At 35.3% G+C, this 72,089-nt stretch overlaps 1 protein-coding gene and 1 pseudogene across 1 annotated transcript; both read left to right on the top strand.

The window, feature by feature from the left end:
* The first annotated feature begins 7,407 nt into the window (after nt 1-7,407).
* Nucleotides 7,408-7,528, top strand: LOC129893570 (5S ribosomal RNA; annotated as a pseudogene).
* A 43,953-nt stretch (nt 7,529-51,481) lies between these two features.
* Nucleotides 51,482-51,931, top strand: LOC129892765 (uncharacterized). Its single transcript, XM_055968323.1, has one exon. It carries the CDS (start codon nt 51,482-51,484, stop codon nt 51,929-51,931), a length of 450 nt encoding a protein of 149 aa, XP_055824298.1.
* The last annotated feature ends 20,158 nt before the right edge of the window (nt 51,932-72,089 follow it).

Below are 72,089 nucleotides of genomic sequence, written 5' to 3'. Positions count from 1 at the left end.
GCAAGGTTCATTTTCAATATCTAAGTACGAGGCTTGTTTTCATGAATTGTCTCGTTATGCTATATTGAGTATCCCTATAGAGTTTGAGTGGATCTATAAGTTGGTGAAGGGAATCAATAGTTATCTTCAGGAGGACACAACCTCTCTTGTGAATTCAGGTGGCTTATTACCGAGTATTATTGACCATGTCAGGATGATCACGAGTCTCCAACATGTTAGACAAGGAAACGCCAAGAGGTTCCTTTGCTAGGCTTAGTTTAGTGGTCATTCATCCATAGGTAGAAAGTATTTGGGTCCGAGAACCTAAGGTTATCAGGGTAGACCAGTGCATACGACGATTTAGAGTACATATGGTATAGGTGGATCCAGGCCTGGTCAGACTAATCATGGTGGTTTTTCGAGTTCAGGAGGACGTGTTGATACTTCTGGTTATCCTCTATATGGTTTCAGTCCTCGAGACTTCTTTGTTTATGATGATTTTGGGCATAAGGAAAAGGATTGACCTAGATATAATTCTTCTAATGTTCAGCCCGTGTCACTAGTTATTCGTACTATGCCAATTCCAACGGTTAGAGGTGTTTCATAGAGTGCAAGAAGTGGCACAAGGGGTGCTACAGGTGGAGCTCGAGGTGATACTCGCGGTGGTTCACAGGCTAGTGGTGATCGTAAGTTATGCTATTCTATACCAAGTATAGGTGAAGTAAAGGTCTGTAATGCAGTGATTACATGTATATTATTCTAGTTTTCCATCGCCCTTCTTCAGTATTATTTGATCCCGGATCTACATATTCATATGTGTCAACTAATTTTGCCACGAATATTGATTATGTGTGTGAGCCCCTTGTGTATCTATTAGTGTCTCTACTCCGGTAGATGAGTCTTTAGTAGTGGATCGGGTGTATCGGGGATGTGTAGTGACATTTTTGGGAAGAGAGACTCGAGCATACTTAACTTTATTAAATAAGCTTAATTTTGATGTGATATTGGGTATAGATTGGTTATCTCTCTATCATGCAATTCTATATTGTTATGCCAAGACCAAGACCTTAGGTTATGTCAGTTTGCCTCGACTGGTGTTGATGGGTACTTCGAGTTTATATCCAAAGGAGGTGATATCTTAAATTCATACTCATCGTATGATGCAAAAGGATTGCATGTATTATTTGGCCCATGTACGTGACCTTACTAAGCATTCATCTCTTTTAGAGACGATGAGAGTGGTGAGACAGTTTATGGATGTATTTTCTATAGACTTACCGGGTGTTCCTCCGGATCATAATATTGATTTATGATTGATTTGGAGCTGAGCACCAAGCCTATATATATATATATATCCTTATCGGATGGCTCTGGTTGTGTTGAAGGGATTGAAGGAACAATTGAAAGATTTGTTGAAGAAAGGGGTTTATTCGGCCTAGTGTTTCATCGTGGAGTGCAACAGTGTCATATGTAAAGAATATCAAGATGTGTATTGATTATCGTCAGTTGAATAAGGTTACGGTCAAGAACAAGTATCCTCTTCCTCGTATTGATTATTTATTTGATAAGCTTCAGTGTGCATCAGTATTTTCTAAGATTGACTTAAGGTTAGGTTATCCTCAGTTGAGAGTTCGGGAATCGTATATCTCAAAGACTGCTTTCAAGACTCATTATGAGCATTATGAGTTTGTAGTGATGTCCTTTGGGTTGACTAATTGCCCGACTGCTATTATGGAGTTGATGAACCTTGTATTTTGGTATTATTTGGACTCCTTTGTGATTATGTTTATCGATGATATCTTGGTTTACTCCAAGAATGAGGCCAACTTGTTTTTCATTTGAGTGTCATACTTCAGAGATTGAGAGAGGAGAAATTTTATGTAAAATTCTCCAAATGTGAGTTTTGGCTCGATTTCATGGAATTCTTGGGTCATATAGTGACCAAGGATGGGATTATGGTCGATCCGACAAAGGTTGCAACAATTCCTGATTGGGTTAGGCCTATTTTTGTTACAGAGATTTGCAACTTTATTGGGTTAGCAAGCTATTATCATCAGTTTGTTCAAAGTTTCTCTTCTATTGTAGCCCCATATTGACTAGGATAACTCAAAAGACCATGGCATTTCAGTGGACTAATGATTATGAGGCGATCTTTCAAAATCTCAAGGAGTTATTGACCTCGGTACCTATTCTAGCATTACCCGAGAAGGGTATGACTTTTATTATATTTTGTGATGCTTCAAGTATCGGTTTGGGTGGTGTACTAATGCTGAATGGGAGAGTTATAGCCTATTCTTCTCGGCAGCTCAAGGTACATGAGAAGAAATACCCTACTCATGACTTGGAGTTAGCGGCGATGGTCTTTATTTTGAAGTTATGGAGACACTATCTTTATGGTGTGCATTGTGATGTATTTACCGATCACCTTAGCCTTAAGTATATTTTTTTCTCAGTCGAATCTGAACATGAGGAAACGTAGGTGGTTGGAACTATTGAAAGAATATGACATCACCATTCTTTATCATCCAAGCAAGGCTAATGTGATAGCGAATGCCTTGAGTGGAAAGCACCTAGTATGGGTAGTTTAGCCTTTCTTTCCTTGAAGGTTCATTCATTAGCTAGACAGTTGGTCCGACTTGATATCTCTACACCTCATAGAATTTTGGCCTTCGTAGAGGTAGGTCTACCCTAATAGATCATATTCGTACCCATTAGTTTGATGACGACAAGTAGAGGACTATTTGGGAAAAAGTTTGGATTCCCTCGATCTCAAGGGAGTTTTGAAGATTAACAGTCGTATTTGTGTGGTTAAGGTGTCACGACCCAACCCCGTAGGCCACGACCGGGGTTCGACCTAGACCCCCCGTATACCTAACTATCAGTTGTGGTCAAATTGAACTGTAAATAAAATAATATCATGTAATAGAGCCCTATTGGGCGACAATATTTTCATAAACCTATAACCCTTTTCGTTTGTGTCATAACATGAAAGGGCATGCAAGTCGAAAAGGCTGCCATAATATAATAACATATACCATACATCATGTAAACCCAGCTGAATCAAACTGATATACACAACCCACATATACATGTCTGCAGACCTCTAAAAATATTAACGACAACATTTAGTGGGACAGGCCCCCCACCGTACCCCTGAATGGACAAAACAATTTTATACATCAGTGGACAGTATCAAAAACTAGGCCCCGATACCTCTGAATGGAGCCTCTTCCAGCTAAGCTACACAGAATCCTAAGCTGATGGACTCCCAAAACCTGTATCTGTACCTGCAGGCATGAAATACAGCCCCCCGAGAAAAGGGGGTCAGTACGACATATGTACTGAGTATGTAAAACATAACATAACACAACTGGAAGTATATCCGAAATAAAGAAGTAGGGGAAAAATTATCAAATTAGAAGCCTGTACTTGTACTCTGTAAATTACAAAAGCATGCATGCTCAGTTCATACCATATAGCCGGCCCTTGCAGGGGTTCAGTGAATCATATCTGTAAAACCATCATGGCCCCAGTGCCATCACCTCCTTATTACAACACATCATCATATATATACATACGTACCCGACCCTCTAGTGAGGGGATCGATGGACAATGTAGTGAATTATGCACGATAACATACCCGACCTGGGACTCGGTGAAAGAAGTGCTACAGTATACACAAGTAGAGTAGTGAGTAACTATATGCAATTTAAATCATTATCAGAGACTCGACAACATAAGAAAGTTTAGCTTTTATTTGAGGACCCGAGTAACGGTGTAGTCATCTTGAGTGTCCTCTAAATGCCATTATGGGCTGCCTCAAAGGTTATCTCGGGGACCCTCGAAATGTATTAGCATAGGGCCAAATCATTTATGGAATTAAAAACATTTAGTCTCGGATAGTGTTTAAGACTTGGAGCCTGTACATATGGTACCTCTTTAACATATAGAAGTTTCCAGGAAAATAGTTCAACTACTATCAGAGTTCGATATTCAAAAGTAAATAGGAGATGTTAAGAATGGAGTTACTCCAGAGATCACATCATATTTAACTTACAACTAAGACATTCCAGAAAAGAAAGAGAGTAAACTCTATATAGTCTGTACTTTCCTTCAGGTGGTCATTGAATACATATATCATACCCGGCCCATCCTGAGGTTTGGTGAATAATTATGGAATCATAATCTCATTTTCATACCAAGTACATATCAAGAGAAAGAAAAGATAGTTTCCCATACACTACTCTTTAGCACGTAGAAGCCATAACAGGCAATGCTCAATTCTTGTACAGGTGTCAACACCTAACTGTAGTTAGGGATTATGAGGCGTACTTGGAGTTCTGGGAATGGAATTATCCCCACATTCCACATACAATTCACTTAAGTCTAATACTTGCCAAAAGGAAAGAAAGATAGTTGTACGTACTTATACCAAAACATGGCAAGAGAAAGCTTTACATACCTCGTACGAGTTACTCTTTGTCATGTTGTCCTCGTCGTCCTTTGAACCTATTCAACATGGAAGAAATATGAATATCAACCACTCTGGACTTTCTATCACCTTCAGTTGCACCTTAGTATTCATGGAATCTATTTCCTTGTTCGTTTCCTCGACTAGTCCTTTAATTAGTTAAGGCGTTATTGGGCAGCACCTCCCCTATGACGTGCCCTATCACAACAACCTGCAACATATATACAAGTAATTCACACCAACATTACACAATACAAACCCCAAATAACTCACTCAAAACTATCAAAACGTGAATTCTAGACAACTTACTGTCTTGCATTGTCGCTTCGTTTCGAAGAGGTAATTGAGGGAAACAAGATTTGTGTCCTCCATGAAAGTTATAGACATGTGTTTTAGAGTCACATAAAATTTCGAATCACCCCTACATCAATTCTGTACAAAAAGATATGGCCAAACTACCAACAGCAGTCCGTGTAAGATTTCCAAAACTAAAATCTGGGCAGTACCTCCTCTATACTTCATCACCCTTTTTTGAGAAGATAAAATTAAAAATGGATTTTAAAGTCTAAATGAAAGTTATATACTATGAAATAACTTTCCAAAACATATTAAATCATTCGAAACGAATCTATACACAAGAAGTTATACCAATATTACTAACAACAGTCCCTTCCAAAAACGGGTTATTTAACTAGTTCTTAACATTTTCTCTCTTTGTTCTTTCAACTTTCTCTCAAGTTCCAAGCTGAAGAATTAATTCTGTAGACATTGTAAGATATATATATACACCTCCATGGGGTTGAGGAACATCGTAGATAACCTTTAATTCTTCTAAACCATGGCTGCCTCCTTCCCTTCTTCTTCTCCACGTTTTTCTCTCTATGTTTTGGGCTGATTTTTGGATAAATAATGACTTAAGAGTCATTAACATACACATATATGGTTCCTTAGGAAGTGACACGTGTCAGCCCCTAAGGGTGACACATGTCAAGCCCTTATTGGGCCACGAATCTATGCTGCCAATAGGGGGATGCCATGTTGCGGTGGGGTCCACCTCCTCCAAGCAGCTGCATCACCTACTTGACCCTAATTAGGTGTATCACCTACTGGTCTAAGTAGGTGTATCACCTACTTGCTTTGAGTAGGTGCGTCGTTTCCTTATTTCTCTTTCGTGAGCTCGTAATCTCGTCTTATTTTAAGAACTCGTGTAATCCTTGCTATGTAATCTTGGTATGTCCTTAAGTATCTCAAGTGTATAAGACTTCTAAATTAGTAGCTTACGTAGGTAAATCGAGTCCTACAACTCATTTCTTGGCCTTTAACTTATTTTGGATTCCCACGACTCTATTTTTAACCTTCCCTACTATAGAGTATCACATCCTCCCCTCCTTAGAGTCATTTGATAGTGTATGGACAATGGGGATCTCATGGACACTTTCAAGAAGACTAGGAACACATTTCAAGGTTCAAAAGTGCAGGGTGTAACATCCTTTCCCCCTTTAGAACATTCGTCCCCGAATATTAACAAGACTTTTCTTAGAACTTTATGCAGAGTATAGGGAGATTCTTTGCTATTGCCATAACCCATACTGTCATCCAGGTACTTAATATATGAGTTTCGAGATTTGGGGTTAGACATCGGGAATAGGTACGAATACTTGTATTTTCTGTCCTCTTTTAATTTTCCAGGTCATTCCTTTTCTGGTTTTCGTTTTGCCATCATACCTTGATGGAAGTCACATTTTATTTTGCACCCTTCTAACTTGCCGTTCTAGGACAGTTATAGGTTGTTCCCCGCAGGATTCCATTTCTTGAACATTACCTATGGACACACTCTGGGTGGATCACCAGTATATTATGAAGTACCCGTATAGACGTACTGGGCGTATAATTTTGCATTTAGGTGGTAAGCTCAACTTACCGGCAACTTTGTCCACTTACAAGCAACTTGATGAGGTCTAACATATTTTGGGTTAAGCTTTCTTTTCTGGGTGACTCTTTTATGCACACCTAACCATCGATTTGAACTCTGAATGTCAATGCCGATTATCTGTATGTTATTTCTGCCGACTTTAGGCTGTTAGTCGATAGTTGTCTTAATCATGTCGGGGCCTTTTTAGATTAGTCTTTCTAACATCGACCCATCCAATAGGGGACGTACATGTATTGCTCTACCAGTCTTGTACGGGGCCATTGGGATATTGGAGTAGAAATTATTATTGTAGGCAACTTGATAAGTATGGACAATCATCCCAGCTATCTTCGAAGTTAACAACACCAGCTCATGATATATCTTCTATCATTTAAGTGGTACGCTTTAGCCTGTTCATTAGGTTTAAGGGTAAAGTAATGTACGAAGACTTATCTGTCTTCCCAGTTTCTTCGCGGACTGATCCTCAGTAGTTAAGTGTAACTTGGGCTCCTTCATCTGGGATAATACCTATAGAGACTCCGTAAGGTCCTACCACTCTTTTCCCCCATAATTTTACACCTTTTCGGCTGAGTAGGTAGCCTTTGATTGAAGGAGCAGGGGCTAATATCGTTAATCCACAAGTAACATTCCCTCTAGAGTTATCTGGCGCTGGAGTACGAGGTGAGTCTTGTAGCCCTGGTCATATTGTGAAATTTTTGACCTCGCGTGTTACTTCCTGTCTTCCATAAATTACATCAACTGGTACCCTTACCTTTTGGATTTTGCTTTTCAATCCTTAGAGTTGGCTGCCAAGTGGTGTCGAAATTCCCTCGCCCACTGGCCCATATAGCCATTCGGTCGTTTGCCTATCATTAACTGTTACTATGTCGAAGAACTGTGGCATTCAAGTATGCCATCAGTTGGTAATTAATTAATTCTGTTGGTTTCCCTTAAGCCCTTATTACAATTGCCTTAACGTATCTTATAATACTCTGGGTACATAATATCATATCATTCCCCCATCACTAGTTCAGATTATTTCATCTCGCGTGATCATACCAGCACTTAACGCATTAAGTTCCATCAGAATTTCAAGGTTAAGCGTGCTGGGGTGAGAGAAGTATTAGGATGGGTGACCTTCTTGGGAAGTCCTCATGTCGCATTTCATTACAATCCTTGCAATAATGTGTGGGGCACTCAACTTAGCCCAAAATTTATCTTAGCATCGTCTGACTAGTCTTTATGTGTTGCCTTGCCCTTTCCTCTATTATCTTGCAACCGGTATAGGGGTAGATCTTTAGTTCCACTACGACCATGTCCCTTTTTGGTCATTTTGTTTTAAATCCTTCTATTGTATTCACCCCTTTTTGTACGCACCCATTCATTAGGGTTGGCTACTGAGTAGCGCTAAAGTTCGTTCATATAGTGCCCTTTGAGCCATTTTGAGTTCTGTCTATCATTAGCTGGCATAGTTTTAAAGGAATTTGATATATAAGCTTGCCAATCCTATAGTAACCAGCTAGTCATGTCCTTCTTATTTAAACCATTTCACAATTTTTCCTTACCCCCGCTTGTAACCTTCTTGACACATTTTTGTATCACTCTTTACCTTTACGAGAATATGAGAGTGTGCAAGAAATACCTTGTCGCACTTTTTTCTATTTCCTTATTTACACCTTGCTCATTTTCTACCACAGGAGTCTTGCTATTTCTTGTCCTTGGTTATTTATCTATCGCAATATCATTTGCGACCAACTCTACAGCCAACATTTGGCTTTTGATCTAGCATGTTGTCATTATCCTTCGTAATGTCCCTTGAGTTATTCGATATCCTTTCATTTCTATATTCTTTTGCTTTTATACGCACCCACCTTCTAGTGTTATACCGTTCAGGGTCTCATCAAAACTTCTTAACCCTGTCTTACATACCATTCTGACTTCTATCCAATTACTGGTGGCTTCCACCTCTTTCTAGCTTTGTTCAGCAAGGGATCTTATTGAAGTTTAACCATCAATCTCAAATATGTTGTCATATCAATTGCCTCTATCTTACCTTTGCAGTTCTCTCATTTGCTTCCCCCTTTAGAGGGTACTTATACCTTTATCCGCTTATACCTTGCTCTATGTCTCTATGCCCAGTTTTAAATTCGTCCAGTCTCCTTCCACAGTCTACTTGGTACTGTATCATGTCCCTGTCTGTCTACATTTTGTTTTGCCAACCTGATTATCCATGTACGGAACCTTGTCTAAATTACGAAGCATCGAGAACCCTTTTCATACATAGTGCGACACCTCATCTAGTAATCTGTACTTGAGTAATGGAACCCATGGAACAACTCATCTGAGGCCACATTCTACTTGTCTTTATAAAAATTAATATACACTTGTAGCCGTTCTAAATTATCTTTTAACTAGGCAACATTTGTATTCCGGCATTCATTGTCCTATGTTCTCTTGGAGTAGTGGCTTTCCCAACCTATATCCTTTGTTTCTTGAGATGAATGGAAGTTGCACCTTTTATTCCTTGGGGTGAATGTAGGTTACACCAATTATTCCTTAAGTTTACCATCCTCGTCCCTTAAGGGTTCCACTATTTTCAGGGCGACATTGTGTACCCGCGTTATTCCTTTATATCTTAAGCTCCAGACTCTTGTTGCGTACTCAACGCAGGCTTTTAACATAGTTAGCCTCTACCAAGTGCGCCTTAGTAGCGGTCTCACTTTGTCCCCATACTGCTATACCATACCTTTAAATTCATACTCATATTCAGTTCATGACATCTCTTTGGGGCGCTTTTATTAGAATTTTTCTCCAATTAGTCGGTGGGAAACTAATAAAATGTTATCACAGAACACTTTTCAACCACCTTTAAAAGAAAACTAGAGTCCTTTAAACATCACAATACTTCTTAATGTTTGACTTCCCTGGTTCCCTTCCAGGTTAATCCTCAAGTTATGAACAACTTATTCAATTTTTAACTACGAGTTGGGGCTTGGTACTTTTCAAGAAAAGTGAACTCAATTGCTTGACATTTTACCCTTTATCCAGAGTTTTTCTTTCCTTTCCTACAACACAAATACAGCTAGAGATACCGTGATTTGAACTTTCCTGCTCAGATAGGCTTTTGTTTCTCTGAAATAAAACTCTCCCAGTAGGTATGTTGCCCCTTGTTGATGACATGAAGAGTACCTCCTACAGCTTTAATTAAACACAATAGGGGTACTTGGTATCCACTTCCAGAACATGTTATAAAGCTATGTTTTATCCTCTTTTTCTTGTTCTGGGAAAATTTCGGTAGAGTCTTCTCTATATTTCTTACTTATCCCAAACCTGCACGCAGAAAATACTAACAATGCCTCACAAGGCCAACACACATATATATTCATATCATATCACGGCCACACATGGCTTCCAATATCATCTCATATCGCAGCCACACAGGGCTTTCAATATCTACAATAGTATGAAAATAATGGACTTACCTCATATGTCCACCTTCAAACTGATTCTGTTGCACTTTCTGTCTGCTTTTCTTTTAGGTTTCAACTTTACATTTCAATAGTACTTCAATACCTTACCCAACGAATATCTTCCATGCCTTTACTTTACTTACCTGCGTGCTTCATTACTTCCCATGTCATCAATTACTTTCTTCTATTGGTGTCGTTCTTCTGTTAAGATCCAAGGTTAGTATAAGGAATTTTCCTATGACTCGGATCTAAAGTAAGATCTCAGTTGTGAAAGAAAGATAACATCCTACATATCCTATAGCCTCCTGTTTATAGATGTGGTGCGCAACACATCGATAATCCAGACTCTACTAGACACGGTCTGCAGACATTCTAAGGACGAACTGCTCTAATACCACTTCTGTCATGACCCAACCCCGTAGGCCGCGACTGGGGTCCGACTTGGACCCCCCGTATACCTAACTATCAGTTGTGGTCAAATTGAACTATAAATAAAACAATATCATGTAACAGAGCCCCATTGGGCAACAATATTTTTATAAACCTATAGCCCTTTTCGTTTATGTCATAACATGAAAGGGCATGCAAGCTGAAAAGGATGCCATAATATAATAACATATACCATACATCATGTAGACCCAACTGATTCAAACTGATATACACAACCCATATATACATGTCTGCAGACCTTTAAAAATATTAACAACAACATATGGTGGGATAGGGCCCCCACCGTACCCCTGAATGGATAAAACAATTTTACACATCAGTGGACAGTATCAAAAACTAGGCCCCGATACAATGGAGCCTTTTCCAGCTGAACTACACAGAATCCTAAGCTGATGGACTCCTAAAACCTGTATTTGTACCTGCGGGCATAAAACGCAGTCCCCCGAGAAAAGGGGGTCAGTACGACATATGTACTGAGTATGTAAAATGTAACATAACACAACTGGAAGTATATCCGAAATAAAGAAGTAGGGGAAAAATTATCAAATTAGAAGCCTGTACTTGTACTCTGTAAATTACAAAAGCATGCATGCTCAGATCATACCATATAACCGGCCCTTGCAGGGGTCCGGGGAATCATATCTGTAAAACCATCATGGTCCCAGTGCCATCACCTCCTTATTACAACATATCATCATATATATACATACGTACCTGACCCTCTAGTGAGGGGCTCGGTGGACAATGCAGTGAATTATGCACGATAACATACCCGTCCTGGGACTCGGTGAAAGAAGTGCTACAGTATACACTAGTAGAGTAGTGAGTAACTATATGCAATTTAAATCATTCTCAGAGACTCGATAAAATAAGAAAGTTAAGCTTTTGTTTGAGGACCCGAGTGACGGTGTAGTCATCTCGAGTGTCCTCTAAATGCCATTATGGGCTGCCTCAAAGGTAATCTCGGGGACCCTCGACATGTATTAGCATAGGTCCAAATCATTTATGGAATAAAAAACATTTAGTCTCGGATAGTTTTAAGACTTGGAGCCTGTACATATGGTATCTCTTTAACATATAGAAGTTTCCAGGGAAATAGTTCAACTACTATCAGAGTTCGATATTCAAAAGCAAAATAGGAGATGTTAAGAATAGAGTTACTCCGGAGATCACATCATATTTAACTTACAACTAAGACATTCCAGAAAAGAAAGAGAGTAAACTTTATATAGTCTGTACTTTCCTTTAGGGGGTCATTGTATACATATATCGTACCTGGCCCATCCTGAGGCTTGGTGAATAATTATGGAATCATAATCCCATTTTCATACCAAGTACATATCAATATAAAGGAAAGATAGTTTCCCATACACTACTCTTTAGCACGTAGAAGCCATAACAGGCAATGCTCAATTCTTGTACGGGTGTCAATACCTAACTGTAGTTAGGGATTATGAGGCATACCTGGAGTTCTGGGAATGGAATTATCCACACATTCCACATACAATTCACTTAAGTCTAATACTTGCCAAAAGAAAAGAAAGATAGTTGTACGTACTTATACCAAAACCTGGCAAGAGAAAGCTTTACATACCTCGTACGAGTTACTCTTTGTCATGTTCGCCTCGTCGTCCTTTGAACCTATTCAACATGGAAGTAATACGAATATCAACCACTCTGTACTTTCTATCACCTTCAGTTATACCTTAGTATTCATGGAATATATTTCCTTGTTCGTTTCCTCGACTAGTCCTTTAATTAGTTAAGGCATTAACGAAAATTGGGCAGCACCTCCGTTATAACGTGCCCTATCTAAATTTCCAATCAAAACCCTAATAACTACAGCCAACCAACAACAACAAACTGCAACATATATACAAGTAATTCACACCAACATTACACAATACAAACCCCAAACAACTCACTCAAAACTATCAAAACGTGAATTCTGGACAGCTTATTGTCTTGCATTGTCGCTTCATTTCGAAGGGGTAATTGAGGGAAACAGGATTTATGTCCTCCATGAAAGTTATATACATGTGTCTTAGGGTCACATACAATTTTGAATCACCCCTACATCAATTCTGTACAAAAATATATGCCCAAAATACCAACAGTAGTCCGTGTAAGATTTCCAAAACCAAAATTTGGGCAGTACCTTCTCTATACTTCATCACCCTTTTTCGAGAGGATAAAAGCAAAAATGGATTTTAAAGTATAAATGAAAGTTATATACCTATTAAATAACCTTCCAAAACATATTAAATCATTCTAAACGAATCTGTACACAAGAAGTTATACCAATATTACTAACAACAGTCCCTTCCAAAAATGGGTTTGTTAACTAGTTCTTAACATTTTCTCTCTTTGTTCTTTCAACTTTCTCTCAAGTTCCAAGCTGAAGAATTAATTCTTTATACATCGTAAGATACATATATACACCTCCACGAGGTTGAGAAACATCGTAGATAATTAATTCGCGAAGGAAAAGTGAAAAACTCACCTTTAATTCTTCTAAACCATGGCTGCCTCCTTCCCTTCTTCTTCTCCACGTTTTTCTCTCTATGTTTTGGGCTTATTTTTGGATAAATAATGACTTAAGAGTCATTAACATACATATATATGGTTCCTTAGGAAGTGACACATGTCAGCCTCTAAGGGTGACACATGTCAAGCCCTTATTGGGCCACGAATCCATGCTGCCAATAGGGGGCTACCATGTGGCGGTGGGGTCCACCTCCCCAAAGAAGATGCATCACCTACTTGACCCTAATTAGGTGTATCACCTTCTGGTCCAAGTAGGTGCATCACCTACTTGCTTTGAGTAGGCGCGTCATTTCCTTATTTCTCTTTCGTGATCTTGTAATCTCGTCTTATTTTAAAAACCCATGTAATCCTTGCTACGTAAGCTTGGTAGTTCCTTAAGTAGCTCAAGTGTATAAGACTTCTAAATTAGTAGCTTACGTAGGTAAATCGAGTCCTACAACTCATTTCTTGGCCTTCAACTCATTCCAGATTCCCATGACTCTATTTCCAACCTTCCCTTCTACAGGGTATCACAGCCTCCCCTCCTTAGAGTCATTTGATAGTGTATGGACAATGGGGATCTTATGGACACTTTCAAGAAGACTAGGAACACATTTCAAGGTTCAAAAGTGCAGGGTGTAACATAAGGTTGGTGATAAGATGCGTATGATATTGGAAGAGGCTCATTGTTCCAAGTATTATATTTACCAGGGAGCGACAAAGATGTTTCATAAATTGAAAAACACTATTGGTGGTGTGGCATGAGAAGAGACATTATTGATTTTGGGCTAAATGTTTAAATTGCCAACAAGTAAAGTATGAGAATTTAAAGTTGGGTGGTACTATGCAAAGGATGCCTATTCCCAAGTGGAAGTGGGAGTGCATTACTATCAACTTTATGATGGGGTACCGTTGACTTTGGGTAAGTATGATTCAGTTTGGGAGATTGTGGATCGGTTGACCAAATTGACTTATTTCATTTCAGTAAAGACAAGCTACAATATGGAGCAGTTGGATAGGATCTACACCCATGAGATTGTTTGCTTACATGGAGTGCCCATTTCTATTATGTCTGATAGAGGTACGCAGTTTACCTCTCATTTTTAGAGTTCTATGCAGGAGAGGATGGGTACCAAGCTTGAGTTGAGCAAAACTTTTTATCCTCAAACTGATAGTCAGTCGGAGCGGACTATTCAGGTACTTGAGGATATGCTTCGATCTTGTGTCATGGACTTTGGTGGTCATTGGGACCAATCCCTTCCTCTTTTGGAGTTTGCATATAATAATAGTTACCATTCCAGTATTCAGATGGCGTCGTTTGAGGCCTTATATGGAAGGAGATGTAGATGTCTTGTGGGATGGTTTGATTCTTTTAGGGTACGATCTTGGGGTACCAATTTGTTGAGAGATTCAGAAGAGCCTTGTGACTGTCCAGAGTAGGCAAAAGAGCTATGCAGACAGGTGTGTTCGTGTTGCATCATTTTTCATTGGTGAGCGAGTGTTTTTCAAGGTGTCAACCACTAAGAGTGTGATGAGGTTTGGTAGGAAAGGGAATCTTAGTCCGAGGTTTATTGGCCTTTTTGAGGTTTTAGAGAAGTATGGAAAAGTGGCCTATAAATTGGCCTTGCCTTCAAACCTTTCAACTGTCCATCATGTGTTTCATGTATCGATGCTTAAGAGATACCGGCATGATGATTCTTATGTGATTCAATGGGACTCGGTTTCTTTGGATCAGGACTTGTCATTTGAGAAGGAGCCTGTTGCTATCTTGGATAGGCCAACTAGACAATTGAGATCAAAGAATATTGATTTAGTGAAGGTTCACGGAGGCACGAGCCTATTGAGGAGGCTACATAGGAGGTGGAGTCTGACATGCATCATAGATACCCTCAACTTTTCACCCCTACAGGTAATTTACTTTACTTTTCATTTGAGGACGAATATGTGTTTTAGTGGTGGATGATGTAATGTCTCAATTCTTGAGAAATTACTTTTCGTGTGAAATGACCAGTTTTCCCTTCTCCCTAGCATTTTAATACTTTGTTTGTGTTTCAGGAAGGTTGGCACGGTTCTCGATGCAATCAAGCGTGAATTTAGTAATTTGGGACCTTGAGTGGAGTTTTTATTGAGATAGTTGACCTTGGTCAATATATTGAGAATCGAGCGTCGGATGGAAATTCCGTCAATTCTGTTACGTTTGAAACATCAAATTTGGTCTAGTAAAGTATTGACTTAGAGCCCCGGGACCTTAGAATTTGTCTTGAGAATTTAGGCTAAAAGTTGAGTTTTAGGCCTAAAAGGGGTTTGGAAGGGTATTTTCATCATAACAATCTTTTATCAGATATCCGAAGATTTCATTAGTTCCGAAGCATCTTTTTATAATTAATTTGCACTATTAGTTCGTGCTTATAAGGTTCCGGATGAGTTCCAAAGGTCAAAAAGATATTTTGAAGGTTGTTGGTGCATACATTTAGCAATGAAAAAATAGACTTTCAACGACTGAAAATGGGTTTTGGCGACGAAATCGCTCTGTTAAAAATCTATCCGAACCAATTTCATAATTTTGATAGTTTGGGAGCTAGAAAGGTCCGTTTGAGGTGATATTTTATTCATTTTTCTCCTATAATTATTGGGTACATACTTCTAACCTTACTTTACTTGTTTCCCAAGAAATATCTTCATATTTCAGGATTTCTATTCATGAAGTGGAGATTTTAAACCCCAAAGTAGAGAAATCAAAAATTATTGATTTGAAGGTCAATTTGGAATGAGTTTTTATTGATTTTTAGGATTTAAGGTCCTTGTATTTTGGGTAAATTGATTTTGACAAAGGTTTTTCGAAATGTCTCGTTTTAAACTGCGTTGCAAATGTGGGTTTTGGGGTTTCTTCTCCAAGTTGGAAAATTAGTAATTCTTTGATTTGAAGCTTGATTTCTACTAGATTTTAATAGATTTTTCAACCACGAACTCCTTTATACTTGTAGAATATGATTTTCAAATAAAACTAAGATTTTGACCTACTTGATTTCAGAGAAATATTTGAAAGATTTTGACCCCGATTTTAAAACCTGGCAATATGGGTATCATTAGACTCCTTTTGATGAACTCTTTCCATTCTTGAAAGTAGGTGATTATTGAGGATTTGGCGTTTGTGAGTAGATCCCAAATTAGAGAGCTCGGGCGAAGTTTCGGTGTTCGAGGTAGGTTTGACTATTCTTTTTTGAGACTGGATTTGGTAGTTAGTCATTCATATGTTATAGACTTTGGAATTGGATCGTAATGTAAATTGGAACTGTTAATTATATTTTGATGCCCGTGTGGGGGCTTGATTATTACTATGTTTCCCGTGTGGGAGCTTATTTATGCGGTTTAGGCCGTGTGGGGCCGTATTTACTATTATATTTTCTTTGAGAGCATGAAATTCATGATTTGCCTATGAGAGAGGCTTATAACACTATTTGACTTGTAATACCGGCGTGAGGGTTGAGTTGGGGTTTTGATCATACTTGAGTAATGAAACGCTTTCAAAAAGGGTGAATACTTATTTCAATGTATTTCTTTCCTACTACTATCTATTGAGGGTGTATATCATGTTTAGGTTGAATTTTGAAAACTTTGAATCTTATATTACATGTTGAGTTGAATATTGCTTCCATGTCATATATCTTGTGATGCATTCATCCTCATTCATCGTATGATTGATCTTGGGAAGTTGAGAAATGTGGAAATTCTTTTTGAAAAAGAAAATGTGACACATTTTTATATCCTTGATCACAAGCTAGGTGGAAAGTTAATGAGATATTGAGATTGTGATTTGGTATATGGACTATGAGTCCCCCATGGATTATTGTCTAGAAGCCTTAGCTCGACAGGTATATACGATAGATTGTGAGACATCCTTAATTCCACCGTACCACCACATCATTGCATTGCATTGCTCTTCGAATTATTTGACTCATCTGATTATATATGATATTGAATTGTCCCTATGTGTTTACCTTACTTGCACTATTCTATATAAATTGGCGGCATCGATGCCGGAATGAGACTTTTTTTTATGCAGGTGAAAGTGTTTCTTAATTTATTTCATAAGTTCGATTAATTTTTATGCTCAGTCAGTCAAACCTTCTGAGTACGTGTGGATTGTACTCACCCTTACTTCTGTGTCATTTTTTATGCAGATTCTAGTCAGGGTAATACTCGTGGCGATTGATCATCTCTAGTAGATAAGTTATTTTGGACTAGTGGTGAGATCATGTAGTTCGAATCACTACTAGTTTCATATATCTATCTCAGTCTTTATTTTCGATTTGAAAGAATTGTGTTCTATTTCAGATTTGAAAGTTGTAGTAGATGCTCTTTAGGCATATGATACCAAGTTTTGGGAAATTCTTTATTGTATTTCGTGTTTCTTTCATTATGCATGACTTCATTCTAGGAGTCTTGTATGTGAGTTGATTTTCTCTTTTTCCACAATTTTTGAGTTATCTCTTGAGTGAGAGAGTTAGGCTTATACATTAGGTTGGGGTTTGGGGTGTGTACCATCATGACCTCAATTTTTGGATCGTGACAACTACAATTTTGGGCAAAAAGAATGGGCCGAGGTGGACTAGAAGAAATTATTTGATTTGGGACTCACTTTGGCTGAATTTTTATGGCTTTTTCTCCTTTAAATTAATTCATTTGAACTTCTAATTTAATAACTATTGCAATATGTATTATGCAAAAAAAGTTGTAAGTATAAGACTTGAAATAAAGTAACGACAATAATCTTAAAGAAGACGATAATAAATAATAGTAGTAATAAAGAATGTAATTTTAAAATAGTGAAAATGATAATACATGGATAATAATTATAAAATTAATAATGGTTAGAGTAATAGTAATAATAGTATTTAATAGATTATTACGGTAACAATAATAATAAAGAAAAATAGTAGTAACATGTAAAGTATTTGACTTATTAGTAATTTAGAAGCTCAAGAAAATAAATTAGAAGAAAGGAGGAACAAAACTAGGTGTCAACACATAGAAAAAATAAAAAGTAGAAATGAAAAAAATGCTAAAAAATATGAGAAATAATCTTTGATATACGAGAAATAATCTTATTATAATTACACCTATAATATTTTATATATATATCTAAAATATTATTTCTCGTATATTTAGCATTTTTTTATTTTTTGTTTTTGTATGTAAAAGAAAAATGAATTGGCCCAAGAGACTCAATTTTGATTGAATTGGGCTGATTGGAACTCAATTCTGACAGTCCAATTAATTTTTAAGCCAGTTCAATAACTTTACTTAGGTTTAATCTCAATCGTCCATAATTTTTGAGGTGGTTTCACTCAATCGATTCAAAGAAGGAGACCTCATCATGCACCATATCTCTCTTCTGTCTTTGCAATGGTAGCATCATCAATGCTCAAACATAGTTAACGACCTGGTGAAGGTTTGGGAGTATATTCGCAAGGAATCGTGAACCCCATTGTTCCTTTGGGAAACCAAGAAACTTCTGGTCTAGATACAAATCAACCAAGAGAGATGGAGATAAGGCTAAGAACCACAAAAGGAGTGATTTGTCTTGAAAAAGAAAATTTTTATAAAGTGCGTACTACTCTTTCATAGATCTTAAAGATAATGCACAAAAACTGATAATGCACAAAAACTGAGAAAATTTTTCAAAACCGTCACATTCTCTTAGAAAAAAATGCCCCAGATCTGTGACATTGGGGATATAAATTTAAGCCCTAGGATCAAAAAAGAAAAATCTTGGAAAAAAAAAGAGAAAAGAAAAAGAAAATATTTCATTGACCATCTTGGGTGGCACATTTGGAAGGCAAAGAGTCTCATGCATGCATTGGTTATTAAGTTTTCAAGAAGAGGAGGTGATTCATCTTCCCAATCTATTTAATCCCCCCTCCCCTCCTTTTCTTTCATTTTGTGGACAAGAAGAAAGACTAGAAGAAAAGGAGAACACAAAAATAGAAGAAAATACAAGATTCTTAGCAAAAAAAAAAGGAAAATATTTTAGAAAAAAAAAGAAGAAATCTCCATCTTTGTTTGGTTTGAGGTTTCAACTAGCGTTGTTTCCATTGTTACTTGTCATCACTTCTTTTAGGTATTTCTCTTTACATTTGCAATGAAATTTTACAAATAATAAAGCATGTTCTTTGGGTTTTGATTAACTATTTATGTTAACTTTGTTTGAATTAGTTAAGTATGTTGTGATATTTGACAAGATTATCTTTTATTACTAAGTACATTTGTGTTCTATTATTAATTAGATGTTAGTTTTATTTTTATTTTTATTATGGAGTTAAACACATAGATACATGTTTTGCTAAAGAAAGAGTTTTTTTTTTTAAAAAAAAAGAAGATCCAAAGTCCATTGTTTGGTTCAACTGATTCTGGCCTTTTTAATTAAAAAAAACTGTCTGTTTTCACAAAAACACACAAATCTTACCATTTTTACAAAAAATACAGATTCGTCCATTTTGCAAATTCTATTTTTTAAATTTTCTTTTCTCCTAAACAAATATGTAAAAAGTGCAAATTCGGCTATATTTTGATTTTATATTTTAACCATTGGATAAAAAATTATGGATGATTGAGATTAAACCTAAGTCATAGTTATTGGATCGGATTGAAAATTAAACACACACACACATACATACATACATACATACATACATACATACATACATACATACATACATACATATATAAATATATACGTCAAAAATTAGGTGTTCACATTATGCCCCTCTTTGTTTGGAAAGATGAATTGTTTTCTAGTAAAGAAAGTGAACGAAGTGGCTAATTTTTTACTATTTTCAAATTTCGTTGAAAGCAATTTTGAAAAAGGTGATTGATGTGTATATATTTATTATGGACGTGTAACTCCATAATAAATCAAAAGATTGGTGTGTAATACATAGGAATGAAAGACTGGTGTGTATAGCCCTAGAAAATATATATTAAATAGGCCCATTAAATTAAAAAAATAGTCTTTTTAAATAGAAATTATCATATTTTAGTCATCAAGGCCCAAAGTCAAAGGACAAATCATCCCACTAACACAAAATTCACACATCTAATCTATTTGAAGATCAAACACTACTATATAAATAAAAGATAAAAATGAAAAATAAAATAAAATTTGAAATAAAAAAATGAAACTAGCAAACTAAATCTAGAAAAAACTATTCGGACATAATCCGGCTACAAAATGAATTGTGGTTGAAAAAATAATGGCAGATTTGGATAGAGGGTGAGAGGGTGAAAAGATTGATATAGGTTGTGGGTGATGGAGGTCGCCAGAAAAACTCACTAGATGAAATGCAAGGTAAGGCTGCGTACAATAGACCCTTGTGGTCAGGCCCTTCTCCGGACCCTACGTATAGCGGGAGCTTTAGTGCATCGGGCTGCCCTTTTTTTTTACGTGAAACTTATATCAAAACATAATCCTTGAAGAGCTCTATACGATTATACAAGGGTATAGAATGGATATGACCGGAATTTCATAAATCTAAAACAGAAAGTGATGATTATGTTTGGTGTTTTCTTAGATCTATGAAATTTGGCTAGGAATAAGAGTAAATGGTTTCTGGATTTGTATAGAATAGGGTGGAAGGAATATGTGCTAAAATTTTGAAGTAAGTTTTCGACAACAATAGTGGCGGCGGTGGTTAACGGACGGTAGTGGGGGGGAAATTTTGGTTTTTGAGGTCTTTTATATTCGTGATAGGATAAAATGAGAGTCATTAGATCAAAAATTATGGACGATTGAGATTAAACCTAAGTCATAGTTATTTAACCGGATTGAAAATTAATTGAGCTGTTAGAATTGAGTTCCAATCAGCCCAATTCAATCAAAATTGAGTCCTTTGGGCCAAATCATTTTTTGTACATAGAAAATGCAAAAAACAAAATGCTAAAAATATGAGAAATAATCTTATTATATATATATAGAGAGAGAGAGAGAGAGATTGTAAGAGTAATTAAATACGTCAAAAATTAGATGTTTACATGAACTACTAAGATGTGTCATGATTTGAGAGAAGTTTATTGGTGGAATGACATCAAAAAGGATACCGTGTAATTCGTGGCTAAGTATCTTAATTGCCAACGAGTGAAGGTTGAGCATAGAAACCAAAAGCTTTGGCTCAAGATATTGAGATTCCTACTTGAAAGTGGAAAGACTTGAATATGAACTTCATTACGGGCTTACCTTGTACGTGTTGTAAACATGATTTGATTTGGATTGTTGTAGACCGAATGACTAAGTCAACGCATTTTCTTTTCGGTAAGACTTCTTATTAACCAGAAGATTATGCTAGGTTTTACATTTGAGAGTTGGTTAAGTTGCATGGTTTACCATTGTCTATGATACAGATAGAGGTACTCAATTTACTTTTGTCACGCCCCAAAAGGATACCCTAAGCGTTGCCGGCACTTGGAGTCCATTGCTGACCCCGAGTAAACCGCTTGGTCTGATTACTCATTCAGTCACTCAAAAAAGACTCAATTTAATGATAATAGGACTCAAATGGGCAACTCAACATCATCCATAATACATAAATAATAAATTTAAAATGCTCGAAGTGAAATATAACTCCACATCATAATTTGCTAATGAAATTTGTAGTTTAAAACAGATTCTAAAAGAACCAGTTTAACTCAATCCTGGCTCTGTCTTTGAAGCCACTAACTTAGTAATAGAAAGGTGCCGAGACAAGTCCAACGATATTTCAAATGACTATCAAGATAATAAAGAATGAATGAAAAAAATGAAATCCTCTGAATTCAAGGAGGTCTCACCAAAAGCTGGACGGAAATTGATCTTCAACAATGTGCCTGTTGTGGACCTCTATCACCTGTATCAGCATCATAAAATGATGTAGGCCAAACAGCGTTAGTACATGGAATATACGATTATGTAAAATAGCTAAAAGAACAAATAACCCAAAGTATACTCAATGACAAGAACAAAGCTCGACTCAACTCAATAAATTAAGCAAGTTTTTAAACATAAAAAGAAATGCCTCATCAATTATATTTAAAGGTATGCAACTCAGTGAAATAATGTATACATACTCATTAGTGAGTTTTTCTGACCGACAACCATCACCTATGAGTGAGTGATGATACAACGCTTTGCATTGCCATTGCCGCAGCCATCCAATATCTTGCCAGGGTAAGGGACGATCTACCTCAATGGATCCAATATATCCTACACTGGTTACGTAGTTTATGGGGATTGAGTTACTCAAAATCTTACCCAAATTGGTGCTCGATACTACTCCCTAAATTAATTTATTATGCTCATATCTATCAGATATCACATTTCAATCATCGCTTCTCAAGTCTCAATAGACCTTTCAAAACTCAATATCACCTCAAACCCTCATGCTCTTTCATTTAAAATATAATTTTTTTTATAAAATTATTCACATCTTATCAAAACTCTTTCTCAAATCATTTAACTCAATACTCAAACTCATTTAAACTCAATGCTCATGCTCTTTCAAAACTCAACAGAATATGCATACACTCAGTTTAAAATCATACCTCATTTAATGCATAAAAATTATTCTCATCAATTTAAAATAAATGCATGTTAATATAATGATCATCCACTCAACTAGGGCTCATGTAAATGAAATCATCAACAACAATTCAAGAACTCAAATCATACAATCATCACAATACAATCATATATATAAAGAACTCAATAAGGAATTACATAAATAGCTCAAGAACTTCAGGGGTGTTACTACTTGTTAGTTTTGGAGATCATTTCAAAAAAGTCTTGATACTCAAGTTAAGTATGGTACAACATTTCACCCTCAGAGCGATGGTCAAGCCGAGCGGACTATTTATACTTTGGAGGATATGTTGAGAGCTTGTGTGATTGACTTCAATGGTAATTGCGATGACCATTTTCCTTTTATTGATTTTATTTATAATAATAGCTTTCATTCGAGTATTCAAATGGCTCCATTCGAGGCTCTACATGGTAAGAGGTGTAGATATCCTATTTGGTGGTTTGAGGTTGGTGAGTTCGCTTTGATAGAGCCCGAGTTTGTTCATGAGGCTATGGAGAAAGTTAGACTCAATAGAAAGAGGTTGAAGACTGCCCAAAATCAACAGAAATCCTATGAGTATGTGAGGAGAAGATAACTTGAATTTGAAGTTAATGATTGGGTTTACTTGAAAATCTCACCTATGAAGGGTGTGATGCATTTCAGTAAGAAAGGAAGATTAGTCCCCGTTATGTAGGTTCACATGATATTTTGTAATATTTCAGTAATCTGGATAATGAGTTAGATTTGCCTTCATAATTGACATCGGTGCATCCGGTGTTTCATGTTTCTTTGTTAAAAAAGTGTAGTGTTGATCATACTTCAATTGTGCCATTGGAGAGTATTGGTGTTAAAAATAGTCCATTCTATGAAGAAATTCTGGTTGAGATTATTGATCGTTAAGTCCGAAAGTTAAGAAAAAAGAAGTTGTTTCCATTAAAGTTCTTTGGAGGAATTAATTAGTTGAGGGTGTTACTTGGAAGGACGAAGCCGATATGAGGTCATGTTATCCTCATCTCTTTCCATCTGCTCCAGTTTCAACTTGAGGTATTAGTTCCTCATGTTTACTCTTTTGGATTCATAGTCTCAGTTATTCTCATGTTTTCATATGATGTATGTTCATGAAATCGGTTTTAAAAGTCATGTTTTAGCTTGGGGTTGATTATTTCTTGGTTTATGTATTTTGATGTATTTTGCATTCATGTTAGTTTGTTAGATTACTTTTCCTACTCTATTCATGCTAGCTTGAGTCCCATTCGAGGATGAATGTGCCCAAGGGGGAGATATTATAACACCTCAAAAGTTGAAAAAGTCGACGTGGAAAAAAATATTGTAGAAAAACTATTGGTGCATATTTTTCATGAGTTGACCTACGGACTGTTCAAGGATCTACGGCCCATAGAGTTCAGTCGTAGAGTAGATCCGTACTTGGAAATTTTTTTAAAGTTTAGAAGTCCATGTACGAGGTTGATCTATAGAACGTATAAGTTCCTACGGTCCGTAGATGAGGTTAGTTGGAAGGACCCTGAGTTTGGGAAAAATCACAAGTTTTAGAACTTTTCTATAGACCAACAAGATGATCTGTAGATGGACCTACGACCCATACGAAGGGCCGTATCTTGAGATTCAGAGAAGTGATTAGGACTTCAATAGGATGAAGGGATCTTATGGGCCGTTAAAGGATATGTGGCCCCATACAAGTGAATCGAAAGGTTAGGTTATGTGGTTAAAAGAACAAATGGGTTTGGTGACCCATAGGGTCATCTATGAACCGTAGACTTAGGTGATAGAGTGATTCCGGTAGCTCCAATTTATCGTCATAGTTTCCATGAGCCTGAGGTATGACCCGTCTAACGACCTACGACCCGTAGGTGGTCTCCATAGGTCACATCCGATAGATTTATTTCAGGGATATTTTAGTTAATTTCTATTCTTTTAACACCTAAGCTATGTTTTATGGGCTATTTTCCATGACCCATATCTACCCAAACACTTCAAATTTTTCCATTTCCTCTCACTCACCTAAAATTCTCTAAGGCACTCAAGGATTTTCTCTCAAAGTCTTCTTCTACAAGTCAAGCTAGGATTTCAAGAACTCAAGTCCTCTTCAATTCTAAAGATAAAATTCGTTGAGGTATGTAGAAATTTCATCCATGGATCTTCTTCCATCCATCGAATCCCAAAAAATCTCCACTTTTACTTAATGATTTTTTCCAAGAACCTAGGGTTTTGATGATCTTGCAATGGGTTCAATAAATTATGATTTATTTCATTTCTATTTGATCTTATTATACATGATTCGGTCTTAATTATATATTTTTAATGAATTTCACATGAATCCATGTATTATCCCCATTTTATGTCTATGAACTATGCTTGAGAATTATGCATGCATCATGAATTTATGACCTCTGATTTTAATGATGCTTTTAGACAAAGTATCAATGTGAATTTTATGAAAACAAGATTGATTCGAAAGGAAAATATTCTTATCATGAAGGTTTTTCATGATTTTCTATGAACAAGTTTATCATGATTTTGGATGGTTAAAAAAGTATCTCTATGAATATGCTATGATATCATGATTTGTTAAAGGAGCTATTCTTATGATTTTAAAGTATATATGATGAATTTGGTCTTACAAGTCAATTTACCACTTTCAATGACTATGCTATGATTATGACTATTCTCGTTGAGAGTTTACCTAGCACCGTAAGGATATTGGGGTGGAGTCTCTCCCGTTAGTAGAGGCCAGATATCTAGTAGCAATCCCCTTGTTCCGTAGGACTTAGTCTTAATTGACTCTAGTTAATGAATCTACAAAAGCTCATGTTTATGATCCTTACCTTGACAAGTAGGATAATCTCTTTTTGATGTGGGAGGTAAGACACTAGACTTCATGTTATAGCTCACATGGTTTATGTCAGTTAACGGTATCTCTCACTATGTATGTTTTAACTTATGATTTTATTACAAGTTTGTCATTGACCATGCCTCATGTTTCTTACGATGTTCTAAAGGATTTTTATCATATTTTAGCTTGGTCCATTGCATTATTATGTCTTATGTCATGGTTTGCATATTCTCCATACTCAGTACATTCTATAGTACTGACCACATACTTCTTTTGCCTATATTGTCTTATAATATAAGTCACGATGCTCTCACTCACGCCCATGGTTAGCACTTGGATCCTAACAGCATAACTTTGCTTGGTGAGTCCTCATGCTTCGAGGGCACAACCATTATATGATGTATTTTATTTCATGTTTTTTAGTTTTTAGATTATCTTGGTGAGCTACTTTTCCTATGCCCCATTTATGATAGTTAGAGGATATATCAGAAAAAAAAGAAGAAATCTTGGAAGATACAAACTAACTCAAACTCTCTCAAACCCTAGTAATCATTATCTCAAAGAAGGGCATTTTAGTCACAAAAACGAAATGGGGTGGGACCCACCTTCGGACCTCGAAAAATTTCGTTCGAAAGATGGAATCGTAGATTCCGTCGATACGAACACAACGAAAGTTATCTCACTCTCAGATTCCATCTATAGCTCCTCAAATTTGCAAAAGACTAAAGTGATCACTGTTCATTGTTCGAGTGAGGAGCTGCTGCAAGCTGAAAAAATCATATCCTTGAGAAATCGGGGATTGCTAAAGATTATAAACAATATTGGAGATGATTCTTCATCCCATATGCCAAGCACAGTACAAAATTCACAAAAACATTTAGTCCCAATTGAGAAAAATGCAGAGGCGCATCAGCTCAGCATCGCCGCCAATGCGCCACCACTGCGCCTTCAATTTCCAGCCACCTCCGGCGATATTCTAGCCCTCGCACCACCTGGACTTTGTTCGCAAGGACAAGGCGCCCCGATAGGAACAAAAACCTCTGGCGAAATCAACTCCGGCGAACAAATTGTAGTCGACGCCGGAGCTACGGCAAGCCAAAACGCACAAGATGAATGCCAAAATGTTCCTCAAGCTGTTTTCAATCTCCTCAGTCATGAGCGCCATCTCGAATCACTGCCACACTCTTCGAATTTATCCTTGAGCTCTGACAACAATGGAGTCGCCGGAGCTCCGGCCAGCCAATTCATCCAAGACCAATACCAAAAGGTGAGTAACAGTGTGGATAAGGTTTCTAACTATAACACATGTCTCAAATCTATACAAACAAGTTCAAATTCAAAAAGTCGTCAAGACGACTTTGGTGGTGCCGGAGCTCCGGCGAACCAATTGGCAAGAGACCAATACCAAAAGACTCATCAAGGTGTTATGAAGCTTCCAAGCTATATAGAGTGCCTCGAATCACCATCAACAAGCTCAAATTCAAAAAGTCGTCAAGACTTGCATCTCTCTGAAGAACACTGTAACAGTGTTGTTCGAGCTGAAGCTGTGGCTGTTGTATTGGATCATGTTCAAAATGACCAACAAGGAAATAGAATGCTAATATTGGAAGGCATTGAAGAAAATGGTCATGCCCCAAAAGAAATTTCGAAGGGGAACTTCACTGATAAGCAATGGAACAGTGCTCTTGCTGTGGCTCATCCAGGTAAGTCTTCTAACTATTTCAACCAATATCTAGTAAAAAGTGCTGATCATATTAACAATGTTGTTCAAATGCATAGTGACACTATCAAACCTCATGAACTTAGCTTACTTGATAATAATGTACAAAAAGGAAATTTAGCTAATGTTGCTATTGTTAAGCCTACTAATTTGCATCTAGCTCTGACCAAGAATAATGAGGAAATTCAGAATGCTACTCACAATGGTGATGCTGATCTTGTTGTTAAGCACAAGGAGCAGGGGAACATAATACTTGGTAATGTTGAAAAAAACAAACAACCTGACCAGTTGAACAGGGGGCTCAATGTGAAAACTCAACCTGTCCATAGACCTTATGTTCCTAATAGCAATCCTATGAAAGTGTCAAATAATTTTGATGCTATTAAATCTACTAACAAACCTGCTGCTCTGAATACTGGAAGCAACCTAGGTTCCAGAAACTCAAACCAACTTAGAGCTCCAAGTTTTAATATTCCAACTCCTAATAATCATGTGGTGCTTCCCAATACTAATTTACCTGCCAAACAAACCAAGCACCCCAATACTAATACTCCAACCCCTCCTAATCCTGTCATCCACCAAACTCTGGCTACTAAGTTGAGAGCCCAAGAAGCTATGAAAACAGACATTATTGATATTACACCTCCCAAAATTACCACAAAGCAAGGCTATCCAGCTGTAGTATTTACAGAAGAAGATTTCCTGGTGAAATTGGCTAGTGATTGTAAGTATACTCTAATAGGAAAATTCACAAATACTATGCCTAAGATGGAAACCATTAGAAAGGAATTCATCTTGCAAACAGAACTCAGAGGAGGAGTGAAACTTACCCATTTTAACTCTAGGCATCTGTACATAGACTTGGACAATGAGTATGATCACTCTACTGTTTGGTCCAAAGGAAGAATGTACATAAATGGCCAACTTATGAGACTCCAACTGTGGACCCCCACCTTCAAGCCTGAAGAAGAAACATCTCTAGTTCCTATATGGGCTATATTACCTGAATTACCTTGGCACTGTTATCGTCTTGCAGTGGTAACTCCATTACTATCCCCAATTGGAAAGGTGTTGTTCTTGGATTTGGCAACCTACAAGAAAACAAGGGGTAGTGTTGCAAAAGTCAAAGTACAAATTGACCTTACAAAACAAAGACCACAACATGTATGGATGGGGTATGGTGAGGATGAAAATGGAGCAGGAAGGTGGCAGTCTATCCAATATGAGGGGGTGCCAGATTACTGTCAACACTGCAAACATCAAGGTCACACCATTCATATTTGTACTGTGAAAAGAAGGGATGAAGATAATAAGAAAAAGCAAGTTCAAGAAGAAGAAGCAAGAAACAAAGATAAATCCAGCAATGAAAAGAACAAGGAACAACAGAACAAGGAGCTAAAACACCAAGAAGACAAACAAAATAAGGAACAACAAAACACTAGCAAAGCTGAAGCTGAAAAAAGAGACCAAGAACATGCAGGTTGGCAAATTCAAAGGAGGAAAGGCAAAAAAGATGGACAACACAACCAACAACAACCACAACAACATAAAACACAAGTATCCATGACAAAAGGGGAAAGTTCAGTACCATCCCAGCATATTATCAGCAGCAGCAAAGAAGGAAAATCTCAACAGCAGGCAGGTATGCTTAATAACTCTAACTTTAATACTTGTAATATCCAAACTTGTAATGTAGACTCTGGAGTCCAGAGCCTACTCCCCATTCCCCATACAATATTGGATCCCAGCCCCCATAATCCCATACAGCAGGTATTACATGTTAATGAAGAGAGCAGACCTGCAGACAAACAAAAAGAGCAAAATATTACTGCCAGGTGTGCACCAAATACTGGTTTGAATAATGTGGAAAGCAACAAAGCCAATGGAAAAATCCCAGGTATTGACTTAATGCTCCCACAACCCCATGGCTCCCCCAATTACTTTAATATCTTAAATAGTATTAATGTTGTGGCTGAAGAAGTCTGTGGAGGTCAGGTTGGAGGAATACAGGAGCAAATCACTAATCTGCAGGAAGGGGAAACCAAGGGGAGGGAAAATCTATTGGTTGACCATAGGAAAGACCCTAGAGCCCCTGCCACCACTATTCCAGCAGAGATAAGGTCCAACATGCCATTGCAACAAGATGATGTTCAACAGCTTTCAGAGGACAGTGATAAGGGAGGTGTTGAATCTCCAAAAAATAGTGAACCAAATACAGGTGCAGTGATTCAGCTACTGAACAATAAATATACTCTTTCTTTGAGTAAAAAGAAGAGGGAGGCACTGAAGAAAAAGATAGGAAAAAAAAGTAAAAAATCTCTGTCTGAAAAGACACAACACAGAGCAGGGATTTATGCTTCACCTCTTCAAATTCAATCCAGCTCTACTGAATTGTGTGTGCTTAATAAGAGAGCCATATCAGATGACTTGGAGGATGAATATAGACCTATTCAATCTGAAGATGAAGAGGACCTAGATCAAAGGGAACAAACTCATGATGAGGATGAGGAAACTAGTGCCTCCCCCATTAGAGCACTGGATGATATCACAGATTCTACAACTCAGGATGAAGTGTTGCAAGTCACTGAGAAGCAGGGTTTATCACCCAGGGGTCAGCAAGCAAAGAAGAAGAAGAAAAAACAGAAACAAGACATCTCCACCAGTTCAGATAATGCTACTTGTAAGAGTGGCATCAACACAAGGTCCAAATCCCTGAAACTTTGATGATGAATACAATATGCTGGAATGCAAGGAGTATTGATACTCAAGGTGCCTTGGATAGACTCCAAAAACTCAAGGATTATCACAATTTAACTATGTTGGCAATCCTGGAACCATTTGCTAATCAATCACATCTCAACCACTACAGAATTCAGCTGAGAATGGACAGTGCCATTCATAATCCCAATAACAAGATTTGGTTGTTTTGGACTAAGGATGTGGACTGCTCTATTGTAGACCAAGATGAACAACAGTGTACTTGTGAAATCAAACATGTGGCTAATCCTAATTCTCATATTATTACATTTGTTTATGCCAAGTGTAAGGATTACCTGAGAAGAACTCTTTGGGATAAAATGCTGCAGTATGCTGACACAGACAAGCCATGGTGCATTATGGGAGACTTTAATGTGATCACTGATGTTGATGAAAAACTAGGAGGAAAACCATACAACATGAACAAAAGCTTAGAGTTCATAAGTGTAATTGAGGCATGTGGTCTCACTGATCTGGGATTCCATGGGCAGAAATTTACATGGTGCAACAACAGGGACATGGAAGTTAGAATTTGGAAGAGACTGGACAGGGCCATGGTGAATGATAGGTGGTTAGAGATGATGCCCATGACTACTGTGGCTCATCTTGCTTCAACAGGTTCAGATCACTCCCCCCTATTACTTGAATGTAAGGAGACTCACAGTAATCCTATCAAATACTTCAAGTTCCTCAACTGTTGGGTGGATAATGAGACTTTCCAGTACACTGTTAGAGTCTGTTGGGAAAGACCAGTAGAGGGTAATCCAATGAGAATATTCCACTTGAAACTTAAGAGGGTGTCTAACACCCTTAGTAGCTGGTCAAGGCAACAGTATGGGGACATATATGAAGCTGTCAAAGAGTTTGAAGAGAAGGTAAAGCAAGCTGAAGTTGATCTCATCCAAGACAAGTCTGAGGATAACAAGATCAAGCTGAATCTTGTGAATGCTCAGTACATTAAATACTTAAAGACTGAACAATCCATCCTTAAACAAAAAACTAAGCTTCAGTGGTTTAAGGAGGGAGATGCCAATTCCAAGTACTTTCATGCTATTATTAGAGGAAGGAGAAGAAGATTATTCATCCATCAGATTACTGATGAACAGGATAATACTATTCAAGGTGATCAGAATATAGCTACTGCTGCATGTGACTACTTTGAGAAGATATTTACTGGTAAGGATGATGCTATCAATGAAGATATCCTCAGATGTATCCCCAAATCCATCACATATAATCAAAACCAAGCTCTTAATGCTATGCCAACTAAAGAGGAGCTGAAAGAAGCTGTATTTTCCCTCAGTGATGTATCTGCTGCAGGTCCAGATGGTTTTAATGGCAAGTTCTTCCAAACTTGCTGGGATATCATCAGTGAAGACTTATTTAATTTGGTGAAATACTTTTTTTGTGGGCATTCTATTCCCAAGTTCATCTCACATGCTTGTTTGGTCCTACTCCCAAAAGTAGATCATCCTAATAAGTTATCAGATTTCAGGCCTATATCACTAAGTAACTTCACCAATAAAGTTATTTCAAAGATCCTATGTCTCAGACTTGCTCCTATTCTTCCTCAACTGATCTCTGAAAATCAGTCAGGTTTTGTTAAGGGAAGAAGTATAGCTGAAAACATAATGTTGGCACAGGAAATCACTCATAGCATTAAAAAACCAAAGCTGGGAGATAATGTTGTGATCAAATTAGACATGGCCAAAGCCTATGACAGGGTGTCCTGGTCATTTATATGTCTAGTCATGAGAAGGTTTGGATTTGGAGAAGGATTTATTGACATGGTTTGGAGACTTATGGCTAATAACTGGTATTCAGTTATTGTGAATGGAGGTAGGCATGGTTTCTTCCACTCTACAAGAGGCCTCAAATAGGGAGATCCATTATCCCCAGCCCTATTTATTTTAGGTGCTGAGGTACTATCAAGAATGCTCAATAATTTTCATCAACACCATTTGTACAAAGGTTTCCACATGGAGAAGAAAGGTCCATTGATTAATCATTTGAGCTTTGCTGATGATATAATCATTTTCACTTCAACATGTAGTAACTCTCTCAAGCTGATCATGAAGACACTGGAAGTGTATGAACAGACTTCAGGCCAGCTTATTAACACACAAAAGAGTCAGTGCATGATCCCTCTGAATACTGATCCTGAGATCACTGAAAGGGTCACTTCTACCACTGGTTTCAAAACAACTCATGGCCCTATTACCTACTTGTGTTGCCCCTTATATATTGGAGGTCAAAGGATCATATACTTTACTAGTATGGTGTCCAAAGTAACATCCAGAATTAGAGGATGGCATACCAAAATTCTCAGTTATGGGGGGAGAGCTGCTCTTGTGAAGTATGTGTTGCAGTCCCTCCCAATTCATCTCTTATCTGCTATGATTCCAACTTCCACTACACTCAAACAAATAAAGTCCCTAATAGCAGACTTTTTTGGGGGATGGGACAAAGAAAAAAGAAAATACCATTGGGCATCATGGGAGACCCTCAGCTACCCAACAGATGAAGGAGGTGTTGGCATGAAAAATCTGAAAGATGTCTGCCTAGCAATGCAATATAAACAATGGTGGATTTTTAGGTCTAAGAAGACTCTATGGGGGAGCTTTCTGAGGGCCAAGTATTGCCAAAGGGCAAATCCAGTAATCAAGAAATGGGACACTGGTCAATCAATTATGTGGAAACACATGATGACAAACAAAGCTGAGATTGAGCCTCATATATAGTGGCACCTTAACTCAGGCTCTTGCAGCTTTTGGTGGGATGATTGGTTAGGAATTGGCCCCCTAGCTTATCACAAAGACTGTCTATCTAGACTTAACAATACCACTGTCTCCAAGTTCCTGAAGAATGGAGAATGGGATGAAGAGAAGGTAAGGCAACATGCACCACAGCATCTGATACAGAAGATTCTTAGTTTTTCCTTCAAGTATCAACCTAACATCCTAGATACAGCTTACTGGAAGCTGACCTCAGATGGAAACTTCACTTGTGCTTCAGCTTGGAACAAGATCAGGCCAAAAAGGAACAAAACCATGACTGACACTTATGTATGGCATAAGAATATACCTTTTAAGATATCCTTTCTAGTTTGGAGAACTCTCAGAAGCAAGTTGCCCACTAATGAAAGTATTGAGAAATTTGGTCATGCACCTGTTCAGTGCTCTTGTTGCTACAGGTCAGGTTAGGATAATATAGATCATATATTCATCTCAGGACACATGGCTAGACATATATGGAATTATTTCTCTGATTGTTGGGGTATACATCACAGCAGTAGCCCCATGAGGAACACTCTGATGAAATGGTGGTTGGTTAAACCAAATAATGAAGTCCATAAACTATTAATGCAAGCTACCCCCATATTCATCTGTTGGAATCTATGGAAGAACAGATGTGCTAGCAAATATGGAGGAAAAAAGTCAAGCAGTACTAGAGTGAAGTTCTCAGTTATCAAAGAACTTTACATGCTGATCTTCACAGCTTTCCCTTACCTTAGCTGGCCAAGTGACTGGAAGGAGCTAATAATTATGGTGGAAAGCTGCAGTCAGGAGCTGAAAATAACCCAGGTTAGTTGGCACAAACCAACTTACAATGTGGTTAAATTTAACACTGATGGAAGTGCTTTGAATAATCCTGGGAAAATTGGAGCTGGGGGCATCCTAAGAGACCACAAAGGAAACCTCCTTTATGCATTTGCTGCACCACTTGGAATTGGTTCTAAAAAACAAGCTGAGGTACAGGCTGCACTTCTGGGCATCACTTGGTGCATTCAACATGGCTACAGCAGGGTCCTACTGGAGGTTGACTCTGAATTACTTGTGAAATGGCTAAAACAAGAGATTACACCACCCTGGACTATCAGGAATTACATCACAGACCTGCAGGAACTGATCATAATGCTGGATTTCTTTCAATGCAAGCACATCTATAGGGAAGCTAATTTTGTTACAGATACACTTTCCAAGCATAGCCACAGTGTAGACAGCATGATTCAATTCTACAGTCCTCAACAGCTTCCTAAGGAAACAAGAGGATACTACATCCTAGACAAAATGGGGATGCCAAATTTTAGGAGGACAAAACTGAAGAGGATCAAACAACCTCCTTGAATTGTATACCATTAATAGTAGTACATAACTCCCTATGTATAAATTCATAGTTAGGAGTTTTGTAAAGGGGAGAGTCTCCCTTGTTTATTGCCTTCCTAGAGCAATCAACCTACCCCTAGAGGTAAGGATTAGAGTAGATATTTTCTTTTTTCTTTTCATGCTTCATTGTGTAGGTACCAGCAGATTTGGAAAAAGGGAACAAACAAATGCAAGCCAGGTGAGGTTTGCTTCTTGGCACAGCAGCTGCAAAATGAACCAATGGATAACTTGGAGATGGCCTTGGAGCTGCAAGAATGTTGTAGAGATGCAGCACAGGAATCAGCAAAGGGAAGTTTCCTTTTGTTTGTTTATCTGGTGCAGGTATCATAAGGCTTTGAGCCTGGTATTGGAGTTTCAGCAGCTGAGATTGGAATTCTTAGACCAACAACCTACCATAGTCTTGCAGCATCTCAGCAACATCACTTGCATATGCTACACTACAGCAGCAACAGGATCCTGCATAAGGAATCCTTTGTACTGCAAATTCAGATTGCTTCCTACCTTCCTCAACAACTACCTTAAGGAGCTGATCCTGATCAGCAGGTGCAAGGTGAGGAGTCACTTGTGGACCTGTCCAAAGGCCCCCAAACTTTGCAGGATTGCAACATATATTATTTTGACAAGGCCCAAGAAATTTCAGCCCAAACGGATAATTGGAGACGTTAGGCGAGCGAGCTTGAAACAATCAGCTGTCTTAAGCTTAAAAAGGAATAATTTTGCTAAATGGAAGCTCCAACTTGGGAAACAAGCCTTCAAACTTTGCATGGATAAAGGAAAGGATATATATGCAAACTTCAGAAAGTTTCAGCTCAAACGGATAAGTGGAGACGTTAGTCGAGCGACATGGAAAATGCTCACAGGCTCCAAAATTCTCTTTGAGACCCATTCTTCTCTATTAACCTGTACAGGTCTTTGCTTGTTCCTGGTTATTTGTTGTGTATTTGCAGGTTGTTGGAGATATACACCAACATGCTTTAACAACAAATACATAGAGGACAACACCTGCAGCAACTCAACACCTGCAGCAGCTCAACACCTGCAACACCTGCAGCAGCTCAACACCTGCTTGCTTTGTTGCTTGTCTTTAGTTGACAGTTTTTGTTTAGAATCTCTTTGGCAATGCTATGAGGGCTGCAGTAACCTGGGGCTTCTATGGAGAAGCACACTCAGCTTGCCAACCACACTCTCTATTATCAACACACCCCAGCAACAACTCCACCAACCTGCAGCACACAAGGAACAAATACAAGCTATCTACAGCAGCATGCAGATTTCTTTAGTTGTGTGGCTTGTTGGTTTTGTTTGTCTGTGCAGGTACTCCAAGAAGCTGAACCTGATCACAACAAAGGACCTCCCTTCTTGTATAATTGACACCAACATGCAGCCAAAGCACAAAGGAAGCACCAAGGAGATGCACAGTTGCTTGTTTTTGTACTCTTCTGGTTTTGTATGTCTATGTCCACATACCAGGAACTCTCCAGCACCCTCCAACAATTTTCACTACCTGCAGCAACACCAAATATTTTGGAGCCCCTTGCAGCAACAATTCCAACAACTTGCAGCACACAAGAAACATGGTTACAGCAGCTTCCAGATTTCTTTGGTTGTGTGGTTTGTTGTTTTTGTTTGTCTGTGCAGGTACTCCAAGAAGCTTAACCACCTCAAAACAAAGACCAACAAGCAGCCTAACTACAATGGCAGCAACAAGGAGTTGCACAAAAACATGCATCAGCCTTTTCTCTTCCCACAATTGCTTCCCCCTTTGTTAATTGCTAATGCAGGTTCACTGATGCACACCTGCTACAACTTCAAAGTTGAGAATTCTTGGCTTCACAAGGATACTGCAGCCATCATCATCACCCACCATCTGTACCTACCATATGCAGCACAGCAGCAGCAGTATACAGCATATGCAGCACACAATAGTTTGCTTGTGTGTTTTTTTGGTGTTGTTTGCCTGTGCAGGTACCAAAAGAGGGATCTACTACTGAACCTAATTCTCCACAACTCCAAGGCTGTTGCATACTATAGATCCATATATTTCCTCTCCTTTCAGCCCCCATAGCTGATAATCATGATACTGATGCAATGGCACATTTCACCTGGATTTTCTTGGTACGACAAGACTAAAAAGAGCAAAGATGAAAAGAATTTTCCCATCCCATGCGAGATAGAAGTTTCGTATACTTGTTCTTCTTCAATGTAGCTATGTCTGGTACGTAGCATAGTTGAATAGGACTAGTGTAGGTTACTTTCCTATTTTCTCATGGAAGGGGAGAGTCTCCCTCATTTATGCTTTCATAGTTAAATTGTACCGGGAGGAGTCCTCTCACAGGTTTACTGCTTTCTAGTTATAGTTAGTCTCTTTTTTGTATCGGGGATGAGTTAGCCGACCTTAATAGGTTAGCCGACTTATGAACCACCATAGGATCGGAGGTAAGGTTTATGTCCCCCTCCTTGTATTTTTATTTTGATTATTTATGTTAAGGCTTGGGGGTGTTGCTTAACCCCTGACTGTGCACGAGAGGTGGGAGCCTCGTGTAGGGTCTGTTCCCATAAAAATAAAAAAAATAAAAAAAATAAAAAGAAGATATATCAGACTTTTTGTTTCTTTATGTTGAGATTGCCTTTAAGACTTATCTTCCACATATCAATCTATGTTGATTTTTGTGTTATCTTAAGTCATTCTTATGCTAAGATATTTTGGGTCTTTTGGGATCTTATTCATTGTGTCATGTTCAGGGTGTAGCTTGGAACATGAAAAACTTGGTATCAGAGCATCAGGTTCAAGTGTCCTAGGTGTCCCATAAAACCGTGTTGATTAGCGTCTTGTTCATCGGTGTGAAGCGCGTCACATCTATGAATAATAGGCTATGAGACGTTTAATAAACTTCACTTCTTTCATCACTCTTAAGTCGTGCGATATTGTTGAACTCTACAAGGTTTCCTTCTAAATCATGTTCAATGCATTTCAAAATCATGCCACCAAGAAGAGCTCCATTGAGAAAGAATGTGGATCAAGATGAGGAGTGACAAGCATCTCAAGCTCCGATTGTTCTTTTTACTAGGCAAGTCACTCATGCCAAATTTAGGACTGCTTTTTAAGTGCTTGCCCAAGCATAGCGGCACAAGCTAATCATGAGGTTGTAGCTCATGTGAACTCAAATATGTGTACGGCAGCGACAAAAGTTTGAGACTTCACAAGAATGAATCCCCCAAATTTTCATGGTTCTAAGGTGGACAAAGATCCATAAGAGTTTATTGAAGAGATCCAAAAGATTGTTGATATCATGAGTGTGACTCCAGTGAAAAAGGAGAATTTGCCACTTACCAATTGAAGGGAGTTCCTTAAGTTTGGTTCAACCAATTGAAGGGAGATACGGCTATTGATGTGGGTCCTTTGGATTGGGAAAAATGTATGGGTGTCCTGTTAACGGTCTCTAGTCAACATAGGTTGTGGTCTTGCTCATTTCATTGACAATCTCATCTAGAGTTTTGATAAATCATTACAGTGTTAAGAGTTGAAATATATGTGGAAATGAATTATCTCTCTTTCATATTTTAATGCTCATCTTGTTGTCGCTGTAAAGTTGTTCGTTGAGGTAGACCTATTTTGTTGAATTACTCTTATACTGACTAAGATTCTGCTTTTCCTAAGTGTCCTTTAGCTTTGAGCCACATAAGATTTATCTTTCCTTTTTATTCATTTTGTTCCCTTACAAGTTAACTTATTGATGAAAAACACTTGCCCTTCTGATGACCATTTAGTAATATACATTCTAATCAATTATCACTTCATGAATTTATTGTATATCTAGTTGGCTTTAGTGCTTATACATTTTCTGACATTATATCAACAGTTGTGGACTACCTGGTAAAAAAAAGGTCGTAGAATCTATCCAATTATTTGTGCATCAAGGTAATTCATTACTTTCAAGACTTTACCAATCCAGTTCCAACATGGTTTACATACAATCACAAGCAATGATGATCTTGATCGTGTCTGTTACATTAGGAATATGTATATACAATTCTACTTTGAATACGAATAGGAATAGAGGAATAAAAATAGTAAATAGTATCCTACTTGATAAAGGATTGTATTATAGTGTCTATAAATAGGATCTCTGTGTAATAATGTAGATACAAAATTTAATAATATTCTTCTCCAATATTTCTCACATGGTATCAGAGATAATACGATCTTGATAGAAAATCAACAAAGCTTCTGCTACCGGCGGGTGCCTATGACCCATATATGACGTCCGTCTAGCCATTGGTTATGTTAACAAAAAAAGGGCCCAATTATATATACATGAACCCAATATTTAAGAAAAGAAAATCCAGTCAGACAGGTCACTGTGCGTCAATTTCTGGTGACTTTGTAGGGTTGTTTCGCATCAACCCCATATCTGTCAGTGTTTTTGTAGCACCATGCCATCTTTTCAGTGACTACTTTCTTATTCAAATTTATGTAGCACCGTGCCATCTTTTCAGTGACTATTTTTTCATATTTAGTTTGTGTATCATCGTGCCATCTTTTTGGTGACCACTTTCTTATATCTAATTTATGTAACACCGTGTCATCTTTCTGGTGGCTATTTTTTCATATTTAAATTGTGTAGCACCATATCATATTTTTGGTGACTACTTTCTCATATCCAATTTGCAAAGCACAGTGCCGTCTTTTTGGTGACTACGTTGTTATTTATATAGGGTTGTTCCATCATTCCGACACTATCCATATTTTTTTTTAGCAGGGTCGTGCTGTGAATCCGACCCTATCCATATGAGTTTTATTTTTAGTAGGGTCGTGCCATCATTCGACCCTACCCATATAATTCTCTTTCTCAATAGAATCGTGCCATCATTATGACCCTGCCTATATAATTTTATTTCTTAGATTGTGACTACTTTCAGCCATCAAATCTAAATACTCCAACGTATGAACATGTTCCAGTCAGTTTTTCAGTGACTTTCTTCTTAAATGTTGACTCTTCTATAGATTCCAAAATAATCTTATATTGTATATGTTATATTCCGTATTTTTGCATCTTGGACTATTCATGAGCTAACGGATATAAATTCAAGGACTTTTAATTTTGAATTTTAAAATGACATGATTTGTTGTATATGACAAGTTATATGAATAATATATGTGAAGTGAAAGACATCTCAAGAAGGACCCTTGAGACTAATCAAAGTAGAAGCCATCAAATATTTTTTCTTAAAGTCACGTTTTTGGGTAATCTGACTTCGGGAGGCCATAACCTCTTTAGAATTTGGTAATTTGAGAAAACTATGAAAATGAAAGTTGTAGACAATTGAAATATATTTTCAACCATAGGTTGTGGGTCTATAGACAATATTTGGATAAGGAAATATGGATGTTTTAAGGTAGGAGGGTCAAGCTGAATAGTGGATTCGGCCCAATCTGATTCCAACTCGGGTCAGGCCCAATACCCACATCATTTAAGGGATATTTTCAGCCTCCTTCTTCATTCTCAAATAAGGAAATATCCAGAAATTTCTAGAGAGAGAGAGGGGAAAATCTTAGAGAGAAAAACCAAATCCGACAAAAATTCGAGTCTCGAAATCCGAAGCTCATAAAGGGAAAAGTGTTGTACGTCATGTTGCCTTCAATTTGAGCTAAATATCAGCCAATAAGGAGAATATTTAATGTGGTTGCTGCACACTTGAGGTAATATTAAAGTCTCTTTTTTATTGTTAACAAGTTTATTTATAGTTTTAACGGATTAGAACGGAGAAAATAGCGTTATAAACTCATTTGCTAATTTATTGAGATTTATGGGTTAAGGGACTGTTTTGGGTGGATTAAATGGAAGGAATTTGCTTAGTGATTATGTATAATAATGGTTGATATTGTTTTGATGTTGTTGATGAGTTGTTGTTCTTGAATTTGGAGGAATAAGGTGAATGGAGATTGTAAGTGTTCAAATCTATTTTTGGAATTGCGTAGCTTGTAGTAATTCTTGAATATCTCATTGTTTAGACATTTTATTTTAGAAAATAAATATGTTTTGGAAAGTTAATACACGTACCTACAACTTTTATGTTTATGTCAGAGCCTATATCTGTTGTTATTATGTCGAAAAAAAAGAATGAAACATAAGGCAAGTTCTGTCCAGATTCTTGATTGAAGAATTCCTCATGTATAGCTGTTAGTGTTTTGAGGATATATTTTTGTATAAAATAAGTTTTGTATTGATTCCTTTTAGATTTAAAGCTTAAGACAGAGATCTAAACGTTTAATGAAGGTCATTAAGTCCAGTTTTGTTGTTTTCAATTTCAAAATTTAGATACAACTTGAGGTACTCGGCTTTCTGAAATTACTATTTTGTTAACATAATTCGGGTGGCAACATTCTAGGCTTATTGTCAATAATAAATCTTTTTTATGTTAATATTTTAGATTGTTGATATTACTTGATGATTATATGGCTGGTTTGGAAGTGGGGAAAGTGAGCGGTATAAGGGAGGTGATGTCCAATATTTTTTTAGAAATAACCTACTAACGATAGAGTGCGTTTTACTCCTATCCATAGCTTAATCATAGTACTTAACGTTTTAATATAAGTTGAGACTATATTAGGCAGCATATACGTATAAATGCTAAAGGTATGTAAAGCTAACCTTTCTCTCTTTTAGCATGATCCATATGAAACAAACAAATGATGAAAGTATAAATTCCAATGAAACTCTTATTCTTAGGTATACTAGGATAGCTAATGTTCAAAATTTTTAGAATGTAGATCGTTATACCTTGACTTATATGTATGGTTCCAGCCATCCTAGTTGGTAAAATTCATATTTTAGTATAATTCATGCTTCGGTATAATTCATATTTGGCATGATTTATAACGGCAATCGAAGGTTACTTGAAATGACTATTGTCTTGATTTTTAAATGATGGTCCATTTTAATTATTCTATTGATTGAGTCTCAAATAAAGATTTAAATGTATATGGTTACTTATTACTCTACTCGTGCATGCCTTAATGTATCTTTCACCAAGTACCAGGATGGGTATGTATTAGTTTCACAGTTTTACTATATTATTCACCGAATCCCTCACTAGAGGTTCGGGTACGGTATATATATATATATGATATGATATGATGACATGGTGATATGATGATGGCGCCGAGCTCTATGATGGACTGAATATGATATACATGTGTATGACAGATTCATCGAGTCCATAATGGGCCGGATATGGTATATGATATGATCATGCATGATTTTATCTTATAAGTCATAGGTACAGTGATTTCTTGAGTAGCATACTTGTCTCCTGAATCTCTACTTTAGATGTGATCTCATTTATGATATGTTATGCTTTATATACTCAGTACATATATCGTACTAACCCCCTTTCTTTGGGGGGACTGCATTTTATGCCTGTAGGTACAGATATTTATTTTGGGGATCCGCCAGCTTAGGATTTCCACTCAGCTATTTTGGAAGTGCTCCATTGTCCCAAAGCCTAGAATTTTGGTATAGATATTTTGATGTATATATTTATTTATCGATGGGTACGGCAGAGCTCTGTCCCGTCATATGTTACTATTGATGTTCTTAGAGGTCTGTAGACATATATGTGGGTGGTATATAGATGTTATCTAGATGTACTAGTATGACATATATTTTGGAACGTTCCTATTCATAGTGGTAGCCTAGTCGGCTTGCGTATATACATGTATATTTTAGAATGTGATGTATAGTGGCAGCCTTATCGGCTTACGTACCACATTACCTTTGATGTTATAACTCTTTAGGAGACAGGTCGCATTAATATATAAATATGGAACAGTTTTGATATGATATCCTATTTCCTTAAGTACCATATCATGTTTAGTTTTGAATTAGTTATAGACAACAGATATGTGTACAGGTGTCCAGTTCGGGCATCAGTCACGGCCTACGGGGTTGGATCGTGACAAAAATGGTATCAGAGCCAGGTTCATTCTCAAAATATCTACAGACCGTGTCTCGTAGAGTCTTGTTTATCGGTGTGTTGTGCACCACATCTATAAACAGGAGGCTACAGAGCATTTAGGATGCTACCTTTCTTTCATGTCTAAGATCGTGCGATAGAGCCCAGCCATAGAAAATGAAATTCCTTTTTTTTCTAACCTTTGATTTCAGCTAAAGAACGACATCGACAGAAGAAAGTGACTGATGATATTAGAAGCTATACAGTATACAGGTAAGTAATGGTGCGAAAGAGGCATACTGGATAAGGTAAGAATATCGAAATATGATTGAAATGTAAAGTTGAAAATTAAAAGGAAAAGTAGACAGAAAAGTGTAAGGGGTGCAGTTCGAGTTGGATATATGAGGTAAGTCCATCATTTTCATACTGTTGTTGATATTGGGCGCCCTGTGTGGCTATGATATGAATATATATGTTGGCCCTGTGAGGCATTTTTGGTATTTCCTACATGCAGGTTTTGAGATAATAAGAAATACAGAGGAAAACTCTGCCAAAAGTTTTCTAGAAATAGAGAGAAAATGGGACATAAGTTCATAATATATTTTGAAGATTGATACCGGCAAGGTAAATTTATTATGTTGGAGTAAATAGTTAAGAGATACCCTCCATGTCATCCGTAAGAGGTACCATTCTTACTTGAGAAATTTTATTTTTAAAAAAGCTTATATGAGCAGCAAAGTTTAAAATTAATTTGAACGGACCAATATACTTTCCAGCCACAATTTTGTCTTAAAAAAACTTATGTTGAAGGGCAAATATGTCCGGTAATTAAGTTTCACTTTTGTTGAAAAGTACAAAGCATGCAGCAAGTACTTTATGAATTAAATAATTCATTCACGATTCAAGAATAAGCCTGGAGGTAAACGAGGTACATTAAGCACTAAGAAGTCCTGTGGTGCTTATCGGATTCTAGTTTTCTTCTGGTGGTCGTTGAGAAATGCTTGTGGATAACATTTCATTAGTTCTTAACCAACTAGTTGGAGATGGAAATTGTGAAAGAAAAACATAAACTTGTGGGCTATTTAGGATTATGTATTTCATATGTTGTTGATGAAATGCTAAGATGATTCGTAAGGGCTTGTGATACTAAGAGATGATTTAGAAAAAATTAGTAGATCTTGATAGAGTGATATATTAAGGCACCGACTAAATTGATAAGATGGGATAAATTGTGATGAGTTATAATTAAAAGAAGTAATAGTGTGATTAAGATAAGAGTATACATGAAAAAGAATTGTGACAGATATGAATGAATTGATAAGACAGTCTGTGAGATATTAAGGATAAGATTGACTAGAAAGGGGAATAAGGTTAAGAAGTGCTACGTCATAGGACGGTATACGAACATGATGTAATGTGAATACCGTAAGGATTGTTATAGAAATGAAAGAAGTAATAAAGGAAGCACCCAAGATAGACATAATTAATTAAGTATGAGTATAGGACAAAAAGAGAAATAGATAGCTACGAACTGAAGGTGTAGTACGACAGAAAGGTGATAAGACAAAACCACTATTAGAACAAATTTGATATGATTTTGAGTAAGATTAGAAGTTAGCATTGGATACACGACAAGGGTGAAAGTGCATGAAGCATAAATGAGTATTGTGTATATATGACTTCAGCTCAGAAAAATAGTGAGATCCTTAAAGGACAAAGATTGTAGATTTTTGAAACAACTGATGCATTCTAAACCTATAAGAGTAACAAGTGATATCCATTGGGATAAAGATAGTGTTATAAGAAAGCTTGAAACACTTATCACTAGAATATAAATGCTATTGAATGGAGAATTTGAAACGATTATAAGCACTAGATAATTATTGATTGGAATGAATAGAATGTCGCTTTGGATAAATTGCGACATTAATTATATTACTGGAGTATCAATCATTAGACGAGATTTTGTACTATATATATCGGGAGTTCTCAACACCTCATGATTGTGTTAAGGTTTCTTACATGGGTAATCTAAGTTATAGATGATATAAAGGAAGATATGGATATGGTGTTGTATATCATATGTATTGAAAAAGAATCATATGTATTTGAAAATTTGAAATGGAGGCATAGAGTAGAATATAAACAGATAATGACATGGGTACACCCTAAAGGGGGGAAGTGGATAAGAAAAATACAAGTGTAAGATAAAATCAACCAACACTACAACACGTTAATGTGACACTTAAACTTCAAGTGAGATCCTATGCTGGAACAAGTTAGCAAGATCTAAAAGCCAATAATAAATGGATAAAAGCCAAGATGATATCTGAGACAGTGCTGAGAAGTATTGGTAAAGACCTTGAATAGTATGACATCAAAGGATGGGTTCATATAAAAAGGGATGAATACGATAAGAGAATAGTAATGAGTAACTTAAAGATATTGTAAAGTATAGCAAGGCTATACTGGATTAAAGGTTAAGATGTTGGCAACAGAGTTATTGGCTACTGATATTGTGACATACAAGTAGCAAAAGAGAAAGGATAAGAAATCTCTCCTATGGTAGAATATGAAAAACTTGAATGGTAAGTAAAGAAAGCAAAATAGGTATGACAAAATAGACTGCAAGTGTGTGTTAGTATAATGAAATATGTAGAGAAGAATAAGCCAAGAGAAGAAAAGACTATGATTAGAATTGAACGCACTTTGTATAAATTGTATAAGAATAGTTATGCAACCTACGAATATTGGTATGTTAAGGGTGAGATCAAGTGATTACTTGATAAAAATAATAAGAAGTCAGTAATAGCAATGTGATTTCAATATTTCGAATACATTAAAGAAAAGTATAAGATGGTTGAGGCAAAACTATTGAGATATAATTAGTATTGAGGGAAAAACAATAGTTGAGCCCTGATATATACTAAAGGAGGTAAGAGAAAACATATATATACTAAAGGAGGTAAGAGAAAACATAGAGTCTGCATAAAGATTAGTATAGTGACGCTAAGGTATTTTCTGGGCTGATTCTAGTAATGGTGGAGTTTCTATTCGAGGAGTTGTTGAATCCTCTATCATGGAAGAGGTGAAGCAACGCCAGTATGAAGACCCTATTCTGGCACAGTACCGGGATGCAACCCTTCAAAATGAAAAGATCCCATTCGAGATCACACCTAACAGAGTGCTAAGATATAGGGGCAGATTATGTGTACCTGAGATTGTAGAGCTACAGCAACAGGTTTTGGGAGAGGCACACTATGCATGGTATTTTATTTATCTAGGGCCGACAAATATGTATCATGACCTTAGATGTTTATACTGGTGGAATAGCATGAAAAAGGATATAGCAGAGTTTGTAGCCTAGTTCCCAAATTGCCAGCAGGTTAAAATTGAGCATTAGAAGCCTGACGGACTATTACAAGAGGTGGAAATTCTGACTTAGAAGTGGGAAGCAATTAATATGGATTTTACTACAAGCTTACCTCGCACTCCATGGAAGTATGATTCCATATGGGTGATTATAGATAGGCTGATAAACTCAGCCCTCTTTTTTCCAGTTAGAACTACATATTTAGCGGAGGACTATGCGAGGTTATATATCAAAGAGATAGCTATTATCTCATACAAAGGGGATCAATTCATAGCTAGCTTCTGGAGATCATTTCAAAAGGGATTAGGAACATAAATAAATCTTAGTACAATATTTCACCCTCAGACTGATGGGCAGGCTGAACATACTATTTAGATGCTAGAAGATATGTTACGGGCCTGTATTATTGACTTTGAAGGTAGTTGGATGATCATTTGCCACTTATTGAGTTTGCCTATAATAATAGATATCATTCTAGTATTCAGATAACACCGTATGAAGCTTTATATGGAAGAAGTGCAGGTCACCTATTGACTGGTTTGATGTTGGTGAGGCTAAGTTAATCTGACCCGATATGATTCAATAAGTTATTGATAAGGTAAAGCTTATTCAGGAAAGGTTATTGGCAGCCCATAGTCGACATAAATCATATGCAGATAAGCGACATCGACCCTTAGAGTTTCAGGTTAGTGATTGGGTGTTTTGAAAGTGTCACCCATGAAGGGGGTAATAAGATTCGGTAAGAAAGGGAAGCTTAGCCCGCTATACATTGGCCCTTATCAGGTTATTCATAGAATAGGCAAGGTTGCCTATGAGTTTGACCTACCATCTAATTTAGAAGCAGTGCACCCTGTCTTTCACGTGTCGATGCTTCGCAAATGTATTGGTGATCCTTCTAAAGTATTTCCCGTGGATGATATGTAGGTGACGGAGGAGTTGTCTTATGAGAAAAATCCTATAGTTATCTATACTTGATCGCCAAGTCAGAAGGTTATGTACTAAGGATGTGGCTTCTGTCAAAGTATTGTAGCAAAATAAAGATAGAGAAGAGATGACCTGGGAAGCCGAGGAGGAGATGAAGGATAAGTATCCTCACTTGTTCTCTACGACTACAGGTAATCTAAACCTCTAGATTAATTATATTGATTGATAGATGAAACTATATGTTGTTGCATTTAAAAAACGACTCTCCCAAATTCTTTATAGGACTTTATGAGGCGAGTTTAACATTCGAGGATGAATGTTCTAAAGGGGGGAAGAATGTTATATTTCGTATTTTTGTATCTTGGACTATTCGTGAGCTAACGGATATAAATTCAAGGACTTTCAATTTTGAATTTTAAAATGGCATGATTTGTTGTAAATGAAAATTTATATGGATAATATATGTGAAGTAAAAGACATCTCAAGAAGGACCCTTGAGCCTAATCAAAGTAGAAGCCATCAAATATTTTTTCTTAAAGTCATGTTTTCGGGTAAGCTGACTTCGTGAGGCCATAACCTTATTAGAATTTGGTAATTTGGGAAAACTATGAAAATGAAAGTTGTAGACAATTGAAATATCTTTCAACTATAAGTTGTGGGTCTGTAGACGGCATTTGGATAAGGGTATATGGATGTTTTAAGGTAGGAGGGTCAAGCTGAATAGTGGATTCGGCTCAACCCGATTCCATCTCGGGTCAGGCCCAATACCCACATCATTTAAGGGATATTTTCACCTTCCTTCTTCATTCTCAAACAAGGAAATATCCATAAATTTCTAGAGAGAGAGAGAGAAATATCTTAGAGTGAAAAACCAAATCTGACCAAAATCCGAGTCCCGAAATCCGAAGCTCATGAAGAGAAAAGTGTTGTACGTCATGTTGCCTTCAATTTGAGCTAAATATCAGACAATAAGGAGAAGATTTAATATGGTTGCTACACATTTGAGGTAATATTAAAGTCCTTTTTTCATTATTAACAAGTTTATTTAGAGTTTTAACGGGTTAGAACGGAGAAAATAGCGTTATAAACTCATTTGGTGATTTGTTGAGATTTATGGGTTAAGAGACTATTTTGGGTGGATTAAATGGATGGAATTAGCTTAGTGATTAGTATAATAATGGTTGGTATTGTTTTGATGTTGTTGATGAGTTGTTGTTCTTGAATTTGGAGGAATAAGGTGAATGGAGATTGTAAGTGTTCAAATCCGTTTTTGGAATTGTGTAGCTTGTAGTAATTCTTGAATATCTTATTATGTAGACCTTTGATTTTAGAAAATAAATATTTTTTGGAAAGCTAATACACGTACCTAAAACTCTTATGTTTATGTCAGAGCCTATATCTGCTGTTATTATGTCGAAAAAAGAGGATGAAGTATAAGGCAAGTTTTGTCCAGATTCTTGATTGAAAAATTCCTCATGTATAGCTGTTAGTGTTTTGAGGATATAGTTTTGTACAAAATGAATTTTGAATTGATTACTTTTGGATTTAAATTTTAAGACAGAGATCTAAATGTTTCATGAAGGTCATTAAGTCCACTTGTGTTGTTTTCAATTTCAAAATGTAGATACAACTTGAGGTACTCGTTTTTCTGAAATTACTGTTTTGTTAACATAATTCGGGTGGCAACATTCTAGGCTTATTGTCAATAATAAATCTTTTTTTATGTCAATATTTTAGATTGTTGATATTACTTGATGATTATATGGCTGGTTTGGAAGTGGGGAAAGTGAGCGGTATAGGGGAGATGCTGTCCAATTTTTTTTAGAAATAACCTACTAACGATAGAGTACGTTTTACTACTATCCATAGCTTAACCATTGTACTTAACATTTTAATATAGGTTGAGACAATATTGGGCAGCATATACGTATAAATGCTAAAGGTATGTAAAGCTAACCTTTCTCTCTTTTAGCATGATCCATATGAAACAAACGAACGATAAAAGTATAAATTCCAATGAAACTCCTATTCTTAAGTATACTAGGATAGCTAATGTTCTAAATTTTCAGAATATAGATCGTTATACCTTGACTTATATGTATGGTTCCAGCCATCCTAGTTGGTAAAATTTATATTTTAGTATAATTCATGCTTCGGTATAATTCATATTTGGCATGATTTATAACGGCAATCGAAGGTTACTTAAAATGACTATTGTCTTGATTTTCAAATGATGGTCCATTTTAATTATTCTATTGATTGAGTCTCAAATAAAGATTTAAATGCATATGGTTACTTATTACTCTACTCGTGCATGCCTTAATGTATCTTTCACCGAGTCCCGGGCTGGGTATGTATTCATTTCACAGTTTTACTGTATTATTCATCGAGTCCTTCACTAGAGGGACGGGTATGGTATATATATATATATATATATGATGATATGATATGATGACATGGTGATATGATGATGGCACTGAGCTCCATGATGGACTGAATATGATATACATGTATATGATAGATTCACCGAGTCTATAATGGGTCGGATATGATAGATGATATAATCATGCATGATTTTATTTTATAAGGCACGGGTACAGTAATTTCTTGAGTAGCATACTTGTATCCTGAATCTCTACTTCAGATGTGATCTCATTTATGATATGTTATGCTTTATCTACTCAGTACATATATCGTACTGACCCCCTTTCTTTGGAGGGGGGGCTGCGTTTCATGTCCGTAGGTACAAATATTCATTTTAGGGATCCGCCAGCTTAGAATTTCCATTCAAATATTTTGGTAGTGCTCCATTGTCCCGAAGCCTAGAATTTTGGTATAGATATTTTGATGTATATATTTATTTATCGATGGGTACAGCAGAGCCCTGTCCCATCATATGTTACTATTGATGTTCTTAGAGGTCTGTAGACATATATATGGGTGGTATATAGATGTTATCCAGCTGTACTAGTATGACATATATTTTGGAACATTCCTATTCATAGTGGTAGCCTAGTCGGCTTGCGTATATACATGTATATTTTGGGTCACGGCTTACGGGGTTGGGTTATGACATTATACCAAATTTTGAGCTCTTTCCAGCAACCACTACACTGTGAAGAATTCTACATGGAGCAACCATACACCTAGTTTTGTTGCTCAGGGGGAGTTTAGTAGCCTTGTATGTCGATTATAAAGGTCACTTTATGGGCTGAAATAGTTTTCTCGATCTTGGTTTGAAAAGTTCATCACAGTAATTCAAGTGTTTGGCATGACTCATAGTGGAGCTGATCATTATGTGTTTTATCACATTATACATCAAATCTTTTATTTCATGAGAAAACTAAGCATATTGAGATTGACTGTCAATTTTGTTAAGTCGATTGATCAATTTGCAGATATCTCATCAAGCCCCTCATCAATCCTTATATTAATTACATATGTAACAAGGTAGGTACATATGACTTGTATGCAGTAGCTTGGAGAAAGTGTTAGAATGGGAATAGGTATATACAATCCTATTTAGAATAAAAATAGAAATATTAATAGTAGTAGGAATAGAAATAGTAAATATTATCCAAGTTGATAAATGATTGTATTGTAGTGTCTGTAAATAAGGTCTCTATGTAATAATGTAGATACACAATTCAAATAATATTTTTCTTAAATATTTCTCACATTCTCCTTTCCCACACTAGTCTTGACGAGAAAATTCTATCACTAATATTCCTTACTTCTACAACGTTATCCTAAGAGCCCGTTTGGATGGGCTTATAAGTTGGTCAACCAACTTATAAGTCCTTTTTAGCTTATTATGGTGTTTGCCTAATGCTAACGTTAAGCCATAAAGTTCTTAAAGTCATCCAAAAATAAAAAGTTAGGATTCCTAACTTTTTTTTTCTAAGTGCTTAAAGCCATTTTATTTGATCATGGAAATTACTTTTATATCCCTTATATTTTAACTAAATTTCCAAACTACCCTTTTTATTCTTTTAACCCTAAAATTTACATCATTTCCTCATTTCTTCCACTGAAGTCCACCACGAACAGAGACACCAATAGCTATGGCAATTCCGACAGCGGAGACGAGCTTAATGCTCCCACAACTGCCATTGTTGAAGCTGCTAACATATTGTGAAATCTGATTTTGCTTTGGTTTCTAACAATTTTCTCTTTAGTCGATCTTGAGATTTCTACTTCTTCCTCTGTCACTCCACAATCTCTCCATTGTAGATCTCAGAAATCCCCTTTTGAGGTAATTTAAATCTCTGCATATCTTCATATTTGAGCTTCTTTTTTCTTTTCTTTTTTGTTGAATGGAATGAAAAGAATCATTTTTAGACAATTTTGGTTAGAACCATAATTTTTCTTTAAAGGATTGTTCATTTGGTTGTTTAATTACTGCTCTGTTAGTGGTACTTCATAGTTTCATATTTGAGCTTGTCGTTCCATTTGTTTTTGGTTAAATGGTATGAAAAGAATCAATTTTAGGCATTTTTTGGTTTCATTTGGTTGTTTAATTTCTGATTCCTGTGTTCCTTTTCTGATTCATGAGGTGAAATTTTTTTACCTCGTCTTGTGTCCAGAAGAAATTCTGTTAAAGTTTCTCCAATTTTTTGGTAATGGTAGCAGAAGGTGCATCTAGTAGAGATGTAATATGTTTGGATGCTTGTGGTGTGATATTGACCTGTACATCCTTACCCCCTTTTGGCAAATACCTCTTGTGACATTCTGCTAATTTTTTCTCAATCTTTTTTATTACTGAGTTTCATATTGTGATTTTCTTAGCAGTTGCTTCTAATGTGATGTTCTTAGCAGTAGTAGTGATACAAATGTTAAAAACAAAGTACACACACTTTCTTAAAAATGAAAAAAAGAGTTGTTCAAACTCTGTCATGGGGAAGTCAAAGTGTACAATTTGCTCACAAAATAATTTATCATTTATCTGATAAAATCAATGTTAGTAATGAAGCTTATACCACATAAAATTTGTAGTGTATTAAATTATTATAAAATAGTAAAAAAAGTAATAATTTCCCATTTAGCCATGGGGGAGTCGTCTAGATAGACAAAATATTCAAATTTATCCCTAAATTATCAAATTAATTTTTATATATTGTCTATATCTATAATAGTATGAGCATTTAAGAAGTCCAAACATACACGTTCATTTCTTCCACTATGTCAACCAAATCATACTGGTCATTTAGGAAAGAGATAAATGTCCAGCATTGTTCAATGGAGTGGTAATTCATGTCAAATGTCTATCCTATTATTTAACGGTAATAATTTATTTAATGTCAAATCTCCTTTCTTTAGATTGTTTACATTCAATTATGCCGAAAACTAGTAAAGCACGAAGTAATGTAAGATATCACCTAGCTGAATTTCGCTGCGGTGCAACTCGACAATTACAAGAGCCAAGAGGATGCATTGAGAAAATTAACTATTTACACTCTTCTTGTAGAAATGTAGTAGAGCGCACATTTGGCGTTTGGAAAGTAAGATGGTCTATTTTGAGAGACATGCCATACTATCACATTGACACACAAAGGGACATCGTACTTGCTACTATGGCTATTCACAATTATATTAGAAAAAAATGCAATGTGGATGATGCATTCCAAACAGCCGAGAATGAGAGTTATATTCCATCGATTGATTTTAATGATATTGGCACAACTTCAAGAGCTAACAATGTAGATGTCGAAGCTGTAGGAGAAAAGAATGATGTCTATTGGATGGGGTTTCGTAATATGATTGCTAGTGACATTTCTAATGCTTGATGCTTGTATTATATGAATATTTTCTACTTTTTGTATTTATAGTGGAGTGGTTTTGGTTGGAAACAAAAGATACTAAAGCAACCACATTACTCCAACAAATTTCATTAGAAAGCGTGAATGGAACATGTATTTATAAAAAATATAGTGGAGTGGTTTTGGTTGGAAACAAAAGATACTAAAGCAACCACATTACTCCAACAAACTTCATTAGAAAGCGTAAATGGGACATGTATTTATAAAAAAATTAACTTAAATAAATATTTTATAGTGGAAGTGATTTTACATTATAAATTACTTTTGATTAAAATCAACTTTAGAGTTTAAAAATCTTTTAAATCAACTTATTATGGTGTTAACATATTTAAGGGTATTTCAATAATTTTGATAGAAAATAAGTGCTTAACAGCACTTATTTGCCAAACACATCAATAACTTATTTTTAACATAAGCACTTTTATCCAAACACTCAACTGCTTATTTATAAAAATAACTTTCAGCACATAAAAGTTCTAAAAGCACTTCATACATAAAAGTTACTTTTTTTAATCTCATCCAAACGGGCTCTAAGTCTTGGTTGTACAGTGGCTCATACTTCGTTCCTATATATATATATTTATCCCACAATACAATAACTTATAACCTGTGTTGTTAAACAATCCAACTTTTTCTATTGTCCACCGATTTTTCTGTAGGCAGCAATATTAGCCCTCCCCGTCGACGAGCTTATGTTCAATTTATTATTCTGGTCGACTCTCTTGTACTAGGTTCTTTACCCTTATCCGTCCATTAAGTTGCAAGAACATTTTCCTATCTTGCACCACACCGGGCACCGACTTATTAGGACTTAGGGTGAGTTTGGTATGAAAGAAAATATTTTTCAGAAAATATTTTCTAATTTTTTTATTTTTGATTGGTTTAAATATTTTAGAAAATATTTTTCAAATCAACTTATTTTCCTCAAATTCAAGGAAAATGACTTCCCTTAAAAATGTAAGGAAAATATTTTCCAAAACCATTTTGAACCTCATACCTCAACTTTCAATCATAACTTAAGCCTCAGATATCGATTTACAATACTAATTCCAGATCTAACTCCTGATTCCCGATTCGAGATCCGACTCTAGATCTCGACTCGAGACCTAACTCTCGAGTTCTGAATTGAGTCGGGGTTGGATCTCAAGTTAGGATTAGAGGTCGAATTTTGGATCGAGTGTCGGAGTTGAAGTCGGAGTCTCGGGTCGAGAGTGTGTCAGGTCTCAAATCTTGGGTCGGGGTCAAGGTCTCGAGTCGAGAGTTGGTGTCAGGTGTTGGAATCGAGGTTGGGGTCAGGGTCAAGCCTCAAATTCAGGTCGGGGTCGGGATCTCGGTTCGGGTTCAAGACTCGGGTTGCGGTCGGAGTTGGGTGTCGGATCGGGTGTCAGGGTGGGAGTCAAGGTTGGGATTGGATCTCATGTTGGTGTAAGGGTCTCGGGTCGATGTCGGAATTGGGTCTTCGGTTAAGGTCGGGGCCAAATCTCATATTTGGGTCGTGTGTCAGGTCAGGATTGGGTGTCGGATCATGGGTCAGGAGCCGAGGTCGAGTGTCGAGGTCAAGTCTTGGGTTGGGGTCTGTAACATCTCCTAAAAACGTTGTATACGATGTTTCAATTTTCGCCTAAACATGATACATCCTCTGTATTTTGGGTATAACTTTTCATAGGAATATCCAAATTGAGTGATTCAAATTTTTGAGTAACCACAAGATCATTACCTACAACTTTTATGAAGACCATATTTTAAGATTCGGAGGTTAAGTAGGTCAAATAAATTAATTTTTGTAAGGTAGAATGCTGTGACGGAAATGAGTGTTTATAGAAGAAAAATCATATCTCACTGTAGGTTTATCCAAATTGGTTGATTCTTGAACCATATGAAACTAGACTTCCATATATACAATTCGTATGAAGACACCAAATCCTAATAAGGAATTTATCTTATTCAAACGCAGCTCCCAAAAAGAGTATTCTATCAAAAATAACTCATTTCACCTACCATAGAAAGATCTAGATACATTTGACATCACTCATGACATAAATTGTCCTCCATTTAACATCATCCATGACATCAATATATTCCACTAAATTTTTAAATTTTTTTTATAATTATTTTATTTATTGTTAGGTCCCTCTTTCCCACCTTATTTCCTCATTTTATTCATCAAGCTTTCTCAAGCAAATCTTCTCTCTATACACTTCTTTACACATTCTCAAATATAGTTTTAGATCTTAGTAGTGAAGAAATACTATTTCGGTGATTCATATACTCCGGGTAGTACACAAAACGTTTCGGCAAGGAGAGAAGCTAGGACTCAAGAGTGTTCATTAAGTCTTTCGGTACCAACTAAAGCTTCGGTTTCCAGGTATGTAAGGTTTCAATGAGAGTATTCCTTCCACTCTCATGTCTAAATTATTTTTGATTATATGATAAATTATGTTTATTTTCTTTAAGCTTTACTCTAAGTTACGTGGGTGTTTATCCATGGGTTCTTCCACCCATGTAGTCCAAAAATTCTTTTAATTAAATATCTTGATTTCAAGTAATATTTTCTTATGTTAATTCTTAATTTTACTTAATAGTATGAATCATGGTTAAACTAATGATTATTGCTCTATTTTGATGCAACATAATTTCATATGTATAAATTGATGGTTTACAAGTAATTCTTTTATTTATCTATTTAAAGATTCTTGAAATTCATGGTGGGTTGTTTAAAGCATGATTTTTAATTAATGGATTTCAAAGTATTTATGTATATTTATTTACATACATATTTGCAAGTTGAAGTGATTTGAACCCACCTAGTTTTACTATATTTTTAATAAAATTTGACTTGAAAGCTTTGACTCCAAATAAATATTTATGAAAGCAATATCTATGATCAAAAAGGGAGTCTTATGAAATGAAAGAATGATGAAATGATATGAATCATGGATTCTTTATGCAATAAGGACAATTCTTGCATATTTGAATTATCAAATGTTTTAATGAGCTATTCTACCGAATATGATGTTTGAATTCTCAAGTTATATGCTATGAATATTTTGAAGTATTAAACTATTCCGTGGGATTGACTTAGCACCGAATGAGGCATTGAGGTGGGATTCGGTAAGGAAATCCTAGCAGCAACTCCTTGTCTCATTAACTATGTGCCAACATAGGAGCCCTTGTAGGCTTAGGCTAATGGATCCATAAATAGCCCTTAAAGTTAGAGTTAAAGAAATAAATGAAGTTGACGGAGTTCTACCTGGCAAGTAGTCTCCCCGGCCAACGTACGGGGTTATGTTGGATTCCATGTAATAGCTCGCATGGTCTTAAATGTCGATTATGGTTAATTTTCCACAAAATGAATGTTTTAAAGGATATCTATATGATTTATTATGCATACATAAATTATGTTTTTAATGTTTCCTCAATGTTCATGCATCCTTACATACTTAGTACATTCAAAGTACTAACGCATACTCTTTTGCCTACATGATATCACCATATAGGGATCGGTGCTCTTCCTCATTCTTCTCCACGTGGCTAGTTGATATTCCATTGAAGACTACTTTTGGTGAGTTCCCATGTTCCGGGAACAATACTCCTTTATCTTTCTAGTTTATGATATGTTAAGATATTTTACTATGGAATTTCTTCTATTATGATTGAGGGTGAGCTAGGGACTTGTCTTAGCCCCATTATATCTAATAGTTAGAGGTATTGTTGGACATATGTAAGTTGAAGATTTACTATTATGATTTCCGCTTGTTTATCATCATTACCTATGAAAGGCTAAAAGAATGCTAAGAGGCTTGATTGAGGTACTTTCGGGTACCTCATTCGCCATGTCACGTCTAGGCCCTAGGCTTGGGTCGTGACAGGGTCGGGGTCGGGTCTCGAGTCAGGTGTCGGGGTTGTGGTCAAGGTCTCGAGTCGAGGGTCATGTTGCCATTACATTGTGCTGCCAGGGGCTGCTCTAAGAGTTAAAAAATTAAGGTACTTGCCTTAGGCCCCCAAATTTGGAGGCCTCATTTTTAGTAACAATAGAACTATTATAGATTTTTTAAAAAAAAATTTATACGATCTTGTTTCAATTTGTTTGTCTTACCTTTTATTTAGTCCGTTTAAAAAAATGTTTCTTTTTTTGTGTCAACTCTTTAATTTTAACTTTCAATAGACATGTCTAAGACCACTAAATTAAAGCATTTTTTGGTATTTTCTACATATCTTTAGTTTGATTAATATCACAAGATTTAAAAGTTTTTTTTACTTTCTTAAATTCCAAATCAAGTCAAGATCAGACAAACAAATTGAAACGAAGGGAAAACTATTTATAAAATAAATAAATCTTTTCGCGTATAAAGAAGAAATAATTTCACATATCAAAATCATTTTTCTTAAGAAATATATCAACAACTTTGCATTTAAGAAAAAAGAATAGACTTTAAACAGAAAATAAGTTCAAAAATTTAAGGCCTCCGATTCATTTTTCGTTTTAGGCCACTAATGCGCTTGAGCCGCCCCAGTGTGCTGCAATGATGAATAACTTGATTTGGATAAGGTAAACACTCTAATGGACCGTTTGGTTGCTAGATAGAGTTATGCAGGAATTAATAATATAGGAATTAGTTATGAGTGAATTTATATATCATTTTATGCAGGAATTAAATATGAATGAATTTACATATTATTTTATGCAAGAATTAGTTATTAGTGAATTTATGTGTTATTTTATGCAGAGATTGTCATTCATATATCAGTTATTCCACCTTCTACACTGCATAAAATAATAGTATATAGATTCCCTCATAACTTATACATGTATTAATTATGCAGGTTTCTAAATTGTCAACCAAACGTCGTATTATTTTTTATACATGAATAATTTATTTTATATTTATCTACCAAACATCGTATAAGTTATATGAAAAGAAAATTAATACAAGAATAACTTATTTTCTATCCAACTACTAAATGACCCTCAAAGGATTAGGGAGTCTAGCAAGTCCCGACATTTACCATGCTAATTACAAAGATTCCCCTATATCAGAATTATAAACTATGCATTTAACCCATTTAAATCCACTCATTTATTAACTTATCTCATTTTAATCCATTTAAATTTAACTCATCTAAAATCTAAATATTGGGCTAAATATGTTGCCCAAACTAACCCACGAAACACCTTATCAAAATATAAAAAGGGGAATTTTGAAAAATATACATCCCAACACAACACTTTGCACTCACATAGTCATATTTTTCAGTTAACACGTGCATATTCTTCATATTATATTATTATATAATATGTATACACTTGTATAAACAATGTATATATTTTGTTTAAAATATGTAACAATGTATAAAAGTGTATAGCATGTCGGTTTGCTATCGAGATGAATTTTTTATGTAATTTTCCAGCTGCAATTCTCATTCAAAATCAGTCCAAATCTCCACCAAACGACTTCAAATTTTGTATGACAACCACCTTACAGTATTTTTAACAAGCCTAAACAACACTAAAATTTCTCATAAAAATCAAATTTGAAATTACAGCTCACTTCTTCAAGCTTGTTCACCAAAGATGAGAAATAGGAGAAATGACCTGTCTTTCAATTTATATACAATATGGGCCAATATGAGTAAGAATGGAAAAACACGGCCCATTTTGGTAATAAGATCGAGCTGGGTGGTTGAGTGTGTAAAATCTTCAACTAAAAGAATACTTTTTTTATAAAAAAAAAAGTTAATAAATTATACTATACCGCTATAATAAAGGAAATTCTTTTATTAACTTTATTCAATAATTAAACATACTAACCCAGTGAAATTCCACAACGTGGGAACAATGATACATTATTTAGCTTATCTCAACATAAATAATTATTGACTTGCCCATTTATTAACTGAGTTTAAGACTAAAACTTAGTTCAACCCGAGTATGTGACAACATCCATCCTTTTTAAATTTAGTGATTGTCACTTTCAATTTGCATATATCTATATATTTAGGCTCTTGTTTTAGAGGTTCTGCTTCTGAATTCCCTTTCATCTCGTTTCTAATTGTCCTTGTCACAGTGTACCATATCCACCAACTAACTTTTTCTTCTTCCCAAATGCTCTCCTCCACTCTTTCTGGATAGAGATTAATTAAGACAAGGCATTTATGTATATATGAAGTGTCGTGTCCGTATTGCAATGATCGGTATTGTAATACTCCTATTATTTCTTCAAGCAGCCAATTCCTTCTACATAAATAATTACTACTACTCTTATCCACAAGACTCTTTCAATATATATACCAGACAACTTTTTCTTAGCTATTAGTATCGATTGATTTCATTATCTATATTGACATTTTTATTTGTTTAACTATAGACGGTGGAATTGATAGAACATATATATGGTTTACTTGCTATGGACATTGAGCGACCTAATCGGATTGGCTAGAGAACAAATTTGAGGCATTTTATTTTAAGTTTACATATTTTTCTAGCCTCATGTGTGGACTCGAAATTGATTTCCCTCGATTTGAGATTCAAAAGAAGGATATGTAGTTTTTCCAAACAATACTAAAACAGATATTTTTTGCGGCGTCTGACATGTGAAGTAGTAAATCCCATGTGCCAAACTACTTGACTATAAAAGGATGGACATTCTTCATTAACCATTCCAAAAATCATAAATCTTTGTAAGAATAGAGAGTTGAGAGAGCAATTCTCTTTGGTGTAATTTGGGATATTCCTCATGATTCTTTGTTATTAATATAAAGACAGTTGTTCTCTGATGGACGCAGGATTACTTTGATTTGAACCACATTAAATTTTGCATTCTTTCTTTTATGTTTTCGCTAAAAAATCGTATCAGAGTCAAGATTCTGTCTGGTATGATTTGTGTTGAAGAAAAGTCTGACCTTGCACGTCTGAAAATAGTTACTTTGATATTTTGTATTGTCAGCTAATAAATAGTATATGTAACAGAAGAGGAAGAACAATCAACAATGAGTTTTATGAAGTTTGAAATTGATACATTTAGTGGGTGCAACAACTTCAATATCTGGAGGATTCTTCCATATGATGGTGTTATAGCGGAGGGAAGGATCAATCTACGTTATTGACAGAAAGTATCTTGATGGTACATCGTGTTCCAACAAGAAGAAGATTGAAGGAGATGCATTGAATGTAATCCAATTGTCCCTTGCACCTAATGTGCTTTATAAAGTGAGTACAAGTACCAAAGAGACGATCAAACATTTATGGGACAAGTTGCAAGGAATTTATCAGGATCGATCGGTGACAAGAAGGATGTTGTTACAACGACGTCTTCACACATTTACAATGGAGCTAGGTACTTTGGTATAATAGATCATTTAGACATGTTCGCATATGCGCTGCTAGTTTCATTGAGTTCAAGATATCGATAATTGAATGATGTATAACAAGGAGAATATCACTCTTGAGCAAGTATGACAAGCACTTAACACTAGTAATGTGCTGAGGCATTTTGAAGGAGCCAAAGATGATTTAGTTAGTGGGCTCTTTGTGAGAGGTCAGACTAACTAACACGGAAGAAGCAAATCAAAGCATAGATTAAAGTCTCATGTGAACAAAAAAAATGTGGAATGTTGGGACTACCACAAGAATAGGCTCTTTGAATGAGATTCCCCAACGTCAAGTTTCAAGGAAAAGGTCAGTGTATCCACAATTAAACATGTATATGATTATGAAAATGAATATGTACTTACAAAATCATGCAGTAGTGAAGTTTATGTCAATAACTAGGTTTTAGACTCTCCAGTTATGAGAAAAGTGGAGGAACCATAGTAATCAGCGAATATGTACTTACAAAATCATGCAATAGTGAAGTTTATGTCTATAACTAGGTGTTAGACTCTCCAATTATGAGAAAAGTGGAGGAACCATAGTAATGAGCAATAATGCAACTTGTCATGAGCAAGGTACTTTGGATAGACAATGCTACAAGTACATGAGCGAAAGAGGAACTATGAAGGTGATTAAAGGGTCTTTAGTCATACTAAAAGGCGAATCGGAGGACGACCTCTACATACTAGCACGAAGCACTATTGTTGGCTCTGCTAATTCATCTACAATGCAGTAATCTTATGATGAATAGGTAATTTATGGCACATGAGACAAGATCACTACACTTGAATTTTGTGAGCATTGTATTCTAAAGAAGCAAAAGAAGGTCAAGTTCAGCACTAAGAAACACAAGACGGAAGGGGTGCTTGACTACATCCATTCTTATTTATGAGGTCCCTCTAAACTTTCATTAAAGGGTGGGAAGAGGTGTCTTCTCACATTTATAGATGAGTTTTCACGAAAGGTTTATGTGCATTTTTTAAAGGCAAAAGTGATGTTTGTAAAATATTTTAAGAGTGGAAGATTTTGTTGAGAATAAAATGGAGCGTAAAATCAAGTATCTTCACTCATATAATGGCTTGGAGTTTTTTAGCAAAGAGTTTAATAATTTTTGTAGGGTTCATGGGATATCAAGATATGGGAATGTCACGCACACTCCACAACAGAATAGAACTACCGAGAGGTCTGCTTAAAAAGGCTCATTATATGCTCCTACAATCCAAAATGTCCCAAAGTATTTTGAGCTGAAGCAGTTCATACTGCTTCTCATATTGTTAATCGATCTTCAATATTAGTGATTGACTTTAAGACTCCGAATGAGGTATGGTCAAGTGAGTCCTCTAACTATGCATACTTGCAATAGGCAAAGCTTACCAAGAAAAAGGATTAAGAGACTCAAGTTGAAGATGAGTCAAAAAATATAGATCTTGAACAACTTGTTGTCCAAAAACCATACACAATGGCGAAGGGAAGGGACAAGAGGCAGATATGGAGACTAGAACTCCTTAGAGAGTAAGCAAATCTGATTGCATATGCTTTCATAGTTGTAGAAAAAAAGATTAAAGATCTTGAGCCCTCCTCGTTTGTTCAAACAACTTCTTACAAGGATGTTGCACAATGACAATTAGTTATGACGGAGGATATGGAGTCTTTTCACAAGAATCACACATGGATCTTAGTGAAAAGGCAATAGAGGAAGATGTTGCATTTTGTTATAATGCTTATTATGGTGTGTTTGGTACGAATGAAATTATTTTCTAATTTTCTCATATTTGATTGACTTAAATATATTTAAATAGACTTGTTTTTCTCCAATTTAAGAAAAATAACTTCCCTACATAAAGAAAAATATTTTTTAAAACTCTCTTTCAATCTCAAATCTTGACCTAACTTCTAATCCTAACTCGAGACTCAACTCTCGACCTTGACTCTAATCTAGATTCCGACCCTAAATTGAGACTCGACTCTAGACCCCGACCTCAAATGGAGTCCATACTCTTGACCAGACTCCCAATCTTAACCCAAGACCTAAACTCTCAACACGATCCGAGACCAAACTCCCGACCTCAACCCGGGACCCAAAGCAAATGTCTCACTTTAACTTCCTTAACTCCAGCTTAGCCCTTCTAGCCATATCTCTTAACCTTTAACTTTGATACTCGGGGCATTTCCCTCACATGCTGAATCAAGAAAGTCTCGTCCCTCCTTCAACAGCCTTTGCACATATCCTTTACCAATGCTTCCAGACCAATCCCCATAAAAAAGATTGAGAGTTAGCGAGCAATCTTGTCCTCCTTGCAGAAGTTTCATTGTCCCCCTCCTTTATGGTTGAATTTATTAGCAGGGACCTATTTAGGGGAAGTACCCCTTAACAAACATCTCTGTTCAATTCCATTTGATTCAGGGCATCAAGTACCCTCCAACAGAAACTTTATCTTTTTCGTTGTCGATAAGGGCTCATGAACTGGTATCGTCGATTTAGAAAGGATTCTTACTCACTCAATTTATGCATGTCGCTCTCTCTAGAAGGTTGAACGCCTATATTAGATCTTCCTATTTCAAATTCCATTCAGTTCCTCTCAAATCATAATTTTTCATCTATATGTACGATAAATGACCAAGAAACTCAAAACATCACGCATTCACCGCCTACCTACTATTTAGGTAGCACCAACGAAACCCAACTAAGGTAAGAAAATGTTGCAACACCAAAGCAATCAAAATGAATATCTCTTTTTGTCCCTTTCCTTTATTAGGTTTGACCTCTTCCCCACACATCTAACCAATAGGAAAGGTATCCTATAGACTCAAGCAACCATTTTGGTTAAGACAAACCCCTTATTTCATATGAATTCGTTAATTCTGATTAGACCAAACCACCTTAGAGAGGAATTTTTATGGGGACCAACCGAAGAAGGGCTATGGATATGCTATCACCCAATGCATCTTCTTGCTACCCTAATACCAATATCCATAATCTGACCTTAGGCGCAGACAACTATCAGTTAGTTGCTTCTATCTAAACTCGCATAATATCCTTCGTACTTGAACTGTCTTTTTTTGGTGAGATATATTCCAAGTGAGAAGACTTTTGTGGTTTGGTTTACGCATGAAGGATGAGTCATCTTCATCTTATAATTTTAATGGAATGAGTGATAATAGGATGGTGGGCCCTTAAGCCTAAGGGAATAGATTGTATCTGGGTACAAATAGGTCAGAATAAGTAGGCAGGGTACAATGAATTTTGTGTGGTGACACGTGATTGTATTGCTCAGCTTTAGGCCGGAGAAAGAGCATTCTCAAAATTATGCCTTGAAGATGATTTGAACCTCCACGTTATTTAGCAGGAGATTTAAGTCTAGCGATTCTACCATTTCACAATCAAGGCATCTCTCACTTTGCTAAAGATGTCTTGTCTATGCGCTAGGAATTTCTTTTTCCTTTATTCTTCCATTTTTTTAACTAGGTTCTCTTTACAAGGAAGGAAGTGCATTTTTGTTATCAATAAAGTATTCTTAGTTTGGGATGCAACAATTGGTCTATTGTAAAGTTCCTACATAAGTTGTTAAATCCTAAAAATATAGTTCTGCTGGGGACACGTTGTTCAAATTGAGGTACTCTTGACCTCGACCCTAATCCAGACCCGAAACTCAATTCCTGACCTCAACGCTGACCTTAGCTTGGGACCCAACTCCCGACTCATACCTTACCTCGACTCTTGACCCTGTACTAACCCCAACTTAAGATTGACTCTTGACCTCGATCGAAACCCGACCTTGACCTAGGATCCAACTCTATACATCACTTGAACACCCAACACCTGACTCGAGACTCGACTACTAACCCCAGCCCAAGGCATGACTTTCAACCTTGACCCTCAACCCTAACCTCGACCCTAATTTAAGACAAGACCCTAAATACATCTCGATCCTTGACTCCCTCCTCGACTCAACTCTAGACTTAAGACTGGACTCATAACACGAGACTCGATCCTGTCCCATGATGATTTTTTACCCCAACTAGGGACCCGACCCAACTCCCCGACTCTATATATCCCAACATAAGACTCAAACTCATGACCTCGACTTAGGATCCGACCCCAACCCCAACTCGTATTGGCCTTTAATATGGGATCTGACTCTTTAATCCTGACTCAAACTCCTAATCCTAATGTGGTACCTGACCTCGATCCTAACCTAAACCCAAAACATGACATTTGAGCATGAACTAGGACCCGACTCCTGACTCGGAACCCAATTCCCTTTCTCGACCCTATCTCGAGGTCTAGGTCAAGTCTTGGATCAAAGTTGGTTCTTTGATCTCTATTCAGGATCAGGTTCAGGGTTAGGTTATGAGTCAGCATGAGGTCTTGGGTCATGGCTGGCATTGGTTATTGGGTCTCATGTTAGGATTAGGCCAAGGTCGAGTTAGCATCAAGTTATTAGTTAGGGTTGGGGTCAGGGTTGTGCCTCGAATTGATGTTTGGGTTAGGTTGGGTCTCGTGTTGAGTTCAAGACAAAGGGTCTGTGTTAAAGGATGGGGGGTCAGTGTCCTAAGGATTTTTCCAAATTACATCTAAATTTTCTTGGGACAGTAGTTACTTCTTACTAACCAAACATAAGAAAATAAATCAAAAAATTCACTTATTTTCTTAATAAAACATATTTATTTGCGCCAAACATACCCTTGATCTATAACATTTTATTGTTCGCTACAAAAAAAAAAGAAAGAGAACAATATAGACTACTAAAACAAGCTAGTCTTCCAATGGCTTAAAGGGTATTGTTTTTCCATTTAGGTGATGTAATTCCTCATATGCATACTGGTATTCTACACTATATTCAATATATAAGATAATATTTTGATTATTACATTACTTATGCAAGTATTATCTCTATCTATACAGAAAACAAAAATGGCGAATGTAAACTTTTATTGTAAATTGTTTTCTCTTATAAGTCAAACCAAACTAACTCCCCCTAGGGTTATTATAAGATTAACATAGCAAAGACTAGTCTTAAAATAGATGATGAATTAGATATTATGCTCATCAGTCATCTCAATATATGTTTCATGTCGTTTTTATTCGCAGTAGTTTAAGTCAGTTGACAAACAAATTAATTGGGTATTTGTTTTTCTTTTTTGTCCTTTCATTTATTATCATTATCATTATCATTTCTATTTTCTGGCCACAAGTTAATTAATTAGTTAGGTTCTCCATAAAGTCTCCAGTTTGGACAACCTACTCTCACTTTTCTACATTTATTGGTGATGTTGGTTTTGGTTCCTTATTAATTTCCTGATTCCTAATTACCTCTTCCATCTATTTCAAAGCCACTAACATACTTCTCAAACAATTAAACTAAACCTCCAATATATGTGATCAAAATAACAAAGGTTGTGGAAACTAACGATTATAAATTTTAAAAACAGAACAAGACAAGTATACAAAAATATGTTTAGTAAATTTAATATATTGGCCTAACTATAAGAAAAATAGTATAAAAAATAATATTAAGAGAATAATATTCCCGTAAACAATATTCTTAAGGAAATATTACGTGAATAAGTAAACATATACTAGTTAATTAGCTAACATAGCTATAGTTTGAATTAACTATATGGCTCGCGGCAAACATTTAGCTGTAATTAAAGTTTGAGTTTTGTATAATTCGTGCGATATATACAAACGTTGTGCGCGAATCAAATTGTATAGAGAAATATACAAACACTACAAATTGTATAGCGAATTATACAAACGTTGTGCATGAATTGTATAGTGAAATATACAAACGTTATACAAAAAATGTGAATGGTATAGCGAATTATACAAACATATACAAATGCTGCGCGAATTATACAAACGCTGCTATAACTATAACTATGAATTGTAATTAGCAAACTATAGCTATGGAGCATAATTAAAGTATTTTTAAGTGGCTATATGTGAAAAAATCTTTATTCTTAACTCTAAAAGAACTATACTGTGTATTACATTTTTATATAAAATATTTAAAAAGGATTAGTTTCCCTAACTAAAAAATAATTATGATAAATATTTTTTCCTTCTTTTAAGAGAAACAAAATCTAAAAAACAATCAAGATAAATCCTAACACGTTATTATTGCTAACTTTGGTTACTCTCTCCATTTCAAATTATCTCATTTTTTTTCTTTACACTTCCCTTCAAAAATATTAATTAGAAGAGATTTTTATCTATTTTAATTTTATTTATATCTATGTTAAAATATCTCTCCGCTAAATTATATTTACTTTATGTATCATCTCTATTAATGATTATGCAATTTCAAAATTTCATTATCGCTATATATACAGTAATGTCAACAATCTAAATTAGACACTTGTAAATAAATTAAATTAACAACTTTAAAAAGTAATAATGCCCCATAATCAAGGACTTTATAGTTTTTAAGAAAAAATATACTAAGGATAAAATAAAAAATATTAATTAATTTTATCTTAAATTATTAAAATAATAAATAATTTTTGAAAAACTATTTTTAACAAAAAGCAGTAAATAATTTGAGACGGAAGAAATAAGAAAAATGATGAAAAACTAAAATAACCTGAGACAGAGAGAGTTAATTATACTCCTTGAAGGGAGCTGCGTGATTAATTTTTTTGTCCAAGTGTCCCAAAGACCAGTAGGTTGGACGCCAAAATTACTACTTCCTCCGTTTTAAAATAAAAGTCAAGTTAATAAAAGAAATTTGTTTCAAAATAATGTATCACTTAAAAAATTCAAAACAAAAATTAGTATAAATTTTTTTAACTATATTTTTATACTTCATCTACTTGACAAGTAATATTTTATTTTTAAAGCCCTTCCCCGGACCCTGCGCATAGCGGGAGCTTAAGTGCACCGGGCTGCCCTTTATTTATTAAATAAGCATAATTTAATAAACTACACATCATATTTATTAATTTCTTAATGGACGTAATTTTTACGAAGGTGTGACAGAGGAAATACTTTCTCTGTCCATATTTACTTGTCCACTGTACTAAAAATAGATGTTCAACAATAACTGTTCAATTTATGGAATCAAGAGATAATTTTACACTTAGTTCCTAATTTACCCTCATCATTAAGCTAGCGTTTGGTCCCAAATTCCCAAATATTATTGACAAGTTATTTTTGGATGAAGTTTTGGTAAAATTTCACCAGACGTTTGGCCACAAATTTTCCCAAGAATTTGACTGTTTCAAAAAATATTATTTTGTATCCATAAGTTTTAAAAAAATTATTTAAAATACCCATAAATTTGTATATATTATCATTTTATAATGAACATATTCCGTTAAAAAAAAATCTTATAGCATAATTGATAACAATCAATAACAACAAAATAACAATATGGGCAAGGGCAATATATTAAAAACAAATTATAGAAAGGAATAGTCTAATTATTTATTAATAGATAGAGATGTTATTTAATGGTGTTGGTTGACGACGTTAATGAAGTAAGTTGGTAGATAAATATTAATTGTAATTAATAAATGATGAGTGTTTTTTTATAAAATATAAAAGATTTGGGTAATTTGTAAATTTTTACAACTTTTTAAGTTCCCAAGTTCTAGTTTTTTCTAGAACTTGAAACTTGGGATATTTGTGAAATATATGTGTCAAGTAATGTCAAGTTATATGGTCAAACACTAGTTTTCAAGTTTTTTTTAAAAAAAAAATCAAAAACTATTTGGGGTCAAACGACACCTAATTATAGTCATTTCCATATTACATTTTACAAGACATTATGTTTATTACATTCAGATGGTGATATGATAAAATTATCATTCTATTTATGATTTCTCAAGAAGTGTGCAAAATCAAAAGTGGACGAGTATTGTTGGACGGAGAGAGTGGTTCATGTTCCCTCCATTGACTTTTACTTATTCAGAGTAGATTTAACACTTTTACTTGTCACTTTTAATCTATAAAGAAAATATAATTATTTTTTTCTATTTTATCCTCAACACTAATTACTTATTTCTTAAAAAAATGCAAAATCTAAAATATGTCAATTAATATGAATATTTTGATAAAATATTTATATCAATTATTATTTCTTAAAAAATATTCATATTAATTATTATTTTTTAAAAAAGATATAAAATCTAAAATGAATACTCTCTCTATTTCATATTAGTTGAATTTCAAAGGTAATACACACATATTAAAAAAAATATTTAAGGATAAAATTTAAACCATATTTTCCTCTATTACCATTTTATTTAATTAACAGCACAAAGATGATTAAATGTAAAATAATAAATACAAGTAGTTTTTTATTGGAGTATAACTTTGTAAGTAGTATAGTTACTCCTAGGAAATTACAAAACTTCATTAATGAAAAGGATAAACATAAAAAAAAATTAAATATTTCTTTTGAACTTTAAATAATTTAATTATTCTGAATAATGAAAAAGGCTCTAGAAATTAAGTTATTATGGAATAGAGGGAGTAAATTAAAAGAAACGGAGGGAATAAATGATAAGCTAGAAAAGTAGGCTTGATTAATTTTGCCTTTGGAAAACCTGAATATTAATTATTTGCATTTGGGTAGTAGTGCAAAATCCTCATTAACGTGCGCTCCAATTTCATTTCATTAATGCACAAATAGAACAGATATCCTAGAGAGGTGTGCATAGGCCGGATGGAATTTATATTCTGGGGTTTTTATTATGTTTTCAGAGTTACACCCTCTGTGTTAAAACAGTGGTAATGTTTTGCACTATGAGAATTAATTAAATTAATTTTTAGAGTTAAATTAAATTTAAGTAATTTAAAATTTAAATTTAGACATTCAAAAATTATACCATAAAATACTATAAAATATATTTTTTTCATATCAATATGGTAATATATATATATATATATATATATATATATATATATCATATATCTTCAAAATTCGTATAGTTTGATTCTCAAAGAGAAAATGTGCTAAGTATTTTGGGACGAATGGAGTAATACTCCCTCTATTCATCTTTACTTAAGTGATGTTTGATTTGTCACACTTCTTAAAAAGCAATGAAAGGGAATTGAGAGGGGAAACATAGCATGTCATAAAAGAGTAGTTTTATTATATCACCTTTTATTTATAATCTCTTCGTTCACTTTAACTTATCACATTTGGACTTGACACACTCATTAAGAAAATAAAGATTGGCATGGTTATTTTACTACACTAGCTCTATTAATTGATATTTAATATTCTCTCTATTTCATATTAAGTGAATTTGTGAGGCAATGCACACCTATTTAAAAAAAATTTACGACTTAAATTGAACATCACTTTCCACTTTTATTCTTTTAATTATTGTCAAACTATTCTTGAAAATAGAAATAATTCAAAGTAAAATAAAAAAATATGAGCAATTAACTCTCTTAAACTTATCACCTAGAAAATATAAATGGAGGGCAAAAAATGAAAAAAGTTCAAACATTTATCTTGAACTTTGAACAATCACTTATTTTGAACTATGAAAAAGCCCCAAAAAATTAGTTAATATAGAATAGAGGGAGTATTAGGTGTTGAAAAAGAATTTGGGGAATAAATAATTAATGCTAAGGAAAAAACATGGAAAAATTATATTTTCTTGATATGTTAAAAGTAACAAGTAAAAATAAAAATATATTTTTTGGAATAGTATACAAGTAAAATTGAATAGAGAGAGTAAAAAAATTAATGTTTTGAGAAATGCAATGGAAAAATGATTATAATTAATAATAAAGATAAATTAAAAAATAAGTGATAAATTATCTCTTTCTAAATTGGACAAATAAAAATAAACATCTAATTTTAATATAGTGGACAACTAAAGATGGATAAAGGAAATATTTGATATTAATAATCGTTGAGTTCATATTTATAAGAGGAGAGGTATAGCTTCTTTTCGTTTTTGGTTGCCCATCCAATGTCAAGTACTCGTATTGGAGTTCGATTAAATTTGAATTCGCGTAGAAAAATCTCACATTGGAGTGTAAAATGCTCCCTAACAAAGGCCACTCCTAACTTAAGAGGACTCGAACCTGAGACCTCTGATTAAGGACAAAAAAGTAATTATCACTCCACCACAACCTTTATTGGTGAGGAGAGATGTAGCTACAGTAGGGCAATTCACATATGAGACCAGAGAATTACTCTCTTTTACTTGTCCACTTTTAACTTTGCAGTTTTTTTAAAAATAATGATTGATATGAATATTTTATTATAATACTCATATTAATTAATAGGCCAAACTCATCGATGGCTCCTTAATGTTGGTACCAACTTTCACTTAAAATCTTAACTAGACTTTGTTCATTCTAGACACCTCAAGTCGAATTCCGCTGTGTCATTTTGACACTTTTTGCTTACATGACATAGTGAGTGTGATACACTCGTCTATCACGCGTGAAAGACCTGATTTAGTCCATTTTAAAAAAAAAATTCCCTTCTTCTTCCCCATTTTCATCCATCATTTATGTTAACTTAAATTCCATCAATGGTGAATGAAGATAGTTACGGCAAAATGATGAAAATTAATGAAAAATATTATTAAAATTTAAGAATAGACCCATTTCAAGATTTAAATATTAAATATTAATGAAATTCTTTCTTAAAAGAATTATTTACAGGAGAATGAAATATTTTTAGTGAATTCTAGAGGTACTAAGAGCTTGCTATTTGATGGAGAAGACAAAAGGATATGGGTTATTTCTGCAAAACAAGATATTTGGAGAAGACATTAATCAAAAGGGAACGATATATGTGTGTAACACACACATTATATATTTTTGTTGATTATAAAAAAAATGTCAAAATGACACAGCGAAATTCGACATGAGATGTTTAAAATGAACAAAATTTTATTAAGATGTCTAAGTAAAAGTTGGTGCCAACTTTAGGGGTCCACTGATGGATTTGACCTAATTAATATGTAGTCTTACATCTTGATAAATAATTTTAAGAATAAGTAATTAATGTTTGAGGGTAAAGTAAAAAAAATAAAAAAAATAAAAATGTTAAAAGTAAAAATCTATTTTTAAAATAGTGAATAAGTAAAAATGAAATGGAGAAAGTAATATTCATCGACAATGAGAGGTTCCTAGCTCAGTAGTTCCCCATACTTTATGGATGGCTTCAATGCTACTTATTATTTCTATATATGGACAATGGGTGAATACTCCCATTTCTCTGACATACATTTCCACTTAAAAATTTTATCCCTTTTGACTACATTAAATATTTCATTTGTAGGATTGAAGGGTTGGTTGTTGTATTTAATTAATGGAGGCACCCAAGACTTACATTTAATTGAATTGATTTCTCACATTACTCCTATTCATGACTCTTCAATATCCTTTTCTACTCCCAAAATATATGGAAAAGTATTGTGGTTGAAACTTTTGTGTGTCCAATCAATTGATCCAGAAAAATGGATAAAAACTTGAGCAGAAATGAAAAAGTACTATTATTGTCAGGAATGTTACTGAATTAAGGTATTCACTTGTTTGCTCTAATGCTCGTTTACTAGGTAATGGGTGTTGGAAAATAATACATATGGAAGCACTTCAAAATCATACTGCTTATATGAATTATATACAACAACTATAAATACGTACGCACACAAAGTATATCGAAATTTAACTCAAGAAATACATCTTGAAGTGTGAGCGAATATCTTGAAGCAAGTCAGACTCCAACTCTACGGTGGAATACATCTTAAAGCGTGAGCAGATATCTTGAAGCAAGTCAAACTCCAACTCTACGGTCTTCTACAAGGAAAAGGTTTTAAAAATGCCCTTAATGTATTAGAAATGGTTCATAACTGTTCTCCTTCCACCTATTAGATCAAATTTGTCTTTCCTTCTAATACGTACGCATACAAAGTATATCGAAATTTAACTCAAGAAATACATCTTGAAGTGTGAGCGAATATCTTGAAGCAAGTCAGACTCCAACTCTACGGTGGAATACATCTTAAAGCGTGAGCAGATATCTTAAAGCAAGTCAAACTCCAACTCTACGGTCTTCTACAAGGAAAAGGTTTTAAAAATGCCCTTAATGTATTAGAAATGGTTCATAAATGTTCTCCTTCCACCTATTAGATCAAATTTGTCTTTCCTTCTACCTATTTGATCAAAAATGTCCTTAATGTATTCAAAATGATTCAAAAATGTCTTTCTTCCGCCTATTGGATCAAAAATGCCCTCAACCTATTAGAAATTATTCAAATTTGTCCTTCCCTTTACCTATTAGATAAAAAAATTCCTTAACATATTAAAAATGACTCAAAAATTTACTAATTCTAATTATATATGTCAATAATTTTTTTAACAGTAATTTGACAATTATTTTTTTTTTGAATTTTTTTTGCTTGTTTGTCTTATCTAATAGAAGTATTTTCTTTAAATAAAATATATGAACTAATGTGTGAATTAACTCGAATGTATGTTGTATACAAACATTGTCTTAGTCACGTAGAAGAGAAATTTCATTATATATGCCCATAAAAAGATAATTTTTGTTGAAATTTTTTTTGAGTGTGAATACAGTATCAGTTAACTTAATTTATACAAAAATTTTAGTTATTTTAAAAGGCTAAAATTGTTAGACAATGGAAAAAATATATAACTAATATGCCAATAGAAGTAAAATGAATTAAAAAGTTGAGGTTTAATTTATTAAAATTTGAAGGCTAAAAAAAAAAATTTAAATTATTTTGATGTTATAAAAATATAGTATTTATTGA

Source organism: Solanum dulcamara, chromosome 6 (genome assembly GCF_947179165.1).
Source record: "Solanum dulcamara chromosome 6, daSolDulc1.2, whole genome shotgun sequence".
Lineage (NCBI taxonomy): Eukaryota > Viridiplantae > Streptophyta > Magnoliopsida > Solanales > Solanaceae > Solanum > Solanum dulcamara.
This window is presented reverse-complemented; position numbering and strand designations above follow the sequence as displayed.

What these genes read in the sequence shown, in the direction of transcription:
- LOC129892765 (XM_055968323.1), top strand. Translation starts at nt 51,482, where the DNA reads ATGCCGAAAACTAGTAAAGCACGAAGTAATGTAAGATATCACCTAGCT.